At 56.1% G+C, this 58,768-nt stretch overlaps 1 protein-coding gene across 5 annotated transcripts; it reads left to right on the top strand.

Moving 5' to 3' along the window:
• Positions 1-11,945: 11,945 nt before the first annotated feature.
• On the top strand, positions 11,946-52,572 carry AMPD2 (adenosine monophosphate deaminase 2). 5 transcript variants are annotated; one of them, XM_034767780.1, is made up of 19 exons: positions 11,948-12,170; positions 15,127-15,309; positions 29,556-29,686; positions 31,742-31,872; positions 32,643-32,711; positions 34,246-34,357; positions 40,053-40,239; positions 41,169-41,310; positions 42,295-42,384; positions 42,720-42,849; positions 43,244-43,438; positions 43,973-44,104; positions 44,908-45,071; positions 45,678-45,804; positions 46,171-46,334; positions 46,764-46,884; positions 47,294-47,467; positions 48,916-49,026; positions 49,677-52,572. In XM_034767780.1, the coding sequence occupies exons 2-19, from the start codon at positions 15,162-15,164 to the stop codon at positions 49,890-49,892; spliced, it is 2,544 nt and encodes an 847-aa protein (XP_034623671.1). In that variant the 5' UTR covers positions 11,948-12,170; positions 15,127-15,161; the 3' UTR covers positions 49,893-52,572. The 5 variants fall into 5 exon arrangements, with proteins under 5 accessions (XP_034623673.1, XP_034623671.1, XP_034623674.1 ...); XM_034767782.1 differs by lacking the exon at positions 32,643-32,711 and having other exon boundaries at positions 11,946-12,170; XM_034767783.1 differs by lacking the exon at positions 15,127-15,309.
• Positions 52,573-58,768: the final 6,196 nt, after the last annotated feature.

Genomic DNA, 58,768 nt, shown 5'->3' with positions numbered 1-58,768 from the left:
GTGGAATCTCCTTCCTTGGAGGTTTTTAAGGCCCGTCTTGACAAAGCCCTGGCTGGGATGATTTAGTTGGAAATTGGTCCTGCTTTGAGCAAGGGGTTGGACTAGATGACCTCTTGAGGTCCCTTCCAACCCTGATAGTCTATGATTCTATGAACCTTCCCACTGCCCTGAAGGTCCCATCGCCAGTGGGCACAGACTCATGCTGCCTGCCCACCTCACACAGCTACCTGGCAGACTCTGTGCCAGTTCATACCCACCCTTAGCCTGACCTCTTGGTGCCAGCTGTCTACCCATGGGCTCCCTCTTCAAGAGGGGTTGGGAACCAGTGCCAGATGCCCAGCAGGGGCATGACTGGCTGAGTGGCTGCTCAAAAGGCCATGAGAATGTGCCTTTTTCTCAGTGAAAATCTGGCTGGGAACTGACTAGTCTTCAAAGGGTTCAAATCAGGATGTGGCGGGGGAGGATGGGTGGCAGTTCTGAACTGAGTCCCTGGGGAGACGCCTCAAGGTTGGCTGGCAGGTGCTTGGAACTTTGGATGCCTGGAGCTCTGATCCCCAGCCTGGGTGCGGATCTGACTGGGAGAAAATAGGCAGGGGAAAGGCATCTCGCCCCACTTCCAGATCCTGCCTGGAGAGAGGGGCATTAACTCTTCCTTCTGCTTTTGCCAGTAGCTGGAGACTAGCACCGCCAAGGTAAGTCCTGACCCATCTTGTCGTCTTCCTTCACCAGCTGGATCCCACAATGGCCATAGCAGGCTGTGACTGGCCTTCCAGTCTGCAGGGCCCACCTGTGGAGGAGCAGAATGGCTGAGCCCAGGGGTCGATGCAGCACTGCTGGCTCTCTCCTCTCCCCCACGGCAGTCACAGGACATGTGGGCACCAGGCGCTCTATGGGGACTGCATGCACTAGTGACCTTTCTTTCCCAAAGGGGGGAGGCGATGGAGCAGCATGTTCTGCCCTGCCCTGAGATCTGCTCCCTGACACTCTGATGTGTGTGCCATGTTCGCCCAGTGCTGAGCTGGCCACTTTGCATGGCTTATTTATAGCCCCAAGCTTTGCAGTCACCTGAAAATTATCATCTTTAATGATCTCCTTGTAGGTTTCCCCTAGAAATGCTCTAACGGTGGGTGCATGGCAGGAAGGAGCCACCAGACTGAGTTTGTGGAATTCCCTTTGCTTGGAGGCTTTCTAAAAATAGCCCCTTTGCTTGCCACAGATTAGGGTGACTTTGCAGAGCAATCGCCTGGGAACGGTCCCTAAGCCCTGGGCTGAAATCCACCCCCTGGAATGACAGCTGCTCTGTCTCCCTGGGACTTTTCGGGAGGCTCCAGCTAAAGCACTGGAGAGGAGACACAGGGCTGTGAGGGGGAGGCAAAAGGTGCAAGCGGGGTGTGGGGCAAGAGCAGAAGTGGGCCAAGGGAATGAGGTTAAGAAGAGCCATGGGGGGAGGTTTAAAGAAGCATCTCAAGGGGGACTGGTGGAGCTGGCTCTTCCAAGGAGAGGCTGGCTCAGTGGGATGTGGCTGCTAGGTTGCTAATTCAAATACAGCCTGGGGCAGTCATGCCTAAAAGACGTTGCCTTCTGGTGGCCTCAGTGAAATGCATTGGTGTGTCTGAGCCCGTCTCCTGGCGGGCAGGCACCCATCCCTCCATTGCTGCGTCCAGTCCCCTGGCTGGCAGGCTCAGCATAGAGGCCAAAGGCCGAATGCAGCCCTACTGGGCAGGGTGAGGTGCGATGCTGCAGGGGGCCTTGTCTGTGGAGACGGGCCTGGCCGCCCCTCTCCCCACGCTGCTGTCAAGCCCACATCCTTCACCAGCTGAGGAGTTATAAAAGCTGCGGGCCAATCCCCCTCACTCAGCCCTTGAGGGATTAACAGGAAAGCCCTGGAGAGGGTGGATAAGGGGAGCTGCTGAGAATGAGGAAAGAAAGGGAGAGGTAGAGATGGGGGGGGGGGGGGAGGGAGAGAAATGAAGGGGGATGGCACAGGCTGATCCACAACCCATGGTTGGTACAGACACCAAGGGGCAGCCTCATTCAGCCTGAACAATCCTTTCCTTAGGGCACTTGGCTGAAGTGACTCAGTTGTAGGCTGAAGCACAGCCCCTGTCCAGGTGTGGGAGCTAAGTGCTGCCTTTACCTCTAGGACTGGCCTGCTCTGGACTAATGGCCCCAGCAGCCTGTTTCTTTCATGATGGGAGCCTGCTTGCCCAGGGGCCTTTCTCTTGGATGGCTTTGCCCTCAGCCGGCACTGGTGGCTAAGAAAGGACCCCCTGCTGTGCACAAGCACTCCCGCATGCTCACAGCCTTGCGCAAACGTGTACACACACACACANCCCTTGACTTCCGGGGGGCGGGGACAGGCGGTGGTGGTCCCACCCACTCTGGTGCCTGCACGTGGGCTCCCTCTTCCGGGCAGGAGGGGAGCCACACCGACTCACTACACCATGTGTGCATCGTCTGCCTCACACCGAATGGCTGTTTGCACACAGAGCCCAGTGCCAATTGAGAGATTGCAAAATTGACGAGAGGAAATCTACAGGTAGAACCAAACAGCTGGGGATGTTCTGTTCATGAATTCAGCCGAAGGATTGTTATGGTGGTATAGCTCAGAGTGCAAAGAGACATTGAATCCTTCACCAAGGAGGCAAACTCCTGAAAGAAGCCTATAAAGCAACTGACTGTAAAGATGTCCTGATTTTATAGGGACAGTCCCAATTTTTGGGTCTTTTTCTTATATAGACTCCTATTACCCCCCCCCCACTCCCTGTCCCAATTTTTCACACTTGCTGCCTGGTCACCCTAAGTGCTGGAAGGATTTTTGGTGAGCAACATGTTATTAGACAGGAGAGCACCTTGTTAATTAAGTCTGTGCTCTAGAATGGGTGTTAGGATTTTATTTTATCTGTAACCATTTGTTTCCAACGCTACTACTAGAATCTCTGAGTTTTGTTAAATGATCTTACACTTGGTTTCACTATAAACAAATCTAAACACTGTGTGTTGAGCAGGGCGGTGACCTGTGGTGGACCTGGTGCATTGGGTTGTTCTCTGTCTTTGGAAGCAGCAGATCAGTGAATACTGTGAGCATCGGGATGGGACACTCCAGGTAGACGCTCGGAGGACTCGAGGGCTGGTGTGTGCCTGTCGCTAATCTGTGGAGTGATGGTGGGACCTGCGTGGCCTTAGAGGGCTGGGCTTGTGTTGCCCGTGGCCTGTGGAGTTGACTCCCAGCAGGCACAGACAAGGCTTCCTCATACTAAGGGGCAGGTGGTGGCGAGATCCTCACAGCCTTGAGTACCCCCAGGAGGCTTCACATCCACCTCTCCAAGAGGCAGCAGCTAGATTAAGAGAAAAATTCTTCCATTGACCTAGTGTCTACAGCGGGCATTAGGTCAACCTAACTATGTCTCACAGGGCATGAAATTTTTTACAGCCCTGAGCAACATAGCTAGGTTGATCCAAGTTTTAGGTGTAGACCAGATCTTAACTTCTCTGTGCCTCAGTTCCCCGTCTGTGAGCTGCCAGGCTGCACAGGAGAACTCCGTGAAAGGTGTGAGGGGCTCAGAGGTTGTAATGAGGGGGGCCAGATAAATACCTATGATCCCTAGGAAATAGTTATGCAGGATGGAATTTATTAGGACAAGAGCCCAGAAATCTTTCATCACACGTGTGGTGGACAGAGCCCTGGCTCTGCGTCTCTGCTGCTTGCAGATCCAGCATGCTTGCAGTTTCCCGTTGCGTAGGCAGGGGGTTACCTGTTAGCCATGGAGCAGTTCGGCAGTGCTGGAGGCTTGGCTCTCAGCACAGCAAGGGCCCATGATCCCTGCCCCTTCTGAAACTCGCACAGCTCCAGATTTCCATGGGTCTGTCGCAGGAGGGACAGTTCAGGGGTCCCACATTGAACAGCTGTTTAATGGCAAGAGGCTGTTCACACCGGCAGAGCCCCAGCACCATGAGGTCTGAGTGGGGAATTTGCAGCTATACAGGCGTCCCCATTACTTCACTATGAATCATGTGACTTGGATTATTTTATAACAGGCCCAACAGCAAGGTGGCACCCAGCCCCGCAGGAGAGAATTGCGGTGCGGTAGGTTAGAGCGGAGTAGAACCCCTGCTGGGTTCAGAGATCAGGTGACACGGGGCTGCCCCCTGGAGCCCATTTCATGCATGGCTCTAATCTCCTGAGCAAAGTCTCATCAGTCCATGAGCTGCGATTCTGGGCGGAGCTGGCAGCTGCTGGGAGATGCTGCCAGGCAATCAGCTTGACATCTGGAGCCGCTGGCAGCTGGGACCAGCCTTCTGCACCACAGGGAACAGCACACGGGGATGGAACCCCCTATTAAACCAATGCAGGGTTATTCCCTCCAGTTGTTTTAAATGTCCCATGGCAGGCTGGTGACCAATCTGGTAGATCAGAGCAGGTGCTTGGCTCAGCTGGGAGGTTTGGGCTCTTTTAGTTTCTCCCCACCTGCCAGCTCTCCCTTGCTCTTCTCTGACTGCCTGCTGTTTGTCAGTATCATCTGGGTGATGTGGCGCCTGCAGCTGAACCTGTGATCCCTAGCGGGGTTCCCCTGGGACCGCCTCCTCCTTGCTCTGGGGGCTGGAGGTTTCTGTGGGTGAAGCCCCAAAGAGCAGCACCATAAACCCTTCATGGCAGGAGGGGGCAGGTCACAGTATCCTCTGTGCAGGGGAGGGATGGATCATGGCAGCCACGCTGAGGGGAGTTGGATTGCTCAGGAGTCCAGGCTGTCTATGGAGGTGGATGGTGGTGCTCGGGTGCTTTTCCCTTTGGTGGTGGGTATTGGTGATCAGTCAGCTAGTCCTGACCATGCTCTAGCATGGGTTCACACCTTGATCCCACCCCCAGGGACCCTGGCCAGCCTCCAGAAGAAGATCCTGGAGTTTTTCTGGCCAGGAGTGTACTGGGTTTCTCTCTGTGGGTGTCCTGAGCCTCCCCCTGGGCCTATATTCACAGTCAGGTGCACCCGTTCAGCCGTCCGGCCCTGCAGAACCTTCTTTATGGCGCTCATAGTCCGGCATGGAGGGTACTCCGATATGACCGGCAGCTCTTTTATCTCCACCTGACAGGTCTTCCCTGGGACCTATCTGAACCACTGTTTGTCTGCCAGGACCTGGAAACTACTCTCAGTGAGCACGGCCGCAGTGACCACCGAGGGGGAAGGTCTCCTACGAGAAATCCTACACAGCGCACACCCTTGTATGCAGTGGATGGTGTCCCTCTGGGTGTGCTGGAGGCTGGTCCTGGCTGGTGCCACCAGAATCAAAGACTTCCTGGACTATGGTGGGACTGGGTAGAGCCCATGGTGCTTGGCCAGCACATGGGTTTGCAGGCTTTGTGGATCCCCGTTGTGTGCGCCGGAGGTGAGGGCATCCTTGTCCCCTGCTTCTCTCACTGTTCTCGAGCGCATCCTGCAGGAGGGCGCTCCCTGCCCACCTCTAGCGCTCCTGAGCTCCTCATCAGACCCCTGCCCTGTGTGACACACAGACCCATTGATGGTTCACTATTCTGTGTCAGCAACTCTATCAGGCCTGACCCCACACTCACTACACCTAACACACTTTTGCCATGATATATACCTAAAAGGTGGCATGTCGTATGTGATTGAAAAACTCATATCTCACTGATTACTAATATTCTTGCATGATGTCTGTAAGGGGGGTGTACAAAGAGTTATGGATATGTGCTAGGATTATGTTCTTAAAACGTGTTTCGCAAGCAATGCATAAGCCAAGGCTGCCTTAGACAAAGGAATGTGTGTGACGTTGTGCAGTCTATATGGTTTTATAAAAACTTGATAATAAGTCAATATAATGTAACTGAGATAGTTTTAGAGAAAATACGGTAATAAGTGAATGTAACGTAACTGGGATATGCTTCATGCAAAAGGTCTCTTGTAAGATATCATTACAAAGCTTATAATCTACTGAGTATGATCATCTGATTTGTATAAATGTACCACTCTTGTATCTAAAACTAGAAATATAAAATGTAACTCTGAGGGCCTATTGTAATTGTGTAAAGTGTGGACCATTCATGATGGTTTGGAATCTTGATGACTCCCATTGTCTGCAGATGGCTGTATTTACCTGTGAGTCTTCCTGTATATGTGTGTGCTGGCAAGAGAGTAATGAAGTCTTGCAGTGACATGTGATCATGTCACCTGAACTGGAATCCATCTTTAACCTGGTGCTTTTCCAGTGAGGGGGGGTGGAAACCCAGAGGGACAAAGGGTTCCCGCCTTATGCAAAAGATATATAAAGGGGGGAAGAGAACAGAGAGGGGGAGGAGCCATCATGAAGAATCCCCTAGCTACCACCTGAGCTGCAACAAGAGCTGTACCAGGGGAAAGAATTGTGCCCAGGCCTGGAAGATGTCCAGTCTGAGAAAAACTTACTGAAGCATCTCTGAGGGTAAGATTATCTGTATTTAGTTTGATTAGGCATAGATTTGCACATTTTATTTTATTTTGCTTGGTGACTTACTTTGTTCTGTCTGTTACTACTTTGAACCACTTAAATCCTACTGTCTGTATTTAATAAAATCACTTTTTATTTAGTAATTTACTCAGAGTATGTATTAATACCTGGGGGAGCAAACAACTGTGCATATCTCTCTATCAGTGTTATAGAGGGCGAACAATTTATGAGTTTGCCCTGCATAACCTTTATGCAGGGTAAAACGGATTTATCTGGGTTTAGACCCCATTGGGAGTTGGGCATCTGAGTGCTAAAGACAAGCACACTACTGTGAGCTGTTTTCAGGTAAACTTGCAGCTTTGGGACAGGAGATTCAGACCCTGGATCTGTGTTAGAGCCAGACAGGAGTGGCTGGCTCAACAATACAGGGTGCTGGAGTCCTGAGCTGGCAGGATAAACAGAAGCAGGGGTAGTCTTTGCACATCGGGTGGCAGCTCCCAAGGGGGTTTCTGTGATCCAACCCGTCACAATGTGTATTTGCTTGTCTAACCAGGCTGGTCTCAGGCAGAGACAATGAAGTATATTTACATATAAGGTAAACAAAGCTATCAAGCAGGGTGGAGCCAACACAGCATCTACACCCCAGACGGAGCAAAAAACTGTATCTGGGGATACACTTCAGAGGAATCCATTTCAAAGGTTTACTGGGCTCTAAAGACAGGGTGTCTGACCCGCAAATGATAAGTATTGAATCAACAGATTGTATACAACATTACTGTGTGATAGAAATGTATTGAGTGAGCTGTTTTAGGAAAGCCTGTAATACACTAGTCTGCATTAATACTATAGTAGGATAAATGGATACTCATCGATATTACACTTTAAAGTCGGTGACCAGACACGGGGTTTTCTCTCAGATAGGAGGGTCGGCAGCTAATTGTCTCCAGTGTAAATTAAGCCTTATGGAATCAAAACAATGGAAGCCCCATTTACATATGAAACAGCAGGGGCATGGAAAGCCCACAGGAAGGGAAGAACAGCAGGAAGCCCTTCCAGCCTCTTGGAACAGGGTCAATGAGCTTTGGGAGGTATAAGCAGAAACAGAGAGCCATTCAGGTATCCATCACTTGGGGGATTCCAGGGGCTGGAGCTCTTGAGATCACAGAACATCTGAGCCTTCAACCAAGGGGAAGGATTGTAGGCAAAGATGGTAACGTGCTGAAATTAAGTTTTAGTCTTAGAAGCCTATTTTTACTTTTGTTTGCTTGTGAACCCTTCTGTCTTTATTCCCTACACTTGGTATCACATAATCCTATGTCCTGCTGTTAAATACACTTGTTTTACTATTACTATAAGCCTGTTCAGGCTGTGATTGAAATCAGAGTGTTTGTCAAGCTTCAGTTAAATTATATTGTCTCTTTTCAGAAGCAGCAAACTGAATAAATCCTGGGAGTGCTACAGGCAAGGGCTGGACACTTTATTGGCCCAACTTCTGCTTGTAGGAGAGACAAGCTTTGAGCTACACAGAGCTCTTGTTCCGGTCAGGAAGTTGGCACACAGCTTAGCAATAGCAGAACTCCCACTTGCTGAGGCTGAGAGGGGTAACACTGTAACTCCAAGCCAGGGAACCCAAGCAGACTGTTACATTGGCAGATGGCTTTGGGAAATTTGGGACTAGGAGGATGTTGGGGTCACCCTGACAGGAGTCACCAAGACAGATGGGAACCAGGGTGTGACCTACATGCCTGTAGGCTGGCTGTTGGTGTCAGAGCTGTGAGCCATGGCAGAGTAGCATTTAAGGCACCCAGAGTTGCAGGGCAGGTGGTGACACAACCCCTTACTGGTCTGGGTTGAACCTCGAAGTATCACACCCTGCAAGCCTCCCCAATTGCCCCTGACACACTCCCTGAGTTGGCTAAATGCCATCCAGCTGGTCCATCTCTGAACTGCACCCAGGGAACATCCTTACATGCTCATGTTTCATACCATCCACTTCCTTTCCCTTGTTTCTCACCCCGACACTGAGTGGCAGGAGGAGCTGCCATCTGCGGAGGGTGGAATCATAGAATATCAGGGTTGGAAGGGACCTCAGGAGGTCATCTAGTCCAACTCCCTGCTCAAAGCAGGACCAATTCCCAACTAAATCATCCCAGCCAGGGCTTTGTCAAGCCTGACCTTAAAAACCTCTAAGGAAGGAGATTCCACCACCTCCCTAGGTAACCCATTCCAGTGCTTCACCACCCTCCTAGTGAAAATGTTTTTCCTAATATCCAACCTAAACCTCCCCAACTGCAACTTGAGACCATTACTCCTTGTTCTGTCATCAGGTACCACTGAGAACAGTCTAGATCCATCCTCTTTGGAACCTCCTTTCAGGTAGTTGAAAGCAGCTATCAAATCCCCCCTCATTCTTCTCTTCTGCAGATTAAACAATCCCAGTTCCCTCAGCCTCTCCTCATAAGTCATGTGCTCCAGCCCCCTAATCATTTTTGTTGCCCTCCACTGGACTCTTTCCAATTTTTCCATATCCTTCTTGTAGTGTGGGGCCCAAAACTGGACACAGTACTCCAGATGAGGCCTCACCAATGTCGAATAGAGGGGAATGATCACGTCCCTCGATCTGCTGGCAATGCTCTAGTGTGACAGTCTAAGTTCCACCCTAGCTCCACAGCCCATTGGGGGTATTAGCTGGCGGCTCCTCCATGGATCCATGAGCATGGGCATATGTCTGGCATGGTTCACAGAATCCCCTGACACCCGTCCCTTCTGTGACAAGAGAGAGACCCTGGCACACATCTATGCAGTGTGCCAGGCTGCAGCCCCTTTTCTGGCTTCTCCAGGACCTCACTGAGAATCTGGCTGCACTTTTCCCCGCCCTGCCTCATCTATGCACACCCCATCCATGGCCCCACAAAGTTGTAAGACCACCTCATCTGCCTCCTCCTGGTGCTGGCCAAGATAGCCACCCATCAGTCCAGGAGGAGGAAGCTGGATGGGGGGTGATCTGGGCCTGTTTCCGGGCCCTTGTCCAATCATGCCTCTTCTGGGAGGCATCCACTGACACCTTTGAGCAGTGGTGGGCGCTCTCGGGGTTCTCTGCTTGGTACCCTCTTCTGGGGCCCTGATTTTTAACCTTTGACCCTGCTCCCAGTCCTGGTTTTTCATTTGTTGCACCACAAATTCATTTGTGGCCTGGGTTCAGGGGTTCCTCGTCCTCCGCCAAGGGGGCAGACAGAGCATTAGTTCTGGGCAGGCCTCGGCCCGCCCATCCCAGTACCCACAATAGCCACACTGCAGGGAGGGAGATCTGTGGTTGCCTCCTTGGAGCTGAATGGGAACAGCCGCATGGGTTCAGCTGCTGGGGCAGGAGAGGTGTAGGGCTTCACTCTGCCCCCCCTCAACCCCCTCCAGAGCTGGCTGAGGGGAGGAGCTCAAAGTAAGCTGGTCTCCATCTCCTCCCCACCCCTACCCCTGCGCAGTCCCTGGGGGCAGATCCTGGACACGGTGGAACTCGGTATGTGGTGCTGGCCCTGGGATTTGGGTCCCAGTGGGAGTGACTCAACGGGTGCAAGAGGCTGGTGCCTGGGATTACCTGGGGGCACTGAATGCAGAGCCCGCACCCTGGATCCACGGCCAGGAGGGGGAGCCAACCCCTTCCCTTCATCACTGCTTCCTCCCTTCCCCACTCACCTCCTCATCCTTGCCAGCCTCCTTGCTCCCAACACATGCTCTCCCCTCTGCTACCAGATGATCACTCCCTGTCACATACAGACTATGCCCGTTACTGTCCCCCAACGCCCTCTGCATCTCTGCTCAGCAGCTCTAGCCGAAAGCAGGAGAAACCAAAGAATAGCTGGAAATGGATTCTGCGGGTGAGGGGGCAGCAGGGCCAGCTTTAGGCCGATTCCCGCGATTCCCCGGAATCGGGCCCCGCAGGTAAGAGGGCACCGCGCCTTAGGCTCACCCAGCGGCGGTCCGCTCTGGGGTCTTCGGCGGCATTTCGGCGGCAGGGGGTCCTTTAGTGCCACGGAAGACGTGGAGCGGACCCCCTGCCGCCAAAGTGCTGCCGAAGACCCGGACCGCCGCCGGGTATTTGAATCGGGCCCTGCAGGTCCTAAAGCCGGCTCTGGGGGGCAGGACTTTTTATTGTTTATTTATCCCCCCCCCCCCAGAACCTCAACTTTCTTGTTGATCAGTAACAGGAAATGGGGGGGGGGGCAGAAAAGATGTGTCCAGTGAAGATCTGAAATGAACCCAGTGCAGAGACAGGGCCAGGAGCTGCAGAGCAGAGTCCAGATGGCTCTTGCTCCAGGTGACAGTTAGCTGCAGAAGTGGAGACTCTTGAATCGGTGCTGGGGACACTGTATGGGAGCATAGAGAGGAGAGGGGCCAGCACAGGAGTAGGAGAGAGGAGGAGCTTGGATTTAGGGGCAGGCAACCCAGGGGGTGCTGGGCTCGGGCGGCTGATTTTGTTTTTAGCGACAAAAGGGAAAAGAGAAGGTTTGAGGTGACATGTTTCAGGTGTTCCATAGGTGGAGTCATTTGTCACTAACCTCCTAGAATGTAGAATCTCATGGAACCTTCCAGACTTCGAGAACTACATTTTCCTTGAACCTCCTAGAACACCACGGGTAGATAAGGGGCAGGGTGTTGCCAGCCCACAGTGAGATGTAAGAATGAAGAGACATGAAGTGAGAGCCCCGCTGTGGTATTGTATGAACCTTGTTTGATTGTGCAATTGTGAAAGTGTACTTGTGTTTTAAGACTTGGTGTAAATAGTGACTAATAAAGGACATATTTAATGAGATGCCAGAGATCCCTATCAAACCCCTGTCTACACAACAATATAAAAGAAATACTGTTACTTTTTTTGCCCTGCTTAACACATAATGTATGATGACTTCTAAGACTGCGGAGGAGTGTGTGTGTGTAAGATGTTCCTCGCCTGGGGTGCCATTTAGTCTAGGGCTGGCCTTGGCCGCTCTAGTCATATTGATGCTGATGAAGTCACATCCATTTACCACAGCTGAGGATCTGGCCCCAGGTCTGGGAGGTGGGCTGGAGTGAGTCCATGAAGGGGTTTAAACAACAGGGGGCCAAAATTACTGCCTGGTGAAACTCTACTGAAGACAGTGGTGTCACCCCTGAGAGAAGAATGGCAACTCTGAATAGGGCCCTGCAATGATGTAGGGGAGGGGCATTTGGGGAGGCCAAGAATTACTCATGGGGGGAGGGGGCTGAAAATTGCAAGATCCTGCTATTAATGTCTGTAGCATAATGAGCTCACTGGTGTGTCACCGCTGTTCTCTGCTGGATGGATTCAGAACTGCTCAGCTGGGGGTCATAAGCACTATACTGCTAATAGCTAATGGAGATTCTCCTTTAGCTCCCCTGCTTAGCATTAGAGCTAAAGTTCCAGGCACAGACAGAGCTACAGCTGGAGGGGTGGGAGGGGGTCCTGCCTGCAGTAAACTGGCCTCCAGCAGTAGCCCAGAGCCTCCCCTGGCAGGATTCCAGGGCAGGCAGAGCACCCTGGCTGGGACAGCCTGTCTCATGTATTTTCTACCAGCAGGAGCATTTAGTCCGGGCCTTGCTCCATTCCTAGATTTAACACAAAGCCTGCTTTCTTCTCACCACGCAGTGGGAGGCTCATCCGCTGCTTCCCAGGCAGCCTGCCCCTGCTAGCCTCCTGCCTCCCGGGCAGCGACAGGGCAGGATCAGCATGGCCTCAGGTAGGGCGAGGGGTACCCGGGCTGGGAGAGAGCAGGGTGGGGGCTGGGAGCTTCTGTATCACTGTCTCCCCCACCCCCGCTTTTCTTCCCTTTCCGCTCTGTGTTACTCTGAAGCTGCCATTGGTGGCCCCCCTTCACCCTCTCTTAATCGACGAGATGATCCGCCCTCCCTCCCTGTCTCTCTCTGCTCACCGGGCTCGCTGCTGCTCGATCCCCTCCCATGCAGGGCGCATAGGTTGCAGAGCCCAGCGGCAGCTTTGCAGCCCGGGGGGGGCGCTGCTGCGGGGGCCGGGCTGCGGTCGGGCTCCCCCGTGGAGGAAGATCCGGCGCTCGGCTCCTGTAGCACAAAGGCTGATTGTTTGGTTCCTCTTTGTCTTTCCGCCTCGCTTGTTCGCTGACCACCTCCCCTCCCCCCGGTTATCTGCAGCTCCCCGGTTAAGAATTGAGGCGCTAACATCCTGGGCCCTGGGGGGAGAGGCGGGGGCAGGGAAAGGGTCTGTGCGGGGGGGGGGGGCATGTTAATCCCACTGACGCCTTGGTTTGGATCCAGCTCAACCCATGCGGTAACGGTTCCCTTTGGAGGCACAGCTGGTGTTTACTACACACGCTATGCAGCATAACGTGCAGGGACATTACAGGCAGCCGGGGGGCAGGGCTCTCACCCGGGGCAAGGGTAGGGGGCTGCCCAGTACCCAGGGGTTTGTGTGTCACGTTTCCTGCTCCTCAATCACACTTCGCTGGGAATAATCTGCAATTCTCCTGCAGCTGGTTGGAAATCGCAGGCCATTTTTGCTCCAGCCAAAGGCCCTGGCCTGACTCCACCCCTGCTCGGGGTTTAACACAAGGGCTGCGAAGGTTTTCGTTTCTGACATGTGCAAATAGAAACATTTCCCCCTGGGGCACCAAGGTTCCTAGTGCAGCTGAGCAGAGCCTAGCTACTGGCAATTCCCCAAGCCAAAGGTGACACAACCAGCTGTTGTGAAATCTCCAAGCCCCAGGCTGGAGCCAGAATCAGCATCTAGACGGAGCTCCGGATTCTTCCTTTTATTGTTATTTCTGTGAGGGCAGCGTGACGCTTTTTGGGGTGACCTGAGGTGTCTGGGGCAAATCACTGCCCTCTGCTTACAGGGGGTAAGAGCCTTGTCTGTGCCCACCAGGGGAAAATCTCCCAGTTCTGGTGTCTACTGGTACCGCAAGCAGTGGGCTGTGGGCTCTGGGTTCCCTGAGCCCCACTCTGTCAGCGGGCTAGCAATTAACATATCCCACTCTTTTACACTTGAGAGCCCGATTCCTTTGCCTTCTGGATACCCGCAAGGCACATCGATCCACTGCCTCCTTGGATGCAGGATGCCCGGTTCCCCAGCTGCTCCTCAGCTCAGTACTCTCCTTAGCTCACAGCACTTAGATGTGTAGAACCAAACGGGTTTATTTAACAGAGCTTGAGTTAAAGGTTCAAATAAAAGGACACATGAGGTAAAAGGAAAAGGTAACGTGCAGTCTAGAGCCCACATGTATTAACAACTAACAAGTCCCTTTCCTGGAATAAGGTATTCCTTAACCAATGCTCAGTGCTTGTTCAGTTCACAAAGCTGAGATCCACCTTTCATAAGATGCTCCAGCTGGCAGAGTGTCTCCTCCATAATGGATAACCACTGGGGCTCTTCATCTCCAGCACAGTTACAGACTGTCTCTTCCCCCAGAGGTTCCCTGTTCAGAGACATTTCTTGGGTCTTCTTTTATCTCTGTAAAGCTTCAAGCTTGCACCTGGTCCAGGGTAAACACAGGGCTGGCTCCCCTGATGTCCATTGTTCTCAGTGTTGTTGATTGAGTTTGCCCTGAGACCTGCCTCACCTCAGGTGACAAATTTCATTTCAACAGGCCTGAAACCCAGCACCTTGCAGGTTACATGCTCTAAAACTTTCTCCCATACAAACATCCTGCAATAACCCAGAAATCAGGTAGTGCTCGACACCCGATCCCCTTCAGTGAAATAGCGAGAGGATGGTCAGACCCAGAGGTAATATATCTGCCCGGGCATGTCTGTGTCACAGGTGGTGCCAGATGCAGCACACACACACAGCAACAGACAGTCCTTGCTTGCCCCAAAGAGCCGACAGTCTAAATCAGTGGTCCCCAAACTTTTAAGGATCGCACCCCTCCTTGCCCCTGTCCACACCCACTTGGACAGAGATAAGGGGGCTGCAGCTGGGGGTGGGTCTAGGGCTGGGGGCGGAGCTGCAGCTGGGCTGCGGTGGGGACCTGTGGCCAGCAGTGAGGCTTGGGGCTGGTGCAGGGCCATTAATGGAGCTGCACTGAGGCTGGGGATGCAGCTGTGAGCGGGACTGGAGCACAGCTGGGGGTGGAGAAGGGATAGGTGGCACTGCCCCCGTACCCTTGTGGGGTCTGACCCGGGTCCCGCTGCACTCCCCCAGACTTTCCTCTGCACCCCCTTAGGGGAGTGTGCCACACACTTGGGGGACCTCTGGTCTAAATAGATATGACAGGAAAAGTGTGTGTGGGGGTGGGGACTGAGGCAGAAATTGGTGAAGTGTTGCCCAAGGTCACCCAGCAGCAGAGTCAGCAATTTAACTCCTAGTCCAGTGCTCTCTCCACTAGGCCATGCTGCCTTTTTCAGAGTATTTTTTACTGATGATAATGCAGGTGGGGAGGACCTGTCCCAGCTGTGCTGTTCCTATTCCACAGTGGATCCCCTTTTCATGACTCTTGTTCTAGCACTGCTCGGAGCAGAATGTGTGGGACAGGACTGATGCCCTCTGAAAATACTGTTTGGGGGAAAGTAGAACGTAAAGCAGTGTAAATCTTTGCCTGTCCTGCAGATCAGGATGGGAGTGCGACTCTGTGGTTAGCGCAGGGGGTGGAGGTGGCAGGACGACTGGGTTCCGATTCTGGCTCTGATACCGATGTACTGCTGCATGTGATCTCTCTGCTTCCCCAGGGAACGGAGCCTAGCAGGGTGGGTTGGAAAGCGCAATGGCTGTGGAGTACACCAGGATCCTCAGAGGAAACATGCTGTGCAGCACAGCATGGGATCATCACCTGGTGCCTGTTCTGTGGGAGACCCCTGGCAGGGGGGCCTGGATTGCTCCTCTCCTGCTTCAATCCCTGTCTAAATGCAGAGGTGAGAGGGTAGATCTGCCTGTAAGTGCCACTGTGGGCACAGATACACCCCTGAGGCATGTGTTTGTGGAGGTGGGCAGGCACCAGGGTGGGGTGGGAGGCAGGTCTGTCTGCCCCATCTTGTGCCAGGAGCCCCCATATTCCATAACTGCCCCTTGCAGGGTTCTTTCTCCTCTCCTCTGAAGCTGCTGGCCCTGGCTTCTGGCAAAGACCGGAGACTGGGCTACAGGGACCCCTGGCCTCAGGGGGTCTGGAAACAGCTGTGATTAGACAGGCCTGGTTGGGGAAGCTAGGAGGAGCCCCCCAAGGGTGCTGCTGATGGAAACCCTGTATTTGGTGTCTGTTATTACTACTTCAGCACCCCTAGTTCCAGTACCAGTGCCCCCCCCATTTCTATCCATGCATTGCTCCAGCCCATGCACCTCCCCGCCCCTTCGCCTGGGAGCAGGGGGTCGCCCTTTCTCGGTCCCCGGGGCCTGAGGCGCGCGGGTTTGCCACCAGGGCAGGCAGCCTGGGACTTCGGTCCAGCCCCGAGCTCGCTGCATCAATCATCAACCAGGGGAGGGGCCGAGCGGGCCGCGCAAGCTCTGGGACTCTGCTACAGGAAGAGCCCCCGGCCGCCGCCGGCTCCTTAGCTCCGAGTCCCCGGCGCCGCACGGAAGCGAAATGTCAGCGGGCGCCGCGGCCCCCCGGGGCAAGCACCCCTTCCAGAAGCGGGGCAGCCTGCAGGCCCCCGCCGCCGCAGGTGAGCTCCGGCCGGCCCCCAAGCCCGCGGGTGGCGCTGCCTTTGTTCCGCGCGGGGGCCGGGGCTCTCCGCTCGCCCCGCGCCCAGGAGCCCCGGGGACGGGCGGACTGAGGGGACGGGGGTCGCTGGTTCCCCTCGTGGCCATGTGGGCCCAGGCGGCGCCTATGTGCGGGATGCTGGTGATCACGGGCGTCTGGCTGGGGGCGCTGCTGCGGGGAGGGGAGCAGCGGTGGCAAAGGCAAGGGATGGATCGGGCTGGGGGGAGGAAAAGGGGACCCCCGCACCCCGCCTTGCACGCGAGGGTGAGGCCGGGAGCTGTGCACGCGAGTGTGTACCATGGACATGTGGCACTGCATGCGGGGGGAGCGAGCAGGAGAAGGCAGTGACTTTAGTGGTTAGAGCTGGGGTGCCTGGGTTCCCTGCCTGGCTCTGAGGAGGAGTGTGTTGTCATCGTTAGAGCTGGGGTCTGGGGTGCCTCGGTTCTTTCCGTTCCTAGCTTTGAGCCACCCCCAATGAGTTAGTGGTTGTTTCCCCATTTGTGAAATGGGGTGATGCTCCTCGCCTGCCTTCAGCGAGTGCTTTGAGATCCCGGGCTGAAAGCTGCTGTGGAAGAGCCACATGTTGTTATGTCCCTGTGTGCCCTAGCTGGTCTGGGGGAGGGGGGCATGGATCTGTGGGCACAGAATGCATGGACCAAACCAAAATTTGGGGTCATCTCCCAGGCCTGGAACACAGCCCCCTTTGAGGGCCACACAACATTCTCCCTCCACTGTATTTTAGGTCCCCCAGCATGCAAAGGCAGGTTGCTGCAGAGATGCCAAGCCTTGGGGGACCTGGTCACTGGCTTTGATGTCAGCTCTGCAGGCCAGGTAACCCGGGGCCCTGTTCTCTGGCCACAGGATACTAGTGATGCCTGTTCTAGTCAGTGGGGGCTGCTTGTATCTTGTGGTGTGAGAATCATGCCACTTAAGCACAGACTTCAAAACTTGACCTCTAGGGGGGCTGTGAATGTTGGGTGGGTCCCTGACACCTTTGGGGGTGCTGTGCACCCGGCTCGTCAGGTGTGGGTGCATGTGCCCCACAGCAAATGCCATACTAGATTAGATGGAATCCCGCTTAATACTGGATCTGGCCACTGTGCCATCTATTCACTGTCCTATATCAGTCTTGGGCACTGTTGTTTCTGAGCATCTAAGCAGCTGGTACCCTGATGTGTCAGAGGCAGGCGGGGAGGGAAAAGCCCATAATGCACCTAGCTAATCTGCGTGTGGGTGTTGTGTTGTGCACTCATGGAGCTGTGTTGCATGGACACATTATTCTTATTCATTTATTTATCATCTGTGTTACCATAGAGCCTAGAAGCCCAGCTGATGCTGATAAGCATGCTGTGTACTTGGGGAAGTGTGTATTTGTGTGGCTGTGTCGGATGGACACCCTGATGCTAACCTGTGTGTGTGTGTGTGTATGTGCTGTGTGCCCTGGACACATGGGGATAAAGGGGTGTGCAATTCTGCATGTGGCTCAATACCTTGTTTTTCTTGCCTGCAATTATAATTCCTGAAATGGATAGCAGACTCCTTAGTAACCTGCCTGGCGGGCCCCAGCTCGACAGTGCTTGGTGAGGCACGTCACTGCATTCCCCGCTGTGAGCTCCTTCCTATGGGGAGGTCAGGTTACAGAACCCACATGGCTCCCGCAAGGCAGAGCCACCTGGGCCAAGGAAGTGGAGAGGCCGACTAGAGGAGGAGGAGGTCAGGGCAGACAGGATTCCAGCAGAGGAAGAGTCACTGGGTTGCACCATCCCTCTAGGGTGTGAGATGAGGAAGGCTGTGAAATCAGCATCTCTGTGTGATGCAGCTGGTTCCGGGAGTCAGAGCTGGTAATGACAGGGCACTGCTCACGCTGTGGAGAGCCTACTGCCAAGGACACACTTTGCCTCATGCAGATAGCTGAGGTGGGTGCTGCGAGTCCCATGGGCTGTGGGAGGCATCCTGCAGACAGGCAGCTGACTCGGGCTTGCTGGATTGTAGATGTTTAGGCTTGGGCTGGAGCCCGGGCTCTAGGACCCTGTGAAGTGGTCCTGTGTCTACACTACAGTTAAACAGCCCTTTAGCTGGGTGTCCAATTGCAGTGTAGACACACCCCCAGAGGATTCCAGCTTGGCTACACCTCGGTGTGAAGCTGAGGCCTGCAGCCCAGGGATGCTGGGCTTGGGCAGAAGTCACATGAGCTTCAGGGTAACTGAGAAGATGGGGTGAGGGCTGATCACTGACCCAGGTCCTTGGGGCACCCATTTGATATTAGCCGGCAGGGTTCCCGGAGAGTCAGTGCCCAGGTGCTATTTGTTCCCATGCATTGCTGCGTGGATCTGTGGCCCCTGCTCCCCAAGGACGTAGCAGTAGAGCTGTGTCACCTGCTGCCTGGACTCTGCCCTTCGCCCACCCCAGCCTGGGGAAGTGTGGGTTTGAGCAGGGCCTGCACAGCCAGGGCCCAGGGAGCCTGCTGGTTTCTGATGAGCAGATGGTGGGGTCTAGCCCCACATTTGTGGTTGTTCTTAAATACAGGCTTCTTGGGGCCAATTCACCCTTCAGGACCCTAAATCTGACCCTCCTCCACCTCCAAGCCGAGCATCTCCTTGTCCTGCTTCCTCCCTGTGCTCCCCTGAGATCCCTTCCCTGCCACCCACCTGCCATACTGCAATCTCTGGCAAGCATTGCTCCTTGCCAGATTCCATCACCTCCCCTCCCTTCACTGCACTGCTGCTTCCCAGCATGAGATCTGAGGCAGGGTGGGGTGGGGGAAGATGCAGCAGGGAGTACATTAGGGGGGCCAGGTATGAGGGGATGGGAGCTGCACTGTTGCCCACTGGTCAGAGATGCCAGCCCTCCCCCTAGGACAATGACTGCCCTTTGAGGTGTACAATGCCTTAGGCAAAGGCATTTTACGAAGGGTTAAGGCCATTGGGTTACTGACACAGCCTGGATTAGTAGAGAATTCTTTGCCGCATTCCCAGTAAGCAAACCCCGCTAGATGGTAATTATTCCAGGAACTGTTAATCAGATGCTGCCAGCGTTCTAGAAAGCGTGGGCTCCCGAGAGCAGGAGCACGCTAATATCACAGCTACCTGCTTGCCAGCTTGGGTTAAAGGTGCCGATGGGAAGCTCCCATGAGAAGACGTCCTGGGGTTTCTGGGACTTGAATCCTGTAGCCATAAGAATGTTTAGCACTTACCCACTTCTCAGATGCAGATCTCAAAGCACTATGCAAATAGTAGGCAAGTAGCACTGCTCCCTTGTTTTCCCGGTAGGGAAACTGAGGAATGGGGAAGCAATTCACCCTAGGACACACAGGTAGTTTGGAGCAGGGCCAGGAGTTGAACCCAGGGACCTGATTCTTGGTTGCCCTACAGCTCATGCAGACACTGGGTGTAGAACATTACTGTTCTGATTCATGCTTATGTTGCACTGGTATAAATGATGGCACAAGGGAAGTGGGAATAATTGGGCAGATGGTCTTGTGACTACTAGTGGATAGGGTGTGGGCTAGTCACATCCTGTGATACCCGAATGCCGCAGAGATGCTTTCAAGTGTCCCATAAACCCATCACAGGCAATTCTAGCTATCCCAGATCAGCCTGTGGGGAAATCTCATATCTTACACACACGGTGCATGGGGACCCTACTGAAAGGCCTGTGGTGAACTTGCTCTGGTACAATAAGCCTTTTGACTTGATTGGCCTATTGCTACGCTTCTGTGTTAGAAGGTTTTTCTCCCTGTCAGGAGGGCATGTTAGTAGCTACATAGGCAGTGCAGCCCAACAGTTAGTAACAAGGAACTGGAATCCAGGACTCCCGGCTCTGTCACTGGCTTGTGGTGTGACTGGGCGAGTCGCTCATCTGTGCCTCAGTTTCCCCATGTGTTTAGTGACTTGCCTACCTCCCAATGATGATGTTATCGAGGAAGAAAACAATTGGAAAATGAAAAAAAAAGTCTATCTGACAATGTCACTTGCAATGCTGCCAAAGGGAGACAGAACATTAAGACCTGGGGTCAGGTCCTGGTTTGTTTGTGAAGTGGGCAGTGAAAGTTTGATGATCACACTTCAGTTCCGCTTGCAGCCATTTACTTGGCCAATGTTTTTCCACTGACTCTAGGGCTGGAAAAGACCTCCTCAGGCTTCCCTGCTCCAGGATAGTCTTCTATGGCCTCGGTTTGAGAGTGGTAGCTGTGTTAGTCTGTATCAGCAAAAAGAACGAGGAGTCCTTATGGCACCTTACAGACTAACACGTTTATTTGAGCATAAGTGGGTTGAAGTGGCTTTTAGCCCACGAAAACTTATGCTCAAATAAATTTGTTCGTCTCTAAGATGCCACAAAGACTCCTTGTTCTTTTTCCTATGGCCTAGCCGTCCAGTGGTCTGGAAGGGGAGGGGTAATTAGCTGTATAGGATTTGGACTGTAGAAATGCAGCTACAGCCCTGGCCGCCAGCAGAGGTGTTAAGGGCAACGGCTGACTGCACCTGAAAGGGGACTAGATTTTAGTTCTTTTAGGATTGGGGGGATTATTGGATATTCTCCCCATCCCCAGCTGTGAAAGCTACAATAGTTCACAGCTGCCCCCCTTGTCCCCTCTAGCCCTTTTCTGAGGCAAGGTGGGATTCAATCTTGGGATGTTGAGCAAGTCACGTCCCTCCTCTGGGCCTCAGTTTCCCCGTCTGTGCCATGGGGATGGCTACACTGGCTCTTCTTTGTAAATGGCTGTGGGACCACTGGCTGAAAGACCCTGTAGAAAGGCAAAATATACATGGAGCCTTCCTGGTTGTTGCTAGCACAGTGTCAACTGTAGCATGGATAGGAGGCAGGAAGGGGATAATTCTGACTACCTGAGCCGGAGCACTGCAGAGCGGCCTTTGAGGAACCAGACTTTGTGCAAGGGGCTGTAGCAGGAGGTTGCAGCTGGGTTGCTTAAGGGGGTTCCTTCCCCATGCTCTTTCGCAGGGGAGGATTTACGTGTGTGCTGCAAGCAGCCGCTCTGGAGCTTGGAGCCCCTGCCGGCTGGGCCCAGAGGCCAGCGAAAGAATCTGCTGAGAGAGGAAGAGGGGAATAGCGCAGGGGGACTGGGGTGGGGAGGGAGAGTGGGCGTCTCCCATCAGGGGAACCCTTCTGGAAAGGAGGGCTTGGAAGGTGCCCCAAGGTGACTCTCATAAGGAGATGGATTTGGCTCGAGGACGCTAACAGGGTGAGAATGGGAGCAGGGTTCAGCTCGAGGTTGGAGTGAGAGGGAGGAGCTGGCAACCGAGGGCTCCTGGTGCAGCAGAGAGGCGTAGGATTTGTGGTACGCCCCTTTGCTGGTGGTGCGCTGCGGCCCTGAGGCTAGGCTCCAGGCAGGCTGCTCCTCAGCGCCAGCCTGTTCCGTCTCTGGGGACAGAAGCTGTTGTCTTTAATCCCCTGCATGGAGTAGGAAATAAACCAGCCATCTGGGAGCAGAGCCGAGGCCGCAATTGCAGCGACGCAGTCCCAGCCAGGGCTCCAAACGGCGGTGCTGGGTCCGGAGGGCCTCAGGAGCTGGGAGCCCAACTGCAGTCACCAGAAAAGGGCCTGATTGTCACAAAAGCTAAACACCTGCAACTCCGGTGCTCACTCCCTGGGACACCTGGGCCCTTTATGGTGTCCCCAGCTGGGCACCCCAAATACATTGGGGAAGCTGTGTTAGCAGTGGCTGCCACCCGCTTCCAGCTATCAGGGTCCCCCCAGACCTGTGTTTGTTCTGTGAAGCTATGGCTAGAGCTGGGGCGTGGCTGCCAGGGTGGGGAGGGGAGGGGGAACTCCCATCTGTGACTCATTTGTTGCACCCCAATGCCGATGGCCAGACTTGTTTGCCAGGATGTGAGGCACTAATCTCACCTCACAGGTGCTGAGCCTGGGGTTATCTCAGCTGGTGCTTCCTCAGGGCTGCCCATTCTCTCTGGCACGTCTGCCTCAGTTTCCCCATGTGTTCAGTGACTTGCCTACCTCCCAGTGAAGGCTGCAATGAATGAATGTTTATGAAGCCATGTGAGAGCCTTGCAGTAGTTAAGAGAAGGGCAGAGTATTATTTTAATAGCATCTTTTCGCACAAAATGATAATGTCATTTTGATGTCATTGTCAGGGGTGTCAGGTCCCCTGACCTAAGGGCAGTATCTTGGCATGGCTGCCACCTCCCGCTCTCCCAGCCCTGGCTGCCTCCCCTCCCCGCTGTCTTGTTAATAAGCAAGCAACAGTGGCATGCTTGAGGGACATACCTAAAGGCGGGGCCTGAGGCCAAGTGCAGCCTGATCTAGAGCGTTCAGACCCCACTCAGGGTGCAGAGAGCGAAGGGATGAATCTGTCCTGATATTTACTTGCTCTGGATATTGGGTGGATCATCTGATCCCAGCCCAGCCATGTCTCACCAATACCCTGCCCCCTGCTTGGCCCAACAGATGCTAAATTAGAGCCAAATGCTGAGCACCTGAGACTCCCATCAGCTGAGCCTGAGCTCCCCGGAGCTGAGCCTCCATTCTTTCCTGGCTGTAACAGGTGGGGGGTCCAGCCAGGCTTAGGAGCTGTTGCCAGGTGCTGGGAGCAGGCAGTGGGGGGGTGCTGTGTCATTGGGGCGCCCCTGAGGCCTCCCTCTTGCCATCGGGGAGGGAAGATGCCGCCCTAGGCTGGAGTCCAGCCTGGCTGTGGGTGAGCGCGGAGCTGTGTAATGAAAGGCCTGTCACTAGCTCCTCTGTAGCTTTCCATCTCGGGGATGGGGAGTGTGGGCTGGGCACATCCATTCCCTCCACAGGGAGGGAGGAAGCAGCTGCTCCTTCTAGGTCAGTGTGAGTGTCTCATTGATCCGGGGCTGCAGCACCAAGAGCCAGCCCTGGTAGCCAGGCTCACCTAGGGTGACCAGACAGCAAATGTGAAAAACCGGGATGGGAGTGGGGGGTAATAGGAGCCTATATAAGAAAAAGACCCCAAAATCGGGACTGTCCCTATAAAATCAGGACATCTGGTCACCCTAGGCTCACCCAGCAGTAGCCCCCACCCCCTTCAGCTGCTGGGCCTCAGCCCTGCAAGGAGAGCATTAAACCACCCAACCAGAGTGAGATTTAATCTCCTTCCTCACCCTAGCCCTGCCCTTGGCTTGTCCACCACTTCCCTCAGTAACTCCAAGCCCACCAGGGGCAGGGGAGAGCCAGTGAGGTCAGACTTTGCCTTCTTCTGACTTGGAAGGGGAGTGGAGTCTAATGGTGGGGGGGCTGGGAGCCAGGACTCCTGGATACCGCTCCCACATCAGGGAGAGTAGTGGGGTCTAGTGCATCAGAGCAAAGGAGCTGGGAGTCAAGACTCCTGGCTCTTTGCTCTGGCTACAGGTAGGGTTTGAGGGTCAGATCATGCAGTGAGTTGCACACCCACCACTGGAAGAGAGATGCTCAGGCCGGCATGTGAGTCTGCGCTGGAGTAGCATGTTCTTGTGCGCCAGGCCTGGCTCTGGCCGAGGCCTGACCCAGCCCTCCCGCCTGGGTAGCCTTGGCCAAATGGGGACACAGAGCCGCACAGGCTGAGCCAAATGCTCCGGCGCTGGGTGCTGCTGGGCTGGTGATAGATGGGCTGAGCTGGTGCCGTGGGCTCAGGGCAGCAACCTTGGCACTGGCAGGAGGGCTCCTTGGGCATTGATGCTACCTTGTGGGTGAGCCTGGCCCTGCGTGCTGGCTCTGTGCCCAGTTCATGATCCAGTTCTTCCGCAGCCTCAGGAGATGATGTCTCAGGGCTTTGTCTGCCTCTTGTACGGGGCTGAAATATTTCTGGTCTCCGCCCCCCGGCGCGTGGCTACGGTTGGTACAGCCCAAGCCGGCTTCAGAGCTGGAATCCTGTGGGATTGCAGCTGCACGGAGGAGGCTGTGAAACGCCGGCAGCAGCCACGGCCAGAGCCGTGTCCAGCCTATCGCCCCTCGTCTGTGCAAGGCTCCCCCTGGGGCCCGCACTTGCTGCAGCCGCGCCTGATCAGCCCCCTGGGGCTGTCCCCCGTGAGCTGTGCTCAGGTAGGAGACGATGGGATGCTCTGTTGGGAAGCAGTGGCTCAGAGAGGCCCTGACGTCGCAGCTCTGGGTTGCGTCTGAGCAGAGGAGCCTGCAGGTTTTGGGGGGTACCAGGTGTGAGGAGGGATGGGAGATGAAGCCATGCGGGAGCACTGTGCCGTGGATGCTGGGGAGGAAGCCCTTCTAGCAGACCCAGCAATATTGGCAAAGGGGCGAGGGTGGGGGGCTGGGGTCTAGGAGTGGGGTATTTGCAGGGGCAGTAAGTCCCATGTGGGGACCAGTGTCATTGCATGGGTGGTGTCAGGCTTCTGGAGCTGGACAATTATTTTTGGAGGGTGGTGGGGGCAGCCTGTCCTTCCCAAGGGGTGGGGATGGAGCAGGCAGCAGCTGACAGACCCAGCAGCATTGGCTGCTGGAAGCCAGGGGCGTTTCTTGCGTGGAACAGGTCTGGGCTGGGGGAGGCCTGCACCCCGCAGCCATGAGGGCCGAAGGACTCTGGAGGTGCTCAGCAAAGGCAGCTCCTCTCACACACACACCCCCGATGGAGGTTGGGAGAGGGGAGCACGGGTGGGGAGATGCAGCTGCAGAGGGCAGGACTGGCTGAGGGAAGAGGGAGCAGTGCAGGAGCATTCAGGTGTGTTTGGAGCCATCGCGGGGGGAAGGAGTTTGGGCTGCTGACACAGCTTAGGCTCTGCTGCAGCACTGCAGGGCCTCCCAGGCGAGGTGGCTGCACTAGGATTTGGGATCCCCAAAGACTGATGGTGGTGATTTGAGGGAGTCCAGGTGGATCTGGAGGCCCTTGCCTGGAGGCTTGCTGAGCTGCAGCCCCTACCTGGCCCAGTGGCACACTCATTGGCTAACGACACATTTGCTCTCACTGGGCTTCCCAAGTGGGCGCTCGCAGCCTGATGCAGGCACTGTTCACCTGCCATTGCCCTGGGAGGCAGAGCCAGGGGCTGCTGGGGGTCCGGAGAGCCTGGCCCTCATTGGCTTGGATTAGCCGAACCCTGTCCTTGGGGCTGGCCCCGTTGTGGCTGCCCAGCACCAACTGCTTCACCTAATGAATTGATGGTGTGCGCGGTGCATGGAGACCATTAGGAGACACGTGAGGCCATTGACAGCTGGAAAAGGAGCTTTTCCTTTCAGCCAGTGCCAGGGCTTAGCCATGGGGCCTGAAAGGAGAGCTCCAGTGGGGTCCTTCGCAAACACCCCTCACCCACCCCGGCCAGCATTCAGCTGAAGCCCAGGGAGCACTCTGGGTTGGAGGTCTGATTTAACCCCTTCGGCAGCCCAAAATGGGCATTGTCAGGGCTGCCCCATGCAGTAAATACACCTCCATTGAGTGATAACCTTGTTATGAAGCAGAGTCCAGGCACAAAGGGGTTAATGTGTCTAAGGGCTCAGCCTTTTGGCATGAGAGAGCCTAGTTTCCCAATGAGACCTGACTTATATCCAGAGCGGTGATCTCAGGAGGTGAGTAACTTCAAAGGGATTAAACCGGTCCTCGTCTCCCCATCCAGACTTGCTAAATGAGTGCAGTGGTTTCAAAACCCACTGGGTAGTTAAGAGGGGTAAGAAGTGTCCCTGGCTTCAGAGTGAGACACAGTGAGCCAGTAGCCAAGGGGGACGTGGGCTATTGCCTGCATGCTAATAGCAGCACCTTCCTTCCCCAAGGACCCCATAGTACTTGACACGCAGTATACACTAGAATTGCTCCCCGCCTTCCGCGGCGCTGTAATGCAGCCACCTCTTGGGTGGCTCACAGCAGCTGTTTCACGGTGCAGGGCAATGTTACACAGCTGCTGAGGACAGGAAATGAAGAAGAGTTGAAACTCAGAAGGTGGGAAGGGCAATGGAGCTCCAGTCAGCCAGGATTTCAGCTTCAATTTGTATCTGAAAGATGTTGCCCTCAGAGCACAGCACCCCCTGCTGTAGGTGTGGATTCCTCAGTTTGACAGGGGCGGGGATGGGAGGGAATCTCTTCCCAGTGGCAGCGTCTCTCCCTGCACACTTCTGCATATTGTGTTGACTTTTTTTCTTAACTCCCTCCCATCCATCTTCTCTGTTTAGCAGTTAAACATCCTTTGAGAAGCTCCCCAGCAGCGTTGGAGCGCAAATTAATCCGTGCCTCATCCGTGAGTAGGAGTTTCCCCAGAGAGCTTGGAGAAGAAACCAACTTCTGTAGAATTTAAGCTTTCATTTTGTGTGTGTGTGTGTGTTTTGCTTCTAGCTATGGAACAAACCCCTCTTGAGTGGAACGTGGATGCACAGATAGAGGTGGAAGGCTCCAGCTTCTCTGCCCCTGCTCAGAACTTTGCCTACCAGCTGCAGAGTGAAATTAACAAGATGTTGGTCAGTTCCATAACTGCCCTTCAGAGTCCTATGCAGGGGGAGAATCAGGGTCATTCTGTGCTGCTGTTTGGGGAAGCTCTGAGCAGAGGCAGGTACTGGAGTGGATCAGCTGAGGGCTGGGTAGAATAGAACAGTAGCTGTCTCTCATGTCCCCTGCTCCCCCCACCTACACCTCACTGGCCACAGGGAAAATAGCAGAGCCACCTCAGCAGTCAGGAGGCTCTCAGGTGAGGGTGGAAAAGAAGTAATACACTTCTCTCCCACTTGTCTGGCCCTCTAGTGAGAGATTGGAAAGAAAGAGGAGGCTCCAGTGGGGAACCTGGGACAGCCTCTCCGGTAGGGCTCTGGCCAGTCTCAGGTGATGGGGTTCCCATTCCTTTCCTTGGGGATACTGTGCTGTTTTTCTTACTCTGTTGTGTGACAGTCCTTCTGCCTTTTGCAAGTGGGCATGTGATTCCAAGGGCTGGTCTACACTGGCGGGGGGAGGGGGGGGGGAATCGATCCAAGATACGCAACTTCAGCTACACGAATAGCGTAGCTGAAGTCGAAGTATCTTGGATAGAATTACCTGGGGTCCAGACGGCACGGGATCGATGGCCGCAGCTCCCCCATTGACTGCGCTACCGCCACTCGCTCTGGTGGAGTTCCGGAGTTGACGGTGAGTGCGTTCGGGGATCGATATATCGCGTCTTAACGAGATGCGATATATCGATCCCAGATAAATCGATTGCTACCTGCCGATACGGCGGGTAGTGATGATGAACCCCAAGTGGCAGCAGTCACGTGAGGAAGCCAGCACCTGGCCGCTGCTGCACTAGTATTATCCGTTCCTTCTCCCTGTGCTGCGTGCCTGTTGGCACCTTCATGTTCAAGGAATTTAGGGTTTGATCCATGAGATCAGCCCATTAGCCGATGGAGCTCAGCATCCCACTGCCTAGCAACAGCACACCTGGCTAATTAACACAGCGCTGTAGATTAGGAGTAGGGGGATGGGTGAGAAAACCTTCCTGTCTGGAATTGTGTATAGCTTTCCTCTGCACTGTCCTCTCTGCCTGTGGAGTGGGAGCTAGAGGTGGCTGTGCTATCTCAGGGGAGGTGACTTCTATTCCCAGGAAATCCCAAGGCCAGGGAGTTTTAGCCAGTTCACCCATTAAAACAGACCCTCAGGTTTCTCTGTGGTCCTGTGCCTGCTTTCCCCTGGTGTGAGCTGACCGCTGGGTTTATATTCATTCGGACAGGCTGAGACAGGAGAGAGTTCTCTCCCTGGGCCTCTCCTGGGTAGCAGAATAGAGACCACGTTATTCTTGTTACACTCGCATTCTCTCCAGAGACCCTTTCAGTGAGCTCAGTGCCGGCTCAACAGCCCTGGGGGCTGAAGGTCTGGCGTAGGCCCAAAATAGACCTCACAAGACAAGCTTCCTCCTCCACAAGATCTAAACTGTGACCTGGTGGGACCAGCTGTAGGGAAGAGAGGGGAGTTCGCTCTCAGTGCGCCGCTCAGTTCCTGGCCTCTCTGGGAGATGTTAGATGGTCTGGTGGATTTGGCAGTGGTCTGGCCCTGGGCCCTATTCCTGCCTCTGCCACAGAGTCCTTGTGTGACCTTGGGCCAGTCACCTCTCCGCTCTAGCCAGTGGTTTCCAAAGGACCCATCCCTCACAGGAACTCAGTACACTCACCCGTATTGACGTCCCTAACTGGGAGCGGAGCACTGGAGAATGTGGCCCTCTGCCTCGGGCTCTCCATTTGTGAGACAGGAGCGACGCTGAACTAGCTTGAGGAGGCTGTGAGGTTAAATAGATGCTGCGATCCTGGTGCTGATTGCTATTGCAGCCTGTAAATGACCATTGTCAGCATGGGGACGGTTAGTGCTGGTTAATGTGCTGTGGGCGTCTATTCTCCCTAGGGGCTGGGCCAAGACCCACCACCCATTTCATTCTGGCCACTAACCCAGCCATTAGAAGATAACATTGTCCCATTCCTGCCAGGCTGGACTGGATTTGGAGCAGCAGCCCAGCAGTGAGAGCCTCCTTCTCCTATTACCCCTCTGTCTTAGGTTTTTATATAGCCTCTATTACCATGGTGTCTGAACTGCCAATCCTCTGAGCTATCCAGTGCCCTGGAACCGTCCTGCTGTTTACTGCTGAGGGAAGGGAATGGCTTTAGGAAAAGCACCAGCTCCTCTGACAACGGGGCAGGGGACAGCATGTGCTGAGATATTTCTGGGTGCTTTGTTGCTCACTCACACACCTCAGCCTGGATGCTTTAGATGTCTGAATTGCTGCCTCACATGGGAGGTCAGAGTGAGGGACTAGGAATCAGGCCTCCTGGGTTCTCCTTTGCTGTGTGATCTGGAGCAAGTCACTCCGTGCCTCAGTTTTCCCAGCTGTAAAATGAGGATGAGACTTCCCTCTCTCTTTCTCGCCCGCTGAGTGGCTGTGAAGTGCATTGAGGCCTGAAAATGCTAAGGAAGTGAAGGGTAGTACCATTGTTATTGACCCCCCATTGACCTAAATGCCTCCTCCCCTCCCCCCATCCACCCCAGCAAAGAAACCAAACCAAACCAAACCAAACCCTGAAACAGAGAAATAAAATCCCATCCTTACCCCAGCCGAGCTGTTACCCCAAAATAGGGAGGCATGCCAGAGACTCCATGACATCTGCTAGGGGCTTCGCTGGTGCTATTGATTTGATGTGGAAGGTGCCCAGATGCCATGGTGATGGGAATGGAAGCCCACATTACACCGATAAGAGACCGGATTGCAGTGACAGCAGGCAAAGGATCAAAGGGAACTGGGCAGTGTTGTAGCACTATCGGTTATCTATTATTACAGTAGTGCTTAGAAGCTGTGACCGGGATCCTACTGTGCCAGATGCTGTACAAACACAGACACGCTCTTCGCTGATCCCCACTGTGCTAACTCCGGTGTTGGTTCTTTTCCCCCCTATTGTTAAATGTATTTTTCCTCCACTTCCCCCCCCCCTTTTTTTTTTAAACTCTGGCTAAAGTCTGCCCCTTTGGATGGCTGGCGTCTGCTGCTCGCTGGGCCGTGCAGCCCACAGTCTCCCTTCCCTGGCTGACTGGTCTGAACTGTGTTTCCACAGAGATCCATGGTGGGCTGGGGCCTCGATCACTGCAGTCTGCCCACTCTCTGCCAGGGACTCTGCATTGCCTGAAGCACTTCCCTGTTGACCTGCGCACCTCCATGGATGGCAAGTACAAGGAAATCGCTGAGGTAGCTGTCTGTCCATCCTGTTCCATCTCATGCAAACTCCCCATCTATTTATCCATCCACCCATCCCATCCCATGCATCTCTCCCTCTCCCATCCCATGCACACTCATCCATTCATCTATCCCTCTGTCATCCACCCCACCCCATTCTCCAGGCCTTCCCACCCACCCATCCATCCATCCATCTATCCCACCCTGTTCTCCAGGTCCAGCCATCCATTCCACCCCATTCTACAGGCCTTTCTGTCTATCCATCCCTATACACCTCCATCTATCATCTTTTTGTGTTCTCTTTCTTTTCCCTTCCATCCCACTGTCTCCAATTTGTAGTCCCCTTAAAGCAAAGCCAGGGAGGGGTCCCCAAATCAGTGGAATGAGCAGGAGCCCACTTTCCCTCAGCCTCTGTCTCCCAGTGTCTCGGTGCATTGAGTTTGCCAGTGCTCAGCCTGACGGATCAGGTTTTCAGAACGGTGGGTGACTCCTTAGCAGCCACGAGCTGTTGGGACATTTCTGCCTGTCTCCTGTCAGGAATGTTTGGTACGAGCCCCTCGGGCACGTCAGAGCCCTCTAGCCCCATGCTGGCTCAGCCAAACAGTCGCCTTGACCCCAATGGCTTCTGGGAAACAGTGGCGGAGCGTGAGGCGGTGCTCACAGCCTGGACCCCTCTCCCTCCTGAATGGAGCCAGTGCAGGCAGACGTCATCTGGCTGTTTAAAAGGAGAGTTAGACCTAGGGCTCTTTGCGGGATGTTTGCAAACTGCGGGGCCGCTGGCCTCTGTGGATGTTGCTGTGACTGAGGGCTCTGGTGCTAGTGGCTGCCCCGGGAAGACAGCAGTAAGGAAGCAGGGGAAGGCAGCAGCTCCAGGCCTGTGGGCTCCTGGCTGGCCAGCCTGAGGATTGCTCCAGCTTGGACACTGCGCTGGTCTTTGATGTGTCCTCGGAGACCTTACGCTTTAACGGAAACGATCGGCCTGTGAGCCTTGTTAGTGCTCCAGCCAATATCTGCCCATCTCCTTTCTGGATGAGGCCGAGTGTGTCCCAAGGAGCCCGGCATCTCCCCGCCCCAAAGCATTTCTGAGGCACCAGGGAGATCCCTGCAGAGCAGGCCCGACTCAGCCTGGAGCTGCATTTCTCTCTGCTCAGGGCATGGCGCGGCAGCCTCAGGGTGCTCTCAGTGGGGAGACATGTCCCTAAGCAAGCGGTCTCGTGGCATCGATCACTGACCACGCTCCCTCGCCGCCAGGTCCTGACACTGGGCCAGGAATCTGCTGAGGCATGTCCCTGGGGCTCTACACCTCATGGCCAGGGCGCTAAAAGCCATTGATCAGCAACACCCTGACTCCCGGGGGCAGATTTATCATCATCTGATTGAGAGGGAACAATTATCCTGTCAGGAGCCTGGAGCCTGAGGCAGCTGGGCTGGGCAGGCCGCACATGGGGGAGAAGGAGGGAATGCTGAGAGCTGTCCGATCAGGCCCTGCCCCATCCCCATCCCCTCCGTGTGTATTGAGCCTCCCAGGCAAACCACACCGACTCCTCTCTGCTTTGAACAAGCGTCCTGAGCAGGTTTAGTGCCAGCCTGTGACCCGCGCTGGATTGGCAGCCCTGGGCTCTGAAGGGGCGGCAGCAGCAGCTGGTGCCTTTCTCCGTGCTGCCCCACTCCAGAGAGGCCACTTTTTGGGGTAGAGGGGCTACCTGTGGCTCTTCTGCCAACAGACAGACATTCATTCCCCGGCTCCTGCACTGAGGCTCCCAGACAGTGCTGGCCTGCCTTGGCTTCGAGCTGCTCTCCTGTGGCCAGTTCCCATTGCTCTGAGCCAGGCAATCTCTGCTTGCTCATCTAATTCCTTCCCCACCTTTTGCGGACTGTCTGCCCTGCTGCTGGGAAATCTGGCGACCCCTGGGAGCCTCCGGTGGCTTCCCTGCACCAGCTGAGGATGGGAGGAACTCGTCACGCTGCTGCATGCCAGCGATCGGCCACGGCGTGCCGGGCGGGGATGATTTGAAGGCTGTGCTGGCAGCTCCCTTCACGGCTTGTCCTGTGCTGCTTTGCCCCCAGGAGCTGTTCTCCCGCTCGCTGGTGGAGAGCGACATGCGTAGCGCCCCCTACGAGTTCCCCGAGGACAGCCCCATTGAGCAGTTGGAGGAGAGGCGCCAGCGGCTGGAGCGGCAGATCAGCCAGGACGTGAAGTAAGGCGATGCCCCTGCTCTGTCCCCATCTCCCCAAGTTTCTCTAGGTCCTGACCCCATTATGCCCCGCTTGGGGCAGAGCAGAGGGAGTATCATTGAATTAATGGCTAACCAGTTCCACCAGGGAGCTGGGATTAGACAAGGGGGGAGGGTCCCATCAGGGCCAACTGTGAGCTGTGGCTGGTCAGGGGCCTGAGAAACTCACTGCACCCCAGCCAGGAGCACTCATACACCCCCAGGGCCCTCAGGATTGTTCTTAGACCCACCTGCTCGGTCTACAGGCTGGGTCTGCTGCCATGGAGTCCAGCAGGGCAGCTTATGGGCAACCCAGCAGCAGGGTGAGCCTCTGGCTGGAGCGGGTGTTTGTGCAGGGGGTTAGCTGAACACGCTGTCCCCACCCCGTCCGTCAGACAGAGCAGGCTCTGTCTCTCCTGCCTGGCTCGGGCCTCAGGATCAGCAGCACCCCAAAGAACAGAGCTGGGCGGAGTTTGGGGGAGGAGGGGCTGGGTTCTCGGGTTGCTTTGGCTCTCCTGGGTCCCCCAGCCCTGGTCTTTCTCTGGTCCCCCAGGCGCCCCGGACTCTCTTGGGTCTCTTCGCTCTGGGGTCCCCTTTCCCATCCCGGTGAGTTTCACTTGGTCTGTGGTGCCTGGTGTTGGTTGCTGTATTAACACCCGTGTTTTCTTTCTTCCTCTCTCCTCCCTGTCTGTCTCCGTCCATCCATCCGTCTGCCCCTGCCCCTGCCTCTGCCTCTGCTTCCCGTTTGTCCTCAGACTAGAACCCGACATTTTACTAAGAGCCAAACAGGACTTCTTGAAAATTGACAGTGCTGCTGACTTACAGTGAGTGTCTGGCTTTTCCCCGTCTGCCAGCAACTTGGGGTGAGCTGGGAGCGCCCTGGGGGCTGGGGCTCCACCCGATTCCAGCCCGGCTGGGGAGCAGCATTCTCTAGGGCAGGGGTCGGCAACCTTTCAGAAGTGGTGGGCCGAGTCTTCATTTATTCACTTTAATTTAAGGTTTTGCATGCCAGTAATACATTTTAACGTTTTTAGAAGGTCTCTTTTTATAAGTCTATAATATATAACTAAATGATTGTTGTATGTAAAGTAAATAAGGTTTTTAAAATGTTTAAGAAGCTTCATTTAAAATTACATTAAAATGCAGAGCCCCCCGGACCTGTGGCCAGGACCCGGGCAGTGTGAGTGCCACTGAAAATCAGCTCGCGTGCCGCCTTTGGCACACGTGCCATAGGTTGCCTACCCCTGCTGTAGGGGATCCACCAGGATTGTGGGGGACATCACAAATGAGCTCAGGACCCTCCTGCAGTAGCTGGTGCCAAAGGAGCCAACCTGGGGGCTTTCCTGAACCCCCCTCCCATTCCTGAGTGATGGTGTGTACTGGAGGCTCTGCAGGTAGCCAGGCGTGGATGGGGGAACGGAAGAGGAAGGGATGGGGCCATGCATATCCTTCTGGGGAGCCGCTAAGCGGGGCGCTTCCTCTAGGGGTGGGGAAGAAGGGACGCAGTTAGAGGAGAAGGGGTGTGAGTTGGAGGAGTGGGGTGTCCCTTTTGGGGAGCGGCTAAGCAGGGCCTGTTCTCTAGGGTGGGGATGGCAGGCGGAGCTGGCATCCCTGTGATGAAAGCTGGTGATCCTACAGCTCTAGCAGCAGCCAGGCCTGCTGGTGCAGTGGGGTGGGTTTTGCTCCTGTGCCCTCTAGGGAAAGTCCCTGCCTCAAGGAGGCCAGGCTGGAGAGCTGGTGCTGGCTGGATCGCTCGTCCTGCTGGGCACTCTCCCTCACTCTGAGCTCCCTTTCCCACCTGCCTTTGCTTTCAGATGCCACGGACGGTGCTGGCACTGCCTCTTGTCTCTGTTGCAGTTTGTTTATGTCCCCTTCGTTGCTCGTGCATTCCTGGGCTGAGCTGCCCGGGCAGGGCTCTCAGTCCAGTGCCAGGTTCCCAGTAACCCAACCTCCAACAGCCAAGCTGAGCCCTGATGCCCGGTGAATGGGACCTTCTTGAGTGCCATCTTCGCTACAGACTGCTGCCCAGGAGGTGGCACTCAGCTGGGGATTGACTTCTCTCTTCAGCTGAGCACCAGCCCCCCCGGTGCACAGAGCGGCTGAGCTGTGAATCTGGTTACTGGGTCACAGTGGGCACATCATTGCTGCTGTGTGGCTGCTGAGATCCCAGGGGAGCTCCCCCTGCCCAGCTGTCCCCACACAGTGTGGGCCGAGTCTGTGTTTGCACGTCTCCCTGTGCTGTGTGTCTGTCTCTGGATAGCGCCACGGGCTGTGGAAGTGACGGGGAGCTGGGGCATGGCCAGGGCCAGACACCTGCCATTGACCCCTGACCCATCTCTTCCCCCGTCCCTCCCCCAGGCTATATAAGGAGCAGAACGAGGACCTGGTGGATCATCTCCCCAAGGAGAGGGATGTGCTGCTGGAGAGAGAGTTCCAGAGGGTCACCATCTCTGGGGAAGAGACATGTGGGGTGAGTTTGCCTGGCACAAGGGGCTGCCTGCGTGGAGTGGGAACTAAGGGTTACTTGGGTTACCCTCCCTCTCTCTCAAAGACCACAGGAGCCAGTCACTCCCCTCTGACTTGACACTAAACTGGGAGGAGTGGTAGATAGGCTGGAGGGTAGGGATAGGATACAGAGGGACCTAGACAAATTAGAGGATTGGGCCAAAAGAAATCTGATGAGGTTCAACAAGGACAAGTGCAGAGTCCTGCACTTAGGACGGAAGAATCCCATGCACTGCTACAGACTAGGGACCGAGTGGCTAGACAGCAGTTCTGCAGAAAAGGACCTAGGGGTTACAGTGGACGAGAAGCTGGATATGAGTCAACAGTGTGCCCTTGTTGCCAAGAAGACTAACGGCATTTTGGGCTGTAGAAGTAGGGGCATTGCCAGCAGATCGAGGGACGTGATCGTTCCCCTCTATTCGGCATTGGTGAGGCCTCATCTGGAGTATTGCATCCAGTTTTGGGCCCCACACTACAAGAAGGATGTGGAAAAATTGGAAAGTCCAATGGAGGGCAACAAAAATGATTAGGGGGCTGGAGCACATGACTTATGAGGAGAGGCTGAGGGAACTGGGATTATTTAGTCTGCAGAAGAGAAGAATGAGGCGGGATTTGATAGCTGCTTTCAACTACCGGAAAGAGGGTTCCAAAGAGGATGGATCTAGACTGTTCTCAGTGGTACCAGATGACAGAACAAGGAGTAATAGTCTCAAGTTGCAGTGGGGGAGGTCTAGGTTGGATATTAGGAAAAACTTTTTCACTAGGAGGGTGGTGAAGCACTGGAATGGGTTACCTAGGGAGATGGTGGAATCTCCTTCCTTAGAGGTTTTTAAGGTTAGGCTTGACAAAGCCCTGGCTGGGATGATTTAGTTGGGGATTGGTCCTGCTTTGAGCAGGGGGTTGGACTAGATGACCTCCTGAGATCCCTTCCAACCCTGAGATGCTATGATTCTATGACTTGGGGCTGGATCAGAGCCAGTGCACCCTAGAGGGGAAAGGCTCCTTGTGATAGGGATTGGCTGGCTACAGGGACCTGGGGTGGGATTGGAACTGACACCCCCTGTGTGCTGTGTTGCATTCTCTGGTCTCCCTGAGCCCGCCAGTCCTCCTCTCCTCTCTGAGGTACGCTTTTCTGTGGTGGGCTTTTACTGGTGGATAGCCCGCACCACCATGTCCTCGCTGCGCTGTTAGCGCTAATCCAGCTGGTGCAGGTAGTGCAGGTATGCCGGCCCGTGCCACAGTGACACTTTCCCTTGTGGTATGGACGTGCCCTGAGACACCTCTGCCCATGTCACTGGGCACCTCGCAGTACCCAGTCTCGAGGGCTGGGCCACAGCATCTATCCCCAAATCTCCTCGTCTTGGGTGATGGGCAGTACATCTGCCCCTGAGTATTCGAGCCAGGGGCTGACCCTCCCCTCTCCAGAACCAGCAGGATCCAGTGAGATCCTTGTGGGAACCTCTTGAACCCATTTGGGGCCACCAATCCCTGGGCCACATCCCCAGCTGATGTAAATTGGCACAGCCCCATTGGAATCAACAGAGTGATGCCAGTTTACATCAGTTGAGGATGTGGCCCATTCTTCTCTCTCCCTGTCCCCTTTCCCACTGGATCAAGGTGACATCTAAAAGTAGTTCCTAGCACAGTTCTCCTTACTGAAATAGCAATGGCTACTTATTGTCCGAGCATCTTCCCTTCCGCGGCATATCGCTGTGCAGCAGTGTGATTTGGCTAAGGAGTTCTGACCTGTACAGTGCCAGCTGCTTTCATCACATAGCTGGGAGAATTCATTGCTCCTTTATTAGCCTGTTAGTATTGCGGAAAGGGACCTGGCCCCCACTGTAACGGGCTTTACCAAACCTGCTCTAGATTGGATGTGTTCCTGTATTTAAAAGGTGAGAGGTTATTTGTGCATAATTTAACCCGTAGCAGGCAGGACAGGAAACCTGACTACAGCCCATGAGGATCAGAGAGCAAAGCTGATTGATCTAGGGAGGGAAATGCAAAGAGAAAACTGATAGCAAATGTAAATAAGCAGGTGACACTCGAATCCTCTATAAAGCATTGTTAGGAGCAAGAGGAAGTTTTAAACTATGAGGGGTTGGCTTCTCCGCTGGTGGAAATTGGTGTCGCTCCACTGACTGACCACCAGCTCAGGATCTGGCCCATGATTTTCATCTGGACAATGTCTCTAGAAACCCAGCCCACTGTGAGCCTGTTCTAACACCCGCTGGAGTCAGCAGGGCCTGGATCCTCAGAGGAATTTAGGTAACTCCCCAATGGGAATCAGATGCCTAAATACCTTTGAGGATCTGGACCCAGGAGCCTTTAATTTCTGTGGTCTTTGGATCAGATCCTATGCGTGCAAGCGCATGCACGTGTGCACACACTAGTAACAGGAGCTCGCCAGGCCATGCAGCCCTGTGGTCTTAGGGTGTGTTTACATGGCGAGCAGCAGCCCGTGCCAGTGCATCAGAGTCCCAGTCGGCAGGGTTCGCCGGGCCCACGCTATTGCCCTAAAGCATCTGGGTAGAGATTTGGGCTCTGAAGCCTAGGGAGGGGGGTGGGTTTCAGAGCCTGAGTGCTAGCCCAAATGTCTACACAGCTAGTTTTTGTTAGGGGGCTTATTCCTTCACCCTCTCACTTCCCTGGTCCTTCTCGCATGAACAGAGAGCAACAATACCCAAAGTCCAAAGACGCAAACAATTCAGTGTTTATTGGGGTGAACTTCCAGCAAGCATGATTCCAGTTTCCTTCCTCAGTGTCCCCCTTCCCAGCTCTGACACCACAGAGCCATCCCTGTTCCCATTCCCCCCTTAGCAAAACATGATTCCAATTTCCCCACCCCCATTTCCTGTTCCCATTCCCCCTTACTTCCTGATTGACTGCAGACTATATAGTAAAACTTGAGTTCTGCTTAGCTATACCTTAACCAATCATTTTACTGAAATTTAACTAACCAATCCTAACATACTGTAACATGGTTATTTAATCAATTATATCCCACCACCTTAATTGGTTTACACCTAACAAAATTAATTATACAGCAGACAGAAACAATTACAGAACCAGACAGAGACCATGCAAATAAACATACAAAACAATACAGAAGTGAGAATTTTACATCCCAGCTATTGATAAGTGAGTTCTTACCAGACAGAAAACTATCAACCTAAGTTTGCTTTTACATCTTCCTTTCTCTGGAGGTGATAGGAATATCAGGGCAGAATTGTGTTCCTAACAGCCCAATAGCACCTTATTTCCATGTGACTAGTTTGGAATGTGAGGATGTGACCGTTCACTTCTCAGCTTATGGCTGCCTCTGCTCCTTCGCCAAAGGCCTTAGCCTAAGAACAGAGCCTCAGACTGTCACAGTACGAGAAGGCCCTTTCACAGACAGTGATTTTGATTCTTTCTTTTATACCTCTATAACTAGCTAAGTGATAAGAATACACCTAAATTCTTAAAGTATAGGCCTTTACAGACAGGCCTGAATATCTATATCCTAACAGTTTTAGCACTGGAGTGTGAACCCCGTGGACCCAAGCCCGTGGACCTGAGCTCTGAGACTCGCTGCTTACTGTGTAGATGGACCCTAAGTGACTTTGCAATGGTACGCTCCAGGAAGTGAAACGGCTAGTGGGCCTATTGCCTTGGCCTTTCTCTAGCCCTTTCCCCCTCCTCCCCTGCGAGGCTCAATGTACTAATGCTGGTAAAGCACAGGCACCGTGGGTAGAAAAGAGCAATGTATTGTGATTTGTGTAGCCAGTACAATCCCTCCGCTACTCAGCATCCTGCAGGACTGCGTGATTCCTGTTTCTCTTCCTGATCCTCTAATTCCTTATCTCCCATCACCTTTGGCTTGTTGGCTGTGGGCTCGATCTGCCTCTGAACGTGCCAGGCAGAAAACGTGGACAGCGAGCTGAAAAGGACAGCAGATAGGAAGTTAGAGCATCCAGGGAGAGTCTGCAAAACCCCAGGGGCCAGAACATCTCCTGGCGGCACGTCTATAATGTACACAGTCTTTGCAAGGGAGATCGCACGCCTGTCTGGCAGCGCATCTGTAACATGTACGCTCTCTGTGTGGGAGATCGCATGCCTATGCAGCAGCACGTCTATAACATGTACGCTCTCAGCGTGGGAGATCGGCCGCACCCCGGCAGCATGACTGTAATGTGTACACTCTCCACGTGGGAGCTCGCACGCCTGTCCGGCAGCGTGTTTATAACATATACGCTCTTTGTGTGGGAGATCACACGGCACCCGGCAGTGTGTCTATAACGTGTACGCTCTCAGCATGGGAGATCGCACGCACGCCAAGCAGCGCGTCTGTAATGTGTACGCTTTCTGCGTGGGAGATCGCCTGGCTCCCCGCAGCGTGTCTATAACGTGTACGCTTTCTGCATGGGAGATCGCCTGGCTCCCCGCAGCGTGTCTATAACATGTACGCTCTCTGTGTGGAGATCACTCACTTGCACACACATCCATGATGGGAACGTTAAACTGCCAAGGCAGCGTCGCCGTTGCAGCCTCAGCCACGCGCCTTCCTGCTCATTCACAAGATTCCTGGTGCCCGTCCAGATGACTCCCCAGCCAGCGATAGATGCGACGGCAGCGTTTCCCTCTGTGTGGGTGTGTTACACACTTGGGAGGATGTGGCTGTACACAAATCCTCACGTGCAGCAGAGACGGAGTGGGCGTTTGTGCCCAGCAGGCTGCAATAATACAAGGAGTGGAGCGGCGTCTTGGGGGAGGGGAAGAGAGCTCCCCCTGCACGTCTCTCTCCCACTTGCTGCTGGCCTAGGGCTGGGACTGATGTCTCCTGGGCCAGGCAGGCTTTGGTCTTACGCCTCCAGCAGGCTCCCCTGCTACAGGAGAAGAGTAGATGGTGATTGGAGCTGAGGATGTGGAAACACGCCCTCTTTCCTCTCTGCCCTCAAGTCTCCCCTCCGCGGGATCCTTAGCCCCCTCTCATCTCCTTGGTTGAGGCCCGAAGAAGAGAGTTCATTTTCAGGCCACAGCCCCTGTACATCCTCCCAGGCTGGCTCAGCACCAGCATCCAAGGAAGGGACCCAGGCAGGGGGAGGCACCGCATCCCAGCACGACTCCTGCAGTAGGGAGGCTGATGGCTTCTGTCTAGGGTGGCCGAGGAAAACCCTAAGATAGGAAATGAAGAGGTGACCAGTTGGGTCTGGTAGCTCCGAAAATCCTTGACAAGGACATGTGTGTGTGTGAGAGAGAGAGAGAGAGAGAGAGAGAGAGAGATCAGTGAAATTAAAAGATAACATTTTAACATAGTAAGAGTTTCATCCTTTTTAAAATATTATTATTTTAAATCCACCAGGTATGTTAACCTGCAGAACTTGCTGCTGCAGGATATTACTGAAGAAAACCTGCTTCCAGATCCCAAACCTGCTGATCATTTTTTAACCCTTTACATATGAGCAAGATTTTCCCTCCTCCCCATGGGGAAAACTCAGGCCCTATTCTAGCCCCTTAAAGCACTGGCATTCACATCTTTCCTCATGCCCCATAGGATGGATCCTCCCAGACCTCAGTTTGGGGCATGGATCATGTTCATCCATGGAAACCTGCCCAGGCTGGTTCCAAGCCGTGGGCCTGACCCTGGCTAGAGCCTGTGTCTCCTCTTTGCCCTCCAGGTGCCTTTCACAGACCTGCTAGATGCAGCCAAGAGCGTGGTGAAGGCACTGTTCATCCGGGAGAAGTACATGGGGCTCTCCCTGCAGAGCTTCTGCAAGACCACCGCCCGCTTCTTGGAGGAGCTCTCTGGGAAACCGCTGGAGACCCGGTTCTATGAGGAGATCCCAGAGACCCCCGTGGCTGCAGGTGAGGCCAGGGCTGCGGTGGGCAGAGGAGCAATGAGTGGCGGGGTAAACCCCGAGGTGCCTCAGGGTGGGAGCACGATGGATGGCTAGGAGACGGTGGGCCGGTGGGGAGCTGAGCAGGGCTCCGTAGATCCGTTCCCATGAGGCTGCAGAATGGACTCCTGGAGGAGTGGGGGAGAGGGGAAGAAGCCTCATCCCTTGGAACAGGGGTCCCCAACGCGGTGCCCGCAGGCACCATGGCACCCACTGGGGCATCTAAGTGCGCCCGTGTACTGGCGGCGGACGAGCATCATCCAAAATGCTGCTGAGAAGCAGCGTCATCCAGAGGCGTTGCTGCCGAAATGCTGCCGATTTTCAGCGGCATTTCGGCGGCGACGCCTCTGGATGACGCTGCTTGGCAGCATTTCGGCAGAGACGCCTATTGATGTTGCCGCTTGGTCGTCTGGCGCCCGCCAGACTAAAAAGGTTGGGGACCACTGCCTTGGAACAATCCTGCCCAGGAGTGGGGGAGCGGGGTGTCGAGCTAGCTTTCGGCTCACTGGGTGACCCGCCCCTTCCCCACCTGCTGGCACTTGCATCCTGGTCATGCTCTCCCTACCCCTGTTCATTCAAAGGGGGTGGTCGGAGGGGGCATTGTGTGAGGGGAGTCGGATGGGGGGCCCTGAGGGAGGAGGGTCCCTGGTGGGGGAAGGGGCAAAAGTCTGGATTGCGAGATGGAGGGAGTCCCAGGGGGGAGGGGGTGGCATTGAGCAGGCGAGTGACATATCTGGACTGGGGAGTCCTGCTCTCAGGCCCCCCCGCCTTTGCCGAAGACTCTGATGCCTTGTCCTGGGGCTCCACGAGGGACCTAGTCCCAGGCTAGCGCTAGGTGCTGTCCAGACCCCAACCCAGTATGAACGCTTCCTGCGCTGCTGCTCCTCCTGTTTGCAGATGCTCCTGTGCACCCCCCATTCACAGACCAGCACCCCTACGAGGCCTGCCTCCCTGAGGCCATGCCGGCCGACCTGGGCTTCGGCCTCAGGATGGTCAGCGGCGTGATCCACGTCTACACCAAGCGCGATGTCGTGGACAGGTGAGGGAGGGGGAAGCGCAGGTGGGAGGGCTTCTGGGCATGAACCCAGGTGTAACCTGGGTGCCTGGCATGGCGAGGAGCAAGGGCTGCGGGGTCTGAAAGGAGCCAGGTCTGTACTGGAGAAGCAGCCTCTTTGGGGCACGTGGAATGAGAGTCCTGCCCATGGGGCCCAATCCCATCCCTTCCCAGCAGGCTCTCCGAGGCACTGCATTGCGTGGCACGTGCAGTGCCCCTTTTGTGTCTGGATACCAAGTGCCCTTTGCCTTCTGCCTTCCTGGGGCTAGCCTGGGGCCAGCAGGGTGGCCTTCCCTGGCCATCTCTTTGGGGTTTCTTCCTCTCATTCGCCCCACTTCTGCAAGCCTTGCTGGCCGGCTTTCCTCAGGTCACACAGAGAGCCAGGGACAGAGCCCAGCCCCTGGTCTTAGCCCAGGCTCTAACAACCGAGCGGCACTGCCTCTCGTGGGAGGAATAATATTATTCAGAGGAGGTTTTTTATTACATTGCATCGAAAGATCCCAGGGAGCACTATGAACTGTCACTTCACTTAGCATCTAAGGGCAGCCACCTCTGGGGTGGGTGTAGCTGCTGCTTAACAGCCTCCAGCAACACTACCCAATGGGGGCTGGGAGGGAAGGTGACAAATAACACTACCACTTGAAATGGCTTGAGGGTTTGGGGAGATGGTTGGAAACAACCCCTGTGAATGGGGCCTGGGGCACTGGATTAACTCCCCTGCCCTTGTGAAAGAGATCTGAATTGCAGGGCAGTGCCCTAGCCATGGAGCTATGAGGTACTGTGGGTGGGGCTTTCTCTGTCTCTCCTCTGGAGCTTGGCCACCTTGTAAATAGTTTCTGGAGCAGGGACTTGACCTTGGGTCTCCCACATGCCACCTGGGTGCCCTGTCCTGAGCTGCTCCCTTTCCCTGCCCCCATGACTGTGCGTACCATGTCGGTGTGACCGACCCTGTGCTGTCTCCTCCCACAGGAGCACAGAGCTGGACCTGCCGTACCCCGACCTGCAGGAGTTCATCGCCGACATGAATGTCTTGATGGCTCTGATCATCAATGGCCCCATGTAAGCAGAGCAGCTTCCCTTCCTGCCCGCTTCCCTGGGGCTGCACAGCTTAGGCAGCTGCTCCCACCCATGAAGCTGCCTGGCCCCTCTGTTGGGCTGGCTGCTGCACCGTTACAGCTACAGAGTTGAACCAAGGGCCACCTCGTGTGTGAATGGGACTGGTCCAGCCTCAGGCTGCAGGCAGTACAAGATGCCCCCTCTTCAGACTACAGCCCGAGAGTTGCAGTTAATAACACCAAGGCCACAGAGTGGCAGAGCCAGGGGTCAAACCCAGGGTTTAGGCCCAGGGGCTTGTGAACAGAGACCCCAGATCCATCACCTGTTCCCTTGTCCAGAAAATCCTTCTGCTACCGGCGGCTGCAGTACCTGAGCTCCAAGTTCCAGATGCACGTCCTACTCAACGAGATGAAGGAGCTGGCGGCTCAGAAGAAGGTCCCCCACCGGGACTTCTACAACATCCGCAAGGTACTATCAGGGCCGGAGCCTACCCCAGCCCTGTGTTCCCTGAGGCATCATCCCATGCAGCCAAGCAAATTCCTCGCTGGTCTGATTGCCCTAGGGAGGGAGGTCCTCTGTCCCCCGGCTTGGGCAGCAGCACTGCCAGCTCCTCCCAACTTGCAGGGACCACCTGCATCAGCCCCTGTGGCCCAGTCGGTTCCTGTCCTCTGCTGTGCTGAGGCCATGAGCACCTCCCCACTGAGACTGAGACCCATCAGGCAGTGACGGCTTTCAGGTCCTGCTGACCTCGACTTGGGTTCCAACCTAGTGGTCAAGGGCTCCTGCTCCTGGCCCATGCTTGTGGGAGGGCTGGGGTCTTGGGCCCTGGGCCTTGGTCACGTGTGTCCCTCCCCCCGCACAGGTGGACACGCACATCCACGCCTCATCCTGCATGAACCAGAAGCACCTGCTGCGCTTCATCAAGCGCACCATGAAGAAGCACCTGGACGAGATCGTGCACGTGGAGAAGGGCAAGGAGCAGACCCTGAAGGAGGTCTTCGAGACCATGAACCTCACGGCCTATGACCTCAGCGTGGATACACTGGATGTCCATGCGGTACGCTGCCCTAGGGAGGTGCTCCAGCTCTGCTGCCCTCTGGGGATGGCCTCCTTTGCTCTGGGCAGGACTGTGGCTCCCACCTGGGATGTCGGGAAAAGATGCAGCACAGGAAAGCAAACCCATTCTGGGTAGAACCTGCCCCACTGTGCTCCCCAAGGGACCCGGCTCTTGATGGCTCCCGCACCCCATGCCTGCTCAGGCCAGATCCCCCGGTGTCCCAGCACTGGCCTGCAGGGACATCCTGCGGCTGAGGCTCAGCCCCATGGCCTTTGCTGAGCTGAATGATGGATCCTCTCTGTGAGACCTGGGCAGCTGGGGCCCCCTGGGAGGAAAAGATGTCAGGTCTGGGGGAGAAGGTGCTGGAGGCAGGGGATGCTCGCCCCTGCCATGGGATGGGCACTCAGAGGATGGGTCTTTGAAGACTTGCTCTGGTGGGAGCCAGGGAGGGACAGTGGGGTCACTGGGCTGGGACTGCACGTGCTCCTCTCCTGGCTGCCTGTGCGCTGACATGTCCCTCTGCCCTGGCGGCAGGACCGTAACACCTTCCACCGCTTTGACAAGTTCAACACCAAGTACAACCCCATCGGGGAGTCCATCCTGCGCGAGATCTTCATCAAGACGGACAACCAGGTCTCGGGAAAGTACTTCGCTCACATCATCAAGGTGAGAGCCTCCTCTGGGCCTGTACTCCCAGAAGGGGCATCCTCCGGGCCCTGGCATCTTTGCCACCCTGCTGCGGAGACCGGCCCCGCTTGCCTTCACCTGCCAAGCCCCCCTGAGCAGGCAGCCTAGGAAGGAAGCCAAAGGCCAATTCTGTCATGGGGGCAGGGTCACCAAGGGCTAGTGCAGCCTGGCAACAGTGCCTCCTTCTGTCTCTTGCTTGATCCCGCTGGTGAACAGTGAGTGGATTTAGTGTCCGGGCTGCTCAGTCTTGTTGACAAGTTTGCAAAGCCGGGTGTCGGGGAACAGCAGTGTAGAGATGGGGGTCTCAGGGTGGAAACAGAGCTAAACAGAGACTGTTTGAGGGAGCGGGGAGTGGGGGATCCAGAGAAGAGAACCTCCTGGGGGTGAAAATGTGTGCACGCGGAGGGTGAAGGGCATATAGGATGTGCCCAATTTGGGGCTGGCTGTCTCCCCTAGTGAGGCCTGTGTGTGTGTGTGTGTGTGTGTGTGTGGAAGAGTCTCGTGTTTCACGAGCGGCACGTGGGAGTCTTACATCACTGTAGTGTGCCCACGCATGCCTTTGATTTGGGAGGCAAAATGTGCAGACGTCCGCGTTGCAAGGCCAGGCGCACACTTGCATCACTGTTTTGCAAGCTGAGGCGTGCACAAGCATGTGTGTCTCCCTGTGTCACATGTGCGTGTGTCTCCTCATGTCTCACGAGCCAAGGTGTGCGTTTCCCGAGCCAGCCCGCTGGCTGGGAGGGCACTTCTCACGGCGAACGTGCCTGTTGCCCTCTCCGCAGGAGGTGATGTCCGACCTGGAGGAGAGCAAGTATCAGAATGCGGAGCTGCGGCTCTCCATATACGGCCGGTCACGGGACGAGTGGGACAAGCTGGCCAAGTGGGCCGTGAGCCACAAGGTGCATTCCAACAACGTGCGCTGGCTGGTGCAGGTGCCACGCCTCTTGTGAGTAGTCTCTGTCTGCAGGGCTGGAGCAGGGGGGGGGCCTCCAGACAGAGCTGGTCATGTGGGCTTCATGCCAGGGACCGACCCTTCCAACCAAGGATGACAACGATGATTCTTTGTATTCCAGTAGCCCTGCTCTGGGGCCTGGGCTTGGCTAAACCTGGACAGTCCAGGAGCTCCCTAGTGGGGCAGTGTCCTGATCCAAGTGGGAAGGGATCCAGCTGGAGGGGGAGCCATCCTGCATCTCCAGGCAGGCGTCAGGCTCATTGGGAAGCCTGGTTCCAGGGCCCAGGAGCTGGGTGAACCAAGCAGAGGAATGGATGGGACTGGGGGAGGCAGCAGGATGAGGGAGCCTGGAAGGGTGGGAACTGACAACTGAGTGTGGGGCAGAGAGAGGAGGAATCAGGCTCCAGGGTCTAGAAGAATCCTACGACCATTGGCCCAGGGCTAGTGGCCTGATGCCCTGCCCTGTGTAAATCAGGACTAGCCCCATTGAATTCGGGAGCAGGATCTGGTCCCAAGAAGCGAGCTGCCGAGCTGGCCATGGTGGGGAGGAGTCCCGGTTTGAGCCTGCCCTCGGGTGGGGGCCCTCTCTGTCTCTCACAGCGATGTGTACCGCACCAAGAAGCAGCTGGCCAACTTTCAGGAGATGCTGGAGAATATTTTCCTGCCCCTCTTCGAAGCCACCATCCATCCTGCCAGCCACCCAGAGCTACACCTCTTCCTGGAGCACGTGCGTGCCACCCACAGGGCTTGGGGACTGGGTTGGATTGAGCTGGGGATGGCAGGGCGAGCAGGGAATGGCCGGCACAGGCCCATGTGTGTGGCATAGTTGAGTGCTTCTGTGGGGTGACAGGGGCCTTCTTGGGGAGGGTAACATGCCAGATCTGAAATCCATCAAGCTCCTGCTTCTGTGGTGCCCTGCCCCTGACCTGGGCACATCAGTCCTCCTTCGGCCAGCTGGGGTGTGGGGTCTGTAGTCACCCAGGAGGGGACAGTACTGCCTCCAGTAGGGGTGCCTTGGGAAGGAGCCGTGGGTCCTCCTGCCCTGAGCCGTGCGCTTCTCCTCCGGCTTCTCACGCTCCCCTCCCCACGGCAGGTGGACGGCTTTGACAGCGTGGATGACGAATCCAAGCCAGAGCATCGCATCTTCAACCAGGACAGCCCCCTGCCCGGGACCTGGGTTGAAGAAGACAATCCGCCCTACTCGTACTACCTGTACTACATGTACGCCAACATGACGGTGCTGAACCACCTGCGCAGGTAGGAGACCCCCCGAGTGGGGGAGGAGTCATCTGTGCAGGTAGAGGGAGCCCTCTCGCCCTGCCTGGCCCATCCCCATGGCACTGGGGGGGGTCACCTGGCAATTCTGGGCAGGTTGCAGGGACCCATGGAGGACATTGCTAATCCAGCTGTTCGTGTCCTGCCAGGGGGCTGTCCGTTACACCATTTTGGCTGTGGAGTGCCCCCTTGTGGCTGGGGCATTACACAGCAGTGTGTCGGACACCTTTTAGAGTGCAGGGTCTGTCTGGGGATTCCCTATCCAGGAGAGCCCGCTCCTGGTGGTTGCGTTCAGGTGGCGCGGTTCCTGGCATCCCCTGCCCCCGTGTCTCCCTGGCTCACGTGCTGTGGGTCCGTGCCCACCACAGGCAGTGACCAGTCGCTGACCTGCCTTTGGCAACCTCTCTGCAGGAAGAGGGGCTTCCACACCTTTGTCCTGCGCCCTCACTGTGGGGAGGCGGGCCCAATCCACCACCTGGTGTCAGCCTTCATGCTGTCGGAGAACATCTCGCATGGGCTGCTGCTCCGCAAGGTAAGAACCCAGAGAGCTGCGCCCAGGGGGAACTTGGCAGTTGGTTCTGTCGGGTACCGAGCAACCGGCGACCCTGACACACCAGCAGAGCACGGGACAGGAGCAGGCAGGGGGCTGAGATGTTACCGGTACAGATGGCTGCATCTCCATCATGGCAGGTCTTGGGGAAGGCCCTTGGCTGGTGGGGAGCCCGGATACCATGGTGATGGGCACGTTAAGAGAACTTAGCTTGGTTAGGGTCCTACAAGTGCCAGGACAGAGGGACAGCCCTGGAATTCTAGCATGCCAGCGGGAGAGCTTCCTAGCCACCATGGGGGGTCTGATCCTGGGGCTCCGAGGTGGGGTGGGGAAAAGTCGGGTTCTGAAGGGATCCTGTTAACCACGCTGTCTCCCGGCTCGTCCTGGCCAGGCGCCTGTGCTGCAGTACCTCTACTACCTAGCCCAGATTGGCATCGCCATGTCCCCGCTCAGCAACAACAGTCTCTTCCTGAGCTACCACCGCAACCCATTGCCCGAGTATCTGTCCCGCGGCCTGATGGTCTCGCTCTCCACTGATGACCCCCTGCAGTTCCACTTCACCAAGGTGAGCGAGTCGCGGCGCGCAGGGCTGAGACCCCAGCCGCCCCAGGCAGCTCTGCAAAGCGCCATCTGGGGGCCCTGTGTAGCACTCAGGGAGACATCAGCAGCCTGCGGAGGGACTGGGAGGAGAGCAGCAGCCAACGATTGGGGGGTGGAAGACACTGACCTTTGGGGAAAGATGGAAAGAGCTGCATGTGTCTAGCTTGGCCCAGGGTGGTAGCTGGGGGCATGAGACCAGCCTTGGTGTGCCTGTAGGCTGTGACACCAAGACTCGGGAGGGGTTGGAAGTGGCACAAGGATTCATCCCTAGGGTGAAAGAGGCGAGGGGACCCTTCCTGCCAGGGAATGGGCTGGGGCCCCTGTTTTGTGTCCTAGAGCAGTGGCGGCGCTGCTGACTGGACCCCACAGCTCTCTGCTGGCTCCGGCATGGGCGTGCAGACAGGGCCGGGCACTGGGGGAGGTTGGGGTGTTTAAAGCAGGGTTTTGTTGCAGCTGCTGGAGGGGAAGCCAGAGGTCCCCAGCGATGTTGCTTTAATGTAAGCCGGCCCAGCTGGTGAAATCGCACCTTTCTGCGGCAGGGCTAAGGGACTCCTGCAGGTGCTGCAGTGAGAGCAGAGACTGGGCCGCGCGCTGAGTCTGGGGGAGAGGTGGGGAGCTGACCTGGGTTTTGGTTCAGGCCCCAGTCAGGCTGGAGGGGGCCTGGCTGCAAGCAGCTCCCTGTGCTGTGATGGGGGAGACGCTGCTCCCAGGCCCCCAACTCGTTCCCAGATTTCTGTCTGCCCTGCCTTTGGCAGCAAGTCCAGCTCCAGCCAGCTGGGGGACTGTGCCCTGCCCCTCTGGCTCCAGTGCCAGTCCCCGGTGGGTGAAATGCCAGGGAAGCTGGGACTATCGCTGCCCTTTCCCCTCCATTGTGGGCCCATTCAGGGTCAGGACTCCCCCCAGTCTCCTGGCCGCTGGGCTCGGTTGTGCAGGCCACGCGGTGCGTGCAAACAGGAGATGCACGTGCCGAGGCCCCCGAGGAGAGGCGTGTGGGGTGGAGGTGGGTGCAGAACTCTCCCCGCCTGCAACCGGCTGTGCTCACCAACCTCATCTTTGGGCACGAGGAGCCCTCCTGCTGCCCCCTCGTGGGAAGCGTCTGCATTGCGGCTTCCCTTTCAAGGCCCAGTCACCGCTGGTGCTAAGTGGGCCACCAGCCCCAGCAGAGAGGCCAGGGACTGAGCTGCTGCCCCTCAGCCCTGGAGGGGCCCCGGGCAGGGGCTCACAGGGCAGGGCAGTGTGGAGGAAGCATGCCGGGGTGCCGCCCATGCCAGCTGTTGGCCACAGCGATCAGCAGCCCCCCCTCCCACGCTCTCCTGCTCAGCTGCAGGTGGGTATGGGGTGAGAGGCTGCTCCGGGGAGCTGGCTGCTGGGGGGGGCAGCGTGGGCCGGTCTGACACGGCCATGCCGTTGCAGGAGCCCCTGATGGAGGAGTACAGCATCGCCACGCAGGTGTGGAAGCTCAGCTCCTGCGACATGTGCGAACTTGCTCGCAACAGCGTGCTCATGAGCGGCTTCTCCCACAAGGTAACGCTGGGGTCCCTCGCCCCCCCAGCAGGGCCCCTTCTGCTCCGAGAGCCCAGCACGCATTCAAAGCCTGGGCCGCTCAATACTGTGCAGGCCACGCTGAGGAACCTCAGCAGGTTCCTGCCCCCAGCCTGGCGTTAGGGGGCGCTGTGCTCTGTACCCTACACCCCTCATCTCCCATCCCCCCCGCCTGGCAATAGGGGCGCTGGCTCTGTACCCCGCCCACGCCCCGTCTCCTGCACTGCCGCAGAGGGAACTGTGGTGCTGGAGGGGAGGTCCTGTCGAGCGGCACACGCTGCTTCTGTCAGAGTCAGTGCCGCAGCGCGGTGCCAGGGGCTCTCTGCTTCCGGAGCTGCACTGGCTTTCAGGCGAGACACAAACCAGAGGCTGGGACCTTTAGTGACTGTTACAGAGCCGTTGGCCAGATTCCAGCTCTGGCTATTCCATGCCTGCTCCATGAATCCTCCCGTCTGTTGGGAGTCTTGTTCACTCCCCAGCCGTGACTGTTGCATAGCATTGCTATGCTCTGTTATACGACTGCTGCTCCCCACCCCAGAGGTGACTGCATTTCAGCAGCCAGCATGTGATCCAGCATGCTGAAAGTTCCATCCTGAGACCTCCTGACCATCTGTCTCCGCCCTCTTTCCCAGGTGAAGAGCTACTGGCTGGGACCCAATTACCTGAAGGAAGGGTCTGAGGGGAACGACATCAGACGCACCAACGTGCCGGACATCCGGGTGAGCTACCGCTTTGAAACGCTGTGCCAGGAGCTGACGCTCATCACACAGGCCGTGCAGACGGCAGAGCTGGAGACCATCCAGGAAGAGGACTCCCTGATCATGAGCTCCAGCCTGGGCACGCAGTGAAGGACACTGGTCTGGGCATTCCCCCCCAGGTGCTCTCCCCCCGGGGGGCTGGCCTGGCGCATGAGAATCCCCTGCTGCCTTTCGTAGCATCTGCGCTCCTGGCCCTGGGGATCCTGTCCGTTCCCTGGTGTTGGGTTCGCTGCATTCCCCTTTGCTTGGTGTTTCCCTGAAGAAGGGGCTCGTTCTCTTTCCTTAGTGGCTGCCCTTGGGAACGGGCTGGGGCTGTTTTAGTTGGTTGCTTTGGGTTGTTAGTTTTCTTTTGGGTTTGTTTGTTCTGCCTTTTTTTTTTTAACTCCTGCTGGACTCTAGCGTGAGGGTCTGTGGGGCCGTTTGGAGGCACTAGTGCAGAGGGAGCTGGGTGGCAGGCCAGGAGCGTGGATCCTGGCACCATGGGGAGAGGAGACACGAGGGGGTTGGCGTGCAACTGCACAAGCTCAGTGAGAGGCTTGGAGGCACTAGTGTGCTGGCATGAACGCACACGTGCTCTGGTACGCGTTGAGGGCTGGCGCCCCTCTCTCTTGGTAGGGTGCGCGTTTGGGGGGTGGCTGGAGCATGGTGCTCTGGGCAGGTGCCACTCTCAGCGTGGCTTGTGTTATGCCGGGAAAGGTGTGGCCTTGAGATTGTCAGTCCAGTGAGTTCTGTGGCTGGATGTCTCTGTGGCTGGAGCTGTAGCCATGAGGGCAGGTGGCTGAGAGCTAGGCTTTGCCCTTGCCCAGTACTCCAGCCTGCCGCAGCCGTGCCCCCTACCCCACGCGGCTGTGCTCTATAGGGCTGACTGGGCCACAGTCTTTTTAAATAAAGGAGGATCCACCCTCCAAATTCCTCAAACTGTGATGCCTGAAGCCTCAGCCCCAGGTGAGTGGCATGGGCCTGTGCCCGGCCTGCGGGTCCTGCCCTGGGTTGGCATGGGGGGGAAGGCCAGGGGGCAGGGCCAGAGGTATTTTTAACTCCGTACGCATCTGGTGTCAGTCTGAGCCTTTCTCTGTCAGCTGCAAGGGAGGGCCCTGGGCATCTTTATTAACCGTCTAGCTCCTGGGAACCGCCCAGTCAGGGCAGTCACAGCCAGCCTAGTCTCTCGGGGGCAGTTCCCTTGGGAGACCCCGGGAGCTCCCCGGCAGCAGTAGGGAGCGAGGCGCCAGTTGCCTGTGCCTGGTGCCCAATTTTGTCTGTGTGCGTCAGGCTGCAGAACCGTCCTCCCCGACGCGCTGCTTCATGGCTGTCCCCATCGCCTGCTTAGCCACCACGGCGCCACCCACTCCCCGCCTGCTCTGCTCCTGTGCATCAGGGCCCGGCTGTGGGCTTGCAGAGTGCTCTGTGGCCGAGTCCGCATGGCATTACCCAGAGGGGTCCTAGATCTGACGGGCTCCTCCCCTGCCACCTCTGTTCTAGCCTCCTGGACTACCGAGAGGGATGTTGCCAGTGTCCCGGGGTTGTGGGAGGAACCATCGCTGGCCCCCATGGAACAGATCCAGACCATGTGCCCCCAATCCCGTGATGGCTGTGGGGAAGGGAGGCCCTACCTGCTCTGCTGGGGTCGGTGAGGAGCTCAGCCCCACAGGTCCCCTTGAAGTGAAGTTTTTATGGGTGGGAAGTGACCCCTTCACTGGGGAGGGGCTGGCTGTACGCGGCAGGGGCCAAAGCTGTCGGGAGCAGAGTCAGTCAGCGCTGCCCACCATGCCCTAGGAACAGGCTCCTGGACTCTGTGCCCTTGTGTCTCCCCTCTGCATTCGGGTCCCATGTAGCCAATACGGCTAGGGAGCCCTGGCACCATGCCCATCTCACTGCCATGATGAAAGATCAGGGCGTCGCGCATGGGTGGGAGGTTCCCTGCTCCCAGTCGCTCCTGGGAGCAGCCCACCATGCTGGGGCAAAGCTCAGCTCCCTCCCCTCTTAACTCTGGTCATAATCACTGCCTGGGCCCGTATGGGTGAGGTGCTCCCCTCCTCCGTCCATTCCCGTCCCCTTGCTCCTCCCCACATGCCCACCCAGCCCAGGGGACAGTCCTCACCCAACTCCCTCCAGGGCTCTTGGGTCAGCTGGACGTGTTCCCCCAGAGCGCCGGTCACAGCAGGCTGCTCCCATTTTGACCCATGAGGGGCTGTCAGCCAATTCCAGCAGCCATACCCTAGCCACTGGCCTAGCTGATGGCACCCTGGGCAGAGCGAATGTCTTGGGGGGCCCAGGCCCTGTCCCAGAGCACTCATGGTGGGGCTGGTCTATGGGGGATAGGAGCTCTCCATCCATGTTAGTCCCGCCCCTGTGCCCCTTACCTGGGGTCTTGGTGCTGGAAGCTCTGAGGAGCCGTCGCTGCACTGCAGGCTCTGGCCAGTGCTGGTGCACAGAGCAGTGCGGATCAAAGCCGCAAGCAGGGTCCAAAGCCGAGGGACTCTGCAGATCCTGGCTAAGGAGTGGGAGCGGGGACCATCTGCCCAGTGGCCGGGTTTATCAGTAGGGGATTATCCGCCATACTCACCCTGCTTCACCGGAGCCTGTCCCGGTTCTCTGTGCTGCCTAGACGGAGAAAGTTTTGATTTCTGTGTACCTTAAAGCTGTCTCTTATCCTCCCACTCACCCTGTGGTGTCGCCACGTTGTTCGATGAAACAGCTGACGCACGGTCGTTGTTCTCCGGTGTCATGTCAAAAAAGAGCATGATCAATAAATACAAATTATTTAAGTAAACTCCCGGGGTGTGTGTGACTCCCTGAGCTGGGTGGGGACATGGGAGCTGCCTTCAGACTCAGGTTTCACTGCTTATCACTGTGCTGATTTCTACGTGCAAATGGCTGCAGGGGCTGTGAATCACTAATAATGCTCAGGCCTCGCTGTGGCTCTGGCTCCCAATTGCCTTCCAAACCTGAGATTAATGCCCTGTGGGATGGGTTATTACTCCTCATCTTACAGATCAGAAAACAGGCACAGCCCGAGTCAGCGGCACCCAGGCATCCCAGCTCCCGCTGCTCTGCTCAATTCAGCTCATGCTCATGCTCATGCATGGTCCTTGGAGAGCTCAGAGCTTTCCCTGAGAGAGCAGCAAACGGGGGAGGGTAGGTACTAAAGGTGAAAGCACCAGGCTCCTGCCTCTTTCTAATGTGCAGGACACAGTGAGTTAGTGGATTTTGACCCTAAGGAACAGTTCACACCATGGTAGGGAAGCGAAGGGATCCGTCCAAAGATCGCCTGCGGCTGACTGTCACCATCAGCAGCCGTGTCCCGGCAGTGGTGTTAAAGGGAAACAGCACAAGACAGTAGGTTTATGGCCCTTGTGTGGCGTCTGTGCAGTGGTGAAAGGTCTGAGGGCTCCAGCAAAGCCAGATACAACCAGCCTTCAGCTCTCAGAAGACACCATGCAGGAGAAAATGAAACCCCAAGTCCTTCAAGCCTTAATGGAAAACCACAAAAAGAGTCATAATCCCAGTTTAACTCTGGTGCAGGCTCCCTCTAAACTAGTTTGGCCTTTGGAGTAGATGGGTCCAAATCATTGCAGCACTGCTCGGGGGTGTGACTGAGCTGGGAGAATAAGGGCTCAGGTGGAAGCCATTGCTGGCAGCTCTTTTCTGGGGGCATCATTTCCTAGTGTAGCTGGGGCTTGCGAGGGTCTGTCTGCACTGCTGTGCCAGGCTGGGATTACAGCACAGGCAGACCTGCCCAACGTTAGGGGGTGCTGTGCTCTGTATCCTGCATATTCCCCCAGCTTCCAGGCCCCCTGCCAGGTGTTAGAGGCACTGTGCTCTGTACCCTATACATCCCCATCTCCCAGCCCCTCTGCCCAGTGTTAGGGGGCACTATGCTCTGTACCCTACACATCCCCCGTCTCCCAGCCCCCCTGCCTGGTGTTAGGGGGTGCTGTGCTCTGTACCCTACACATCTCACAGCCCCTCTGCCTGACATTAGGGGCGCTGTGCTCTGTACCCTACACATCTCCCAGCCCCCCTGCCCGGTGTTAGGCAGTTTCCAGTGTCTGTGAACTTACTGGATATTCCAGAGTCTTATCAGCGCATGCTGGGTGCAACACGCTGTGGGTATCGACAGGACCTGACCTGAAGGTGGGATTGGCCACTGTCCTGGCGATTAGGACACAGGCAGGTAGTAGAGGGGCTTTGCTCAGGGACCCAATTCTGGCAAAGTGGCCTCGATCCCCACCCTATAGGCAGGGATTATTCAACCGGCGATAGCCCTTCTCTCGAGCCCCAAGCTCCTGTGTGTCATGGCTGCCTGCAGGGGTTCAGGGTCAGCAACTGCCTTAGGGGAGAGAACAGGGCCTGGCTAGGCAGGGGCTCAAACCAGTGAGTGGCAGTTTGGATCCCCAGCTAGCCGTAGGGGTGCAACACGAGGGTGGGGAATCAACCCCAGCCAGTTCATATAAACCTTGTCCCTGAGGTCTCAGTAGAAATGGGGATGTTCATCTGGCAGCACGCAGGTGTAAAGGACTTGAGAGGGAGGTGGTGGATGTGCCCTTTTGATGCCCGTGCCTGAGTGCATGGGGAGAGCGGGGGCACAGGCACCGCTCCGTGGTACTGCTGGCAAACATCTGTGACTCATGTGCCCTGGGTGCACACGCCCCTACAGTGGAACAGGCACAGCACAGCCTGAAGAACGCCAGCTCCTGTGTAAGGGAAGTCACCGGTTTTTTACAAGAGCTGGAAACTGACATTGGATAAGCCAGGAACTCCTAATCGACACTTTCGTCCCTCTAGTAGACCAACCCATCTAGCACAAAGTACGGGGGGGGCGGGGGGAAGGGGAACAAAGGCTGATCTGAAGCTAGATTCATGCTCTCTGGGATGCCGGGGCGCCCTCATGCTCTAGCTGAAGACGGCCTGGGAGTTCCCAGCATTGCCCTCCTGCCATTTCTCTCTGGGAGCCCTCACCCCGCAGCCTGGCCTGTCTGTTCTCAGGGGCCGTGTGCTCCCAGGTACACATCCCCAGCACGGAGTCCCTTGCTTAATACCAGGGGACAGCGACTGGGAAGGAAATGTACTGCCATGCCAAGCCTGGGAATGGACTGGTGATAAGGCCCTGGGGCACCAGGCATGTCAGTACCCAGCGGGGCCAGGAGCCAAGCACCCCCAGGATTCATCTGTGAGGGTATGTCTACACTACGAAATTAGGTCGAATTTATAGAAGTCGATTTTTTAGAAATCGATTTTACACAGTCGATTGTGTGTGTCCCCACTCCAAGACCATTAAGACCATTAACTCGGCAGAGTGCGTCCACAGTACTGAGGCTAGTGTCGACTTCTGGAGCGTTGCACTGTGGTAGCTATCCCACAGTTCCTGCAGTCTCTGCCGCCCACTGGAATTCTGGGTTGAGCTCCCAATGCCTGATGGGTCAAAAACATTGTTGCGGGTGGTTCTGGGTACATGTCGTCAGGACACCCTCTCCCCGCCCCCCCCCGTGACAATCCTTTCGAGCCTTATTTCCTGGGTTACCCGTGCAGACACCATACCACGGCAAGCATGGAGCCCGCTCAGCTCACCGTCACCATACGTCTCCTGGGTGCTGCTGTTGCCTGCCCAGAACTGGGCCTCAAGATGGCAAACAGGGGTTCATTGCCCGGTGTGCTTGGCACCAATAAAGACACCGAGGGGAGAAAGCAAGCCAAGTTTATTTCAGAGCTCTGAAATGGCACTAGGAGACCAGCATGTCTCAAATCAAGTGCAACAAATACAAACAAATTTTACCTTTTATACTCTAAACTGTTTGCATACATTTCTTTGTCTGGCTGTTCCTCCCTTCCAGACAACTGTTACAATAAACTCTACATAAGCTTGTGAGAAAACTTTCCCAGTCTTTGCGACCTTGGATTAGACGCCTGCAAACTAACTACCCCGCTTCTTATCTCTATTATTTCTGCTAGTGTGAGTGAAACTGCAGCCATCTGCTAAAAAGCTGACATTACATTTCTGCTTCAGCCTGCTTCAGAGCATGTAAGCAGTTAGCATAGAAGTAGGTGAGAGTTCCCAAGATGGAGTCACTGTGGTTCACAGACCCAGAGCAAAAGAGCTTCATCTGCACTTTTGGCCTTCCACTCTCCCGAGTTACTTGGTAGCTATGCCTAGTGGACCCCAACACTGCCAGACGTGGGGCTGCATTGCTACACAGCAGCAGCTCATTGCCTTTTGGCAGCAGACGGTGCATTACGACTGGTAGCCATCGTCATCATGCTCCTGGGTGCTCTTTTAGCCGACCTCGGTGAGGACATAAATGGGAGTGACTCCAGGTCATTCTCATTTTAAGTTTCATCTCATGGAGATTCAGTCCTGCCTGCAGTTGTACTGTACCATCTTCTGGCAAGCAGCCAGGAGACGACGATGGCTAGCAGTCATACTGCACTGTCTGCTGCTAGCCTAAGATGTATAAGAGAGATGGAGTGGATCAAAACAAGAAAGAGACCAGATTTGTTTTGTATTCATTTGCTCCCACTCCCTCTCCCTCCTTGGATAGTGGGGGAAGGGATAGCTCAGTGGTTTGAGCATTAGCCGGCTAAATCCAGGGTTTTGAGTTCAATCCTTGAGTGGACAGTTGTGTGTTTCTCCTTGATGCAAACCCACCTCCTTTGTTGATTTTAATTCCCTGTAAGCCAAGTCACCCCTCCCTATGGCAGACAATCGGTTCGCGCATTTTTTCAGCGCAGACGCCATAGCACGGCAAGCATGGAGCCCGCTCAGATCACCACCGCAATTATGAGCACTGTAAACACCACACTCATTATCCTGCAGTTTATGCAGAACCAGAACCTGCAAAAGCAAAACCAGGCAAGGAGGCAATGGCAGCGCGGTGACGAGAGTGATGAGGATATGGACACAGATTTCTCTCAAAGTACGGGCCCCAGCAATGTGGACATCATGGTGTTAATGGGGAGGGTTCATGCCATGGAACGCCGATTCTGGGCCCGGGAAACAAGCACAGACTGGTGGGACCGCATAGTGTTGCATGTCTGGGCAGGGCCAGCTCTAGGGTTTTGGCCGCCCCAAGCAGACAAAAAAAAAAGAAAAAAAGCCACGATCGCAATCTGCAGCGGCAATTCGGCGGGAGGTCCTTCGCTCCGAGCGGGAGTGAGGGACCATCTGCCGAATTGCCGCCGAATAGCTGGAGGCGCCGCCTCTCTCCAGAGTGGCCGCCCCAAGCACCTGCTTGCCAGGCTGGTGCCTGGAGCCGGCCCTGTGTCTGGAACAATTCCCAGTGGCTGTGAAACTTTCGCATGCGTAAGGGCACTTTCATGGAACTTCGTGACTTGCTTTCCCCTGCCCTGAAGTGCAAGAATACCAAGATGAGAGCAACCTTCACAGTTCACAAGTGAGTGGTGATAGCCCTGTGGAAGCTTGCAACGCCAGACAGCTACCGGTCAGTCGGGCATCAATTTGGAGTGGGCAAATCTACTGTGGGGGCTGCTGTGATCCAAGTAGCCAATGCAATCAAAGAGCTGCTGATATCAAGGGTAGTGACTCTGGGAAATGTGCAGGTCATAGTGAATGGCTTTGCTGCAATGGGATTCCCTAACTGTGGTGGGGCGATAGATGGAACCCATATCCCTATGTTGGCACTGGAGCACCAAGGCAGCGAGTACATAAACTGCAAGGGGTACTTTTCAATGGTGCTGCAAGCACTGGTGATCACAAGGGACGTTTCACCAACATCAACGTGGGATGCCCGGGAAAGGTACATGACGCCTGCATCTTCAGGAACTCTGGTCTGTTTCAGCTGCCCCTTCACCCTGTAGGTGCCTGCATGTGTAGGCATGTGCCCAGGCACCTGAGTCCTGACCTCAGAGCCTGCGGCCTGGTAGATCCCCAAAATGGGCCTCAGCTGCTTCTCCTTTGCAGACAATTGGGTCCCGCCAAAACACAGCCAAGGTGGGGTGCTGTCTCCCCCCTTTGCACTCACTAGCCCAGTGGTTGGAGGAGTCAATCATGACCTGAGGCACCTGGGTTCAAGCCACTGCTCCAAATTAGGCCAAGGTGACGTCTGATCTCCCACCTCCCTGCTGCATGCTCAGACCCTTGGGCCAGCGTCTCCTCACTTGTTGGGGAAAATCGGGGGATGACATTGCTCAGTCTCCTCACTCCCTGAGCAGGTTCACAGCTGGGCCTCCCAACTGGAGCTAGATAAGGGCTGAGCTTCCTGGGCAGGCCGGGCTTAGCGCATGCCCTCTCCTTGGCATTTCCGAGGGTGGCTCAGCAGGCTGGCCTCCAGGGAGCCTGGGTGGCAGCAGGAGGGCACCTACAGTTAGGCACAGCCTAACAACACCTGAGCCCCCTTTGTGGATCTCCCCCTCCCTGGGCCTAAGTGCCCATCTGTGCACTGGGGGGCAGGGCCGGCTCTAACTTTTTTGCTGCCCCACGCAAAAAAGAAGAGTGCCGCGCCGCCGTACCCCCACCCCAGTGCCGCCGAAATCCCCGCCCCCCCAGCACCACGCCACCTGAATCCCCGCCCCCCAGAACGCCACGCCGCCTGAAGCCACGCCCTCTCCGAGCACTGCGCCAGCCCCCGCCCCTCCTCCGAGCGCCAGCCCCCGTCCCCCCAGCGCCGCGTCGCGCCAGCCCCCGCCCCTCCTCCGAGCGCCAGCCCCCGCCCCCCCAGCGCCGCGTCGCGCCAGCCCCCGCCCCTCCTTCGAGTGCCAGCCCCCGCCCCCCCAGCGCCGCGCCGCACCAACCCCCGCCCCTCCTCCAAGCGCCAGCCCCCTAGCCCCCAGCGCCGCGCCAACCCCCGCTCCTCCTCCAAGCGCCAGCCCCCGCCCTCCCAGCGCCGCGCTGCGCCAACCCCGCTCCTCCTCCGAGCGCCAGCCCCCGCCCCCCCAGCGCCACGCCAACCCCCGCCCCTCCTCCAAGTGCCAGCCCCCTCGCCCCCAGCGCCGCGCCAGCGCCGCCCCCCCCT

Source organism: Trachemys scripta, chromosome 4 (genome assembly GCF_013100865.1).
Source record: "Trachemys scripta elegans isolate TJP31775 chromosome 4, CAS_Tse_1.0, whole genome shotgun sequence".
Lineage (NCBI taxonomy): Eukaryota > Metazoa > Chordata > Testudines > Emydidae > Trachemys > Trachemys scripta.
The sequence above is the reverse complement of the archived record's forward strand: the minus strand, read 5'-3'. Positions and strand labels throughout refer to the sequence as shown.

Coding starts and splice junctions, on each gene's coding strand:
- AMPD2 (XM_034767780.1), top strand. CDS start 15,162: ATGGCTGTGGAGTACACCAGGATCCTCAGAGGAAACATGCTGTGCAGC. Junction 31,873..32,642: donor CAGATCAGCCAGGACGTGAA/GTAAGGCGATGC, acceptor GTTTGTCCTCAG/ACTAGAACCCGACATTTTAC. Junction 49,027..49,676: donor TGAGCGGCTTCTCCCACAAG/GTAACGCTGGGG, acceptor CCTCTTTCCCAG/GTGAAGAGCTACTGGCTGGG.